General features: G+C 39.2%; 1 protein-coding gene across 1 annotated transcript; it reads left to right on the top strand.

Moving 5' to 3' along the window:
- Positions 1-45257: 45257 nt before the first annotated feature.
- On the top strand, positions 45258-46217 carry MC2R (melanocortin 2 receptor). The gene has a single exon (XM_074146590.1). It carries the CDS (start codon positions 45258-45260, stop codon positions 46215-46217), a length of 960 nt encoding a protein of 319 aa, XP_074002691.1.
- Positions 46218-72089: the final 25872 nt, after the last annotated feature.

Genomic DNA, 72089 nt, shown 5'->3' with positions numbered 1-72089 from the left:
CATCTCCTCAGCCTTTCTTGTTCTTGTCATAAGAACCCAAACATTTGAGTCTCTGCTAAATTAACACTTAAAGTAAATAATGTACACATACATATTCTATTGAAACCCATGTGTCCAAAATGCCTTTCCTACTTCCGTCACCAGGACATCCAGGCTGCTGCAGAGTACCTTACCCAAGACCTCCAGTTTCTGTTAAAGCTAAATCCTTTTGAGATGGCTGTTGTATCACTCTCACTCAAAATCCTTTTAGCTGTTTTGAGGGGTGGATTTCAAAACTGAAATCTTTAAAGGTTTAAGTTTGTCCAAAATACAATAATATTGCATCAAAGAACAATGCTAACTTTTCTTTACCCACAATCTCTGAAATCTGGGGAGAGGACAGAAGCCTGTGGAAGCAGCCTTAGGACTAGCAGCTTCAAAACAAAGACTCTTTACTTTCAGCAAAGATGCATTGTGAGTATAATTGTTATTATTAACATACACTTCACCTTTTTACATTTATAATTATATTTTTTAGGCAGAACTAAATTCCATGCCATACTACAATTTAAATACCCCCCACATAATGAGACATTCATTTCCTAGCAGTTTTCTTATTTGATTGCAATTAGCATAGACATGGGATTGTAAACAGGAATGCTTTTAACAACAGAAGTAGGCTTTTCATAAAACACCCCCTGAAAAGTTAGTAACATGCAATTACACACAGAGAAAAATATAATTTATTTGGAATAAATATGTGAGGTGTAAGATTAATCCTGTCAAAAAAAAAGATGAAGACTGTCAACTAAATTGCACCTTTCTGTGTGCTGCTACTTGAGACTGATATTTTACATACAAAAAAAAACCTACACTGCTGCTCAGATGACAAGAACTGAAGAATCAAGAGTGCCAAAATTACAGTCCTCAAAACTGAGAGAGGGGTCCTAAAATCTGACACTTACATTTGAAAGACCTGGGAAGATTCATGGACTCTGGACCTTTACCAGAAGCAGACATGCAAATACACAGTACTATAGAAAGAGCTTAAATGGGAGTGTCAGGGCAGTAACTGCCTTTAAATTACTTCTATAAAATAGAAGTAAAAAAATTATGAAGTGGAAAATTAATTCTATATGCATAAGGGGGGCAAAAAACCTTTACAGATGCTGCAACTGAGTCTTAAATATTATTATAGTCTCTGGCACACTTTGGACTGTGCAAATTTGCGTTCTCCCTAATCATTCCCAGGCACAGTTTGAGAGAAAGCAGAGATCACAAACAATTACCAGCCAACCACCCTGGTTTGCAGGGTTAAGAAGCTTAAATAGTAGCATTAATTAATTGCCAGTCATTTGATGTTAATTGGTGTTAGAGCCAGAAAAGAGTTGTATACCTATTTAATTTACTGGTGTAGACAGGCTGACAGACGTAGGGAAGGCCCCGAGGATGATCTTTGTTCACACCATGTCATAAGTCCAGAACAGGGATTCAAGTTGCAGCGAATTTTAGGTTTCAAACCAATTAATGTCTTATATCTCCTTTGTCCCCGACTCCTTTACATCCCAGACAGGGTGCAGCACAAGGGGGGTGAGTGACAGGGGCTGTGGTCAGCCCTTGGAGCCGGCTGGAGCCGTCCCTGCCTGTCATGGGGCAGCCTCAGCCTCTCCTGACAGAGGTGGCCCTGCGATAAAGACAGGCCCCATCATTCTGCCGCTCCCCCTACTTCAGGGTTAGAGGTCCCCAGACACAGTTAGACCAAGAATAAGCTCCCAAATGATTGAGCACATGCAGAGTTTTACATTCTCTTTTACTTTTTTAATTTCACTTTTCTTAGATAGACTTAAGAGATTCTGGAATTGCAGCTCATACCTAGTCTTTTGTAGATATCTGGTGGTTACAAGGAAAGGCTCGGCCAACATATGCACCACCATTTTTGGGAAAATCAAGCAGTTCCTGTCATCCCAGGAGATGCGACTCAGGGCAAGAGCGACTCCTTACCACTGCCTTCTGCTCAGACTTTCCAGTGGCAGCATCAGATACGATAGGTGTGCAATACCAGCACAACCTATTCGTGCACAGTGATTTAAAAGGCTGATTTTCCTGTCACTTTCTCACAGTAGAGCAAATCCTTCCCAAGATATTAGATTATTATTAATAATACTATTAGTTGTAGGAATCTCCTGGGATAGCAGCCACTGTTTGAGCAAACACTGAACAAACATTAGCGTGTCTTATTGGGCATTTGCAGGGTTTCCAACCAGCCTGGGGAACTGTGAGCTATAAGTAGAAAACACAAAGTTTGAGTCAGTCAGAAAGGTTACCTTTAATCTTTGCAAAAATCTCATTGTGCAATACCGTGCATTTGTAATGATAATGTGCATAATGTAATTTTAATTTGAGGAAAAGTGAGTGTGTTGTTAAAATTAAATGGAAAAGCAGAATGCATGTTTGCTTTAAATGCAATGAAAAAGCATTGCATTTCAAACCTCTTTATTAAAATATTATAAAACGGTACAGACATAAAAACTTAAGCTGAAATAAAGCCTAAGCTTTATTTCATTTTTTAAATGAAACTTAAGATGATAGTAGAAATAAAGCTATGGGGGAAAATTAGTTAATATTTGACAAACATTTTCAGAGGAATGGGAAAACTATTCAGAATTATCTGTACATACAAATGAATTTAATATATCTTATTAAGAAAGAAGGAAAAGAGATAAGAATGATACTTCAGGCTCTTCTATTCATTGTTTTAAACTGATTCATGAAACAGGAAAATGTAAACGAGAAATTCAGAAACTTGGTTTTGCTACAAAACAGCTGTTTTTAAAAGGATATCTTGAAACAGCAGGATATAGCACATACTGATCATCAGACTTAACTTTATAGCCTGGCAAACACAACTTTGCCATTGCTAATAAAGACCTATATGCTTTGTAGTGACTTGATGCCTCAATGTCTCAGGACTTGTCTGGGCTGGTCTTGGCCTGAGAACATTTAGTTTGTTTAGCTGCGGTAGCAATTTTCTATCAGTCAAGTAACTCTTGCTTAAATTTGTATTAGTTTAGGTTTAATCAGCAGCAATAAGAAGCAGAGACTGGAACCATGACTCTAGAACACATGGTGGGGAAGAGTGCAGACACATGTGATGGCAGGAGGTCCCAGACTGCAAACTCAAATCACAGCAGCCACACCACAGTCACTACAGGAGGGCAGCCTCGTGAATTAGTTACAACTGGTTTCAGAGATAACAACAAGAATGGAAAACAAATTAACTGGGAATCAGTAAAAAAAAAGAGTAAGAGAGTATGTGAGGTGCCAGTCTTCACCCTAAAAAGGTGCCAGGAAAAAAAAAATAAAATCAAACAAGCAAAGTAGAAACTGAGGAGAAAGAAAAATTAGATGTATACATCACACTTATCCTTTGAAGACACCAAGACACTGTCAGCTCATTGTAAAGCATCCCTCCTCGTCTTCCTGGGGAAGTCTGAAACATCAGCTTTGGGACATTGTCAGAGCAACATTGGAAGGTCAAGCATGCCTTCAGCCAAAGAGAAGGTGGAGGTGCTAGGAAGTTTTGGAATAACATTTTACACTATATTACTAATGAGACCTTTCTGGGTTAATTTGGAACATGAGTGTTCATAGAAACATAGAATCATAGAATGGTCAGAGTTGGAAGGGACCTTAAAGATCATCGAGTTCCAACCCCCTGCCATGAGCAGGGACACCTCCCACTAGACCTGGTTGCTCAAAGCCCCATCCAGCCTGGCCTTGGTGTTAGTATTATTGCAACTGGACTCATGATAACTCTTTGTTCTATCTTGATTACACTGTTAGAGTTAGATTAACAATAATGTCTCAACTTCATAAACACGGTTTGCTCCTTTTTGTCCATACCAAGATTTTGAGGGTAGTGATATCAAGATGGACTTTGATAGTGAGTATACAGAACTGTTGAGAGCTGGTTTTGGAAAGTTACAGGGGCTGTGAAATTGACAGAGAAAAATGAGAAAAAAATACACTAAAAAGAGCTTAAAAAGAGATAATTTAGATACAGTAAATATAACTTCCACCATTTTTCAGTAAAGTGCTAGGAGACGTAATTGGAAAATATGCATAAACATCAAAGTGATAACCAGATCTTGTTCATTAAAAAGAAAAAATAATGGAAAAAATTTTAGCACTGTTGGGTATGAATTTCTAGAAACAAAGGCTAGAGGTTATATAATTGACAAGGCAAACTGTTCTTATGTGAAATAGAGTGGACAGGGAAAAATTCACCAAACACAACAGCTACTATGTTTTCCCCATTTTATCAGCAATGCTGATGACTGAGCTTGGCCCACAGTATCTCAAAACCAGTAACCTATGAAATACACTGACTCCCTCTATCTAACAAGAAAAATTATTTTTAAATAGCTCTTCTATGAAGTCTGCCAAATGGATTGAACGTCAGTTTGGAACTGCAAACACATACTGATTCTTCAGTGAATCAGTGAATCATTTAGCTGGAAATGTCTTGGGGGCTATGGATAAACTGAGTTTTATTTAACATTTTAACCAATGAACCAAAAGAGGAAAATAGTACATTAACGTAAATGAAAAAAAAATGAAACTGGTGTTTACATTCTGCCTATTTCAACTGTCACCCCTTGTTCAGATCCAGTAATAAGAACTGCATTGTTGTCAATGGCAAAGGGCTAGAGAGTGAGGAACCTGGACCATAAAAAGTATAGCTTCAAACTAGAAATAAATTAAAGAAAGAAATTATCCACTTTTCGACTCCGTATGAATGGAATAGGAGAATTAACCCAGACAATTCATCCAATGCTAGCATCCAAGTTATTTTTCACAGTAGTTATTATCTTAACCCATTTATACCAACTTGGCATTTATCAAAAGGTGTATTTTCAACAATTTTATTCATGTCTTCATTACTCTGACAATTTAGCATAGAAACATTGTGTATCAGTGAATTAAAAGAATCTAATATAATTTTGTATTAAACCGGACAGTAAACTACTAATCTACATTCTACTGTGAGTCTACATTGTTTTTTAGAATTAATAGAATTTTAGAATTAATAACTGTAATAATTCAAAATCCTTCACATTAATATGTCAATCAATTCAAGTATACATCTAGTAATCAGCTGGGGTAAGGATTAGGTGAGAGATCTACTCTAAGTAATTAACCTAATTCTTCTCTAAACAGGAAGAGAGAAATTCCTCCAGACAAATATTTACTCATCCTCAAATAAGTGGTTTTGAAAGAGTTACTATACCAAGAAGCATATTATCAACTGTGCAAGAGTTAATAATTAGAAGACTACCATGCCTCTTTTTTGCAGCAATTAACTATTCAAGAAGAGATTAAGTATTTCTCAGTCAAAACAATCTTTATTAAAAATCTTGTGACTAAAACAGATCATCCAAAAAGAAATCCCTCTGTTAGTAAAGAGAAGATGCTAGAGAAGGTAAACCCTATGAAAAAGAGGAATAATGATATTCATTCAAACACATTGATCCTTGAATAATTAATCTCTGAAGGCAATATTTCTCATGTCACTGAAAATTGGAATAAGCCATGTCATGTTTTACTCCATTTCTTGGCCTGTAGTTCGAGTGTCTCATCCTGCAGGAAATAATTGCAGCTGAATCCATCTTGACAGTGTTAGCAAAACTTTAAACAGAAGCTCTAAAATCAGTAATTCAGATTTAGATTCCTCAGACACAATAATCAATGTAATAGTTAATGTAATAATAATAATATGAAATCACAATAAACAAATAAAACAATGATATGAGAGTAAAAGTACTGAGTGAGGTTTATATATTTCACACCTGCAGTGAATGCCACAGCTCTCCTAAGGTCTAAATGATGTGCTATTATTATTTATAAAAAGCAGATTAGTCTAGTAGTCTTCTACAATGCCAGTTGCACACAGAATTTTCATGTGCATTTTCATGTGTTTCAGATATCTTTGAATTGCAACACCCCACAGACAAAAACTGAAATGCTTTAAATAAATTCTTATGAAATATAAATCTGCTCTCGTTTTTAAAGTCAGGAGTCTTGCTTTAACACAACTTGTATCACTTAAGAAAATGGGGTATTTGTGCTAGGAGACCTCTCATTCCAGGGCAGCACAACAATTTTTGCAAAAGTCTAAGACATTTTAATAAGACTCTGGAATATGTACAATAATTACCAGCATGCAAGTGCTGCATAAAGTCTTTAACCCAAGAAAGTCCAAAGAGTGTTAGAGAGGTCATTCATTTACTTTCATATAGAGTTCATCTTTTTTTTTTGGATGGCAAAATTTCTCTTTCATCAAGGAATACATTTTTAATTCCCTGAGCTAATCTCAAATTCACACCTTCTTCATGCCCTCTGGTCATTTTCCAAGTTGTTCAGGACAACAGGGCTATGTTTGCATAGAGTTATAAGCCTGCATCACAGAGGAGGAATTAAACAAGTATTCAGGAACATTAGTAATGGTTACTGTCAGATTAAAAATAACTTGCTATGCAAGGGAGGCACTGTCCTTCTGATTTAGGGCTGTGGAGAAAAAAACATTACCCAGCCCAAATACAATGTAATCTGTAATGGCTGTCATGACTGCAAATAATCAGTATTCACTACCAGTCTAAGAACACAAGGAAAAGGAATAAGAGAGATCTGTGCAGGGCTACAATCTTGTTGGGATCACAGAAGGTCATGCTGCCATCCAGAAGGACCTCAACAGGCTGGAGAAATGGGCTGACAGGAACCTCACAGTTCAGCAAAGGTAAGTTCCAAGTATTGCACCTCGGTAGGAACAACCCCAGGCACCAACACGTGCTAGAAGCAGACCATCTGGACAGCAGCTTTGCTGAAAAGCCTTGGGGGTCCTGGTGGACACCAAGTTGAGCATGAGACAGACTCATGCTATTCCCCCAAAGAAGACCAATGGCATCATGGGCTGCAATAGCAGGACTGTTGCCAGCAGGTCAAGGGAGGTGATCTTTCCTCTCTACTCAGCTCTGATGAGGTCATAATTGGACTACTGCGTCCAGTTCCAGGCTTCCCAGCACAAGAGAGACATGGACATACTGGAAAGAGTCCAGCAAGGGGCCAGGAAGAGGATTAAGAGGATAGAACATCTCTCCTATGAGGAAAGGCTGAGACAGCTGGAGCTGTTCATCCTGGAGAAGAGAAGGCTCAAGAGGGTGACTTTATCAATATATCAGAATACCTGAAGGGAGAGTGGAAAGAGGATGGAGCCAGGCTCTTTTCAGTGGTGCCCAGTGACAGAACCAGAGGCAATGGACACACACTGAAACACAGGAGGTTCCTTCTGAACATCAGGAAACAATTTTTTGCTGTGAGGGTGACCAAGCATTGGCACAGGTTGCCTGAAGAGGTTGTGGAGTCTCCCTTTTTGGAGCTATTCAGACGCCCTCTGGACACAATCCTGAGCAAATGCCTGCAGGTGGCCCTGCTTGAACCAGTGGGGTTGGAGCAGATGATTGCCAGAGTTGCCTTCCAACCTTGACCATTCTTGTGATTCTGTGACATGCCGGTGCTCCAAGGGGTATTGAGAAATCCCTTGTGTGTGTGCCCAGCTTGCCCACACATACAAAGTTAACATCAAACATCAACCTCAACCACTCTGTAATTCTTTGATTTTGTGATTCTGTTATTCTGTTCCACCGTCCTTCACACCTGAGACATCACCCCAATAACCAGTAGCTGCCACTTTACCTCTCACAACTGTATCAAACAAAACAGGAAGTCAAACAATATTTAAGTAAATAAAGCAATAAAGTTTAAGTCAGACTGTGGTACCACAAAATGCAACTTGGGAAAGATAATATTGATGGTGGTACCATTGAACATAGTAATACAAAGTTCCAATTAGCCAGACATAATTCTTATATGGATGGACAGGTAGGTAGATAGATAGGCAGATTTGCTTTAGCTTAAGTTGGCTGTTATCTCAAAAGATAAAAGGGAGTCAAAGTGACATAAGCAAATACTTCTAGCTATTTGGGAGTTTTATTGGCTGCTTTTTTTCTTTCTTTAAAGAAGTAAAAGTGCTTTCATGATCAGCTTTCTCCTCATGATTGAATTACTCAGTGAGCATACGATTGAGCCTATTCAGGCAAATGAAGTTTGCAAAATGACACTCATAGGTAGATGAAAGTGGGATTTTCATTTTTAAATATTTATAAAGTACCAAGTGCACTACAGAGAAGACAAATACTAATATCTGATGAAACAGAATTGAGGTTAGACCAGATTTTATTTAAAACTCATCTTATTTATCACAATACTTTTCTGTTGTCTATTATGAAGACATTACTGCTGCTATTTGTATTGTGGGAGTATCTAAGAACCATGTTAAAAATCTGGCACTCCATTAGACTGAACATTATATATATTTTAACAACTTCTTTCCCTCAGTTTTCAATTTAGAACCTAATTTGTGGATTTACATTATGTGATCAATATCTATCACATTGTTGCTGCTAAGAAAAGGTAAATTTTCTTCATTGTAATCACAAGTTGTAGATCTTGCCTTTATTTTTCTGATGTTTTGTTATACCCTGAAAGGGAAAGTCAAACCTTAAACCTTTCCATTAATGAAGCAATCAAGAAGCAATTACCCTACATCCATCCAACTTCTGAGCAGAACCAGCATTAAGTGACTCTTAGTCATGAATAATCTATAAGAGCCCTGAGACATGGAAAGCCATTTGTCTTTCTCACTTTAACCTTGAGAGGACAAGAATCCCAAAATACTCCACGTTTCAAGACACTGTAAGAGAAGAGCTTCTGCCCAAGGACATTTCATGGAACCACACAGGAAAACACTCCAAATCATCTTCCCATGTAAAAGTGTACTTCTGGTTACTGAGGTGGGTTTTAATCCAGTTGCTTTATTAGCAGAAACTCATATAGACTTGACAATGAATCACTTTTTAAAAAATCTCTGATACCTACAGATAACATATCACATAGCAAAGTCACAGTTAGCCTAAAAATACCAGCCTCTTCATCCATACCCTCTTTACAGAGGCATAATTTCTAGACATGTTTATAGTGTTTCTTAAAGCAACACAAATATTTTGAGGGACAGCTTGAGACAGGGGCAAAGGGATGAATATTAAAGGTTTGATGCTATGAGTTTGGATACTTGAGTCCAGAAGGACAAGTCTGAGTGATGGTTGTGTCACCTGAAATATATTAGAGGAGATTCAAGGGGAGCGAAGTGAATGGGCCTCAGCACTTCTGCCAGAAGGGACCAGCCAGGCACTTTGTGTGAGGATATGTAAAGCTCCACTCTCATAAACAGGAACCACAACACTTATCCAGGCCACCTCTCTTCTGCAGACCAGTCCTCCACAGTTGTCCTGCACAGAGGCATTAAATCTGCCACACCGCACAGCAGAGAGATCAAAAATTTCCTGGATCTGATCTTCATTATCTTTCTAACATTATCTCCTCATTCTCTCTTTTTGTAATCTCTCTACATTTCCTCTATAATATATCTACTTTCAGTGCTAGTATGTCTATATATGGTGATTTTGTAACACAGGCAGCTTCCAAATTCATTCAGAGCCAAATCGTACATTCACAATAACCACCAATGGGCCTTGGGACGAAAGAGACTTACTATGATGTGCTTTACTATGATGTGATTTTTTTTGTCATCTTCCTTGATGCTGAATCTCTATTTCCAGTGAAATCAGAGCTAAAACTGACAATAATATAAATTTCTTCAGAAAATATAAATTGAACATGAATTGCCATAAAAATTAGCCTAGACCAATGAAAACAATGTAGTGGTGAGATTCTCCATCTCATCTTCAATGTTTTAATTTACAGCTACTTCTCTGTCTTCCAGCTCAAGCAAAGAAAATGCAAGAAGCAAACAGTATAATCCGTAATACTACAGAGTATTAGTTGGAGCAAAGGAGCTGAGCAGTCTTAATCTTCACGGTCATCTGCAACACTAATTATGTTCTCGGTATCATCGAGCTACTGTCATATGAAATTTGCTTCACTTCCACATGTCATTATCTATGCACTGGGTGCAGCAAATAGGTATAAAATCTTCCTCTTCTCACAAGCAGAGAGGAGGAGGCATTGGCATGGGGACCCTGGAGCAAATGAAGGGCAAAAAGTAATTAGCAAAATGTTTGGAGCCAAACACATTGCTGGAATGGTGAATTCATTGCAGAAGGACTAAGCTTGATCATCCTAAGTAGAATGCAGTTTCATTCAATGTCAGCAATTGACAGCAAAAGAGAGAGCAGTAGTCCAAGGCAATGAAAAAATGAATAAAAAATGGAAAAGAATCTGTATCTTTCAGATTTAGTCTTTGGAAGAACAGTAAAAATGAGCTTACTTCCCACTGATTCTGTTCTGTTATTTAGACTTACATTTACCAACTACTACAATATTTCTGTAGGTTCGTGGGGTTTTTTAAAATGGAATGTGATTTTCCTGGAAACTTCGTGTTCCCTGTTGCATCTATTAATGAAATCAACTTATGCATCAAGTAAAACAAAGGAGAGAATAAAATTTGTTATGTGCTTCTATAAAATTTGTCATATAATTAAAATGGCAAGAAGCTGTTTGGAAAAAGTCACTAAAGTAAATCCCTGAGAGAGTAGAAATACTTGGCTTGGCTGATAGTCCAAACATACTTACAATGGTCCTGAAAACAAACATCTGCATTTGAACAGTCTCATCACATGCCAGCTAGATCACAGGATCCTTCTTTGAACAGATAAACTTATTAAATTTTATTCTGTAGTTAATCACAGTAAAAGTGAGAAACATTTAGAACTGATGAAATAACATCCCAGAGAAACTGTCTTTCCTGAAGCAAAATCCTGTGAGATTCAAATATTTTGTTTTACATAAAAAGATGTCTCATCACACTGAGTAGTTTTTATTTTGTTCTGTGAACAGCCCAAACCATACGCTGTGAGGTAGTACACATAGATAAGTTCAGTAGCACATATACATAAATTTAATGTAAATAAAGTGACAAAAAATTCTTCAAGGTTGATGTCTTCAGTGCTGTGATGTTATGGGGATGTTTGGGAAAAGAAAAAACCATGCAAAACAACAACAACAACAACAAAAACACCCAGAATGTTTCCATTTAGTTTCAGTGCAGGGAATGGATAGGTTCAAGTGAAAACAGGATTTGAGGCTACCTGTAGGATCGTGTTTCACAGGACATGCTGGGTTCCAAAGACTTGTTAAGTCCACACTTGCCAAGAGCAGAAGTGCCCAACACCCTCACCAGTACTACAAGAACAAGCTGGAGATACCAGAATGGGCATCACGCAATACTGCCTTCACTGTAGTAAGTCCTGCTTCTTGCATAGATGCAACTTTTCAGCGTGTAAACTTCTGTTCTCCCATATTCTGGCATGTGTTTTTATGTTTCTATTCCGCTGAGATCAAGCAACTGATCACAATTCCATTACATGAAAAGTAAAAAAGGAAAAAAACAAAACAACCAACCAACAGATTCTCCAGCCTTTTGCTTCTCTCCATTGTTATGCAACATGCTTGCACTTATTTTTTCCAGTAACCCTTCAACAATTGTTATTGATGTTAATGCTGGACACTTGCCACATAAATGAGAAGGAAAGCAGTTTCTCAGAAAACCTAACACATCTTTGTAAAATGCTACTTCACTATGCTTAACACCTGTTTCATTTAAACTCACCAGAAGTATTAAAAGCCCCACAGTATATTCTGGGTTTGTCTCCTATTAGTACAGTATTTCTAGCTACATCTTTGAAAAATATTCACAGAGAAGATAAATAGAATTTTCTGCTAGTCCTAGCTAAAGAGAATAGACCCAAAAATGCATTCCTTGGAAGATGCTGATTTACATTTCTGTCACAGCTAAAGCACAGAATAGAATTGGCTCTCTGGGGGGCTTTTTTGTTGGTTTTGTTTTGCTGGGGTTTTTTAATAATAGGTACAGACTTCCTCTTCTATGTGTGAAATCAATTCAGATGTAATTTTAGCAGAAATTATGCAGAGAGTGTTAATGTGATGTAGATTGCTCAGTTTAAATCACAGAATCTTTGTATGAAATGAATGTGTTCGTTTTGTGGTCCTGAGGAGAAAAGAAGGGTTTGATGAACGTTTGATCCAGTATTAATAAGAGCAGTCTGTAACTATGTCTTTTAAAGGGTAAGAAACTTCTTTCATTGCTGTACCATACACTGTGAAAAATGATAACAATACCCTACTCCACAAGATTTCTGATTGAATAAGGCACTGTTCATTTGAATAACACCCATCCAAACTACAAAGTTTTGCTGTTATAACTATGTGAATGTACATCAGAAAAGAACCATCCTTTGTAGACACAATCTGTACCTGACAGGTTACATCATTGTGGTAGGTAATTTAACTATCCTGTAGAAAGAACTTGTTTAATGAGTACAAGCATCTTCTCTATTAGAAGTGTAATAATTTCTGTGTAACTATACAGAGATCTTATAACATAGGCAAGCTCTGAGCTGGGTTCTTAAGTGATGATATTTAAAATAATAAAGTATGTAAATCAAAGAGGCAGCAGAGAGACTGACTGAAAATAATTTTACTTGTTACAAAAAAAATCTATATGTGCAACTTTTAATGAAATGAAGGGACTTTTTGTTTCAAAGCACCTCTCCTGAATCCTTTTTTAGTCAATATCTTCATATTTAATACTTAGTTAATATTATTCTTAAATTATTTTCCTATGGAATAAAAGCTCCAGCACCATCTACACCTGCAGTTAAATCTTTCTCCTTTCTATGGAAGCTACTGTCTTTTTTTTGGGTTGCGGTGAAGATACTGAGAAGTGTTTTCCTCCATTTTTTTCACATTTTAAATAAATGACTTTGGCCTAATTATATTCTCACTTACATAGAAACAAATTATATAAATACAAAATGCTAAAAGAAAAAATAAATTAATTCTTACAGTGTTCTTACGTTTATTCCTTGCTCATAGAGATAATCCCTTTCCTTGCTGTACAGATAACCTCCATACTATTGCTTCACCCTCTTCAACACGAAACGGCATTTACTATGACATTTAAAATATTAGCATTTCATTTCTCCTGTACATATCTGCTTTATCACTTCCAGTAAGTGCACACAATTAGGGACAGATTTCCTAAGGAACAGCTTGACAGCAAAGGGAATCATGACAAGAATCTTAGTGCTGGGATAAAGAATGTGCAATTTTAACCTGAAAAGCCACAGGCTGCAAGTGAGCTGGTCTCATCAGTGCCTGACTAAAATTAACTAGAATAAAAAGAATGAAGTGGAGTCCCTGGGAGAGGTAGCACATAGCAGCCCACCTGACATCCTACTTCACCTCTTCCTTGCCCTTCCTCACTGCCAATCTTGGGACCCCACTCCCCTCCTCGTGCTGCACTGCCTCAGGTGCTAAATGGGCATTTTTGTCTGCAGAGTCAGCTCCCTAACTTAGGATAAAGATACTCATTTTTAATTGTTACGTTCATTTTCTGACACTGTAGATAGCTGAACCAGTTTGGAGCAGCAGACGAACATCAGAACCCTTAGAAGGAGTAGAAGGGTGACAGGCCTGGACTGGGGATTAATTAGCTGCGGCTGTGAGGTATTACTTCACCCCCAAGTGCACTATCTGCAGAACTTATTCCCTAGCACTACTATCATTTCAGACAAATCAACCCCTGAAAATGCATCAACATTGATAAACTGCTATGAGTGTGGAAATAAAGTAAGCTCCTTCGCTTTACTAGGCTTCTTTCAAGCCACTTCTTCCATTATCACTAGTAGGACAGGCTCTTTAGGTCACAAAGGTCACTTCGAGTTATCTCAAGAATAATGGGATTCTCAGCTGTTGAACAAGCAGAAGTGGAAGTATCAGACTAGGTCAGGCACAGAAGTCTGCTGAAGCTCTATATGTACTCACCATAGGTGGGCTTTATCTCTATAAAGGCAGACTTTAGGTCCAAATTCAGATATTTCAATTTAAGTGTTTATGAGCTTGATACCCACATATGGGAAGTGTGCCTGCATTTCCATTACAGTCAGTGGCTAGTCTAGTGCATCCTAGACTGATGTTCAGCTGACCAAAGGTAGGTATGTTTGTTGGGATGAGCTAAATAGCTCTTTAGATCCTACTAAGTGAATTGTAAAAAGAGATACCAGTGGAATTAATAGTTTGTAGGGTTAGGATACATGCTAGTTGTTCATTTCTAATGACTGTTCAGTAGGAACATCTTCAAAAAAAAAAAAATGCACAATGGCCACTCTTTAACAGACATATTTTTACCTTTCTTACAGCTACCTCTGCCTGGTAGGAGAATATTGAAAATTTAAAGTCGTCTTTCAGACTTGAAGCAGAGTAACAGGTCTCAAACAAAAAATCTTCCAGTCAATTGACAGCTTCTAACTCCTCAAGCTGGGAACAGCTGGAGATTGACAACCAGCTAGACCTTTATAATAAAAGCAGTGATATCAAAGCTCAGGTTTACTCCTAAGGGAAAGAAAACAGCATCTAGGGACTTGAGCTGGCATATTAATCCACTCTCTTTTCACTTTTGTACCTGATGGGTTGAGTGGATAACACTGTTGTTTGAAACAAAAAGCAAAACCAGTGCATTTTAAATCATATCAAAAGATCTTGTTTAGTTTGTCATTTCTGGCTAGGCAGTTGATATCATTGCACTAGTTCCCAGAAGAACTTAATCAGCAATTTGTAGAATTAATAATGCGTTTATAAATTCTTGTAAGGTTTTCAGGGACAGGACCTAATAAAATTAGATTAGTGTTGTGTGCAGTTCTGGGCCCCACAACTTAAAAAGGATGTAAAGGTCCTTGAAGGCATCCAGAGGAGGGCAACAAAGCTGGTGAAAGGGGTGGAAGGCATCTCTTATGAAGAGCAGCTACAGACTTTGGTATTGTCTAGTTTGGAGAAAAGGAGGCTGAGGGGCAACTTCATTACTCTCTACAGCTTCCTGAGGACCTGTTGAAATGGCTCAAAGCTGTCTCAGGGGAGGTTCAGACTTGACATTAGGGAGCATTTATTTACCAAGAGCGTGGTCATACACTAGAACAGGCTTCCTAGAGAGGTGATCAAATGTCCCAGGCCTGTCAGTGTTTAAGAGGCGTTTGGACAATGCCCCTAATTACATGCTTTAGCTTTTGATTAGGCAATTGGACTAGATAACCTTTGTAGGCCCCTTCTAACTGAACTATTCTATTCTATTCTATTCTATTCTATTCTACAGATTCAGCTGCCTCACCCAGCCTTCAGTGCAGTGGTAACTGCTTACAGCAGGGATCTTCAACAGCCAGTGGAGCAGGAGTTAGCAGTTCGGCTAACCAGCAGTAAAGGTCAAGGGAAATGGCAGTGATTAAATGACACAACAAAGCTAGACATTTTTCAGGTAGGACACATATGAACACTCTTTCATATATGAACAACAATTTGGCAACCAGTTAGAATTTCTTATATTCTGTGTTGGACTTTCTCTAAGCCTCTCCTGTCAGCATCCTCATTCCACTTTGTGCAAGTAAATCGTGCACATCCAGAGAAAGTCACATAGCCAAGTGGCTGGCCATCCATCTGCAAGCAGGAGATATCTCAGTCCCTGTTTACCCACTGCTGTATCCCACTGGCAGCTCATCATTACTCTATGGCAACAACTGCCGTCAGATCACTTGCTGCGTTTCATGTCTCCGATTGATGACCCAAAAGCTTATGGCTTTATTACAAAACACCTAGCTTTGCAATTTTTACTTTAATGCCTTATTTAAAACTACTTTTAGGTTACATATATGACTAAAAGCAGTGAAGCAGCTTGTAATACTTTTCTCTCCTCAATTTATTATTTTTTAAAGTGTTAGCATTTAAATGGATTTAACTTCAAAGCTAATATATTACTGAGGTGAATACAGCTTTTTAATTTCAGAACTTTGCTATTGTTTCTGCTTATCTGGAACTAGTTTTCTGTAGGGTTATATGTATAAATATAATTCCTTTGGTTGCTTTGCTGCAAAATGTAAAATTAATTGAAATGGAAAGTTTCAGAATATTTCATGTTACCATTCATTCAATGGTAGGGATTATATCTTGCTAAAGGAATAAGCACATGTGTGTGCCTAAACATGCTTCCCTACGTATCAACGTAGGTATTCCCTCCCTGAAGTATCAACCCAAAAATATGTCAACATCTATTTACGTAAGAAGGTAATGTTGTGAAAGAAGTTCATGTATCAATATTCTTCACTATCATTTAGTGGCAATAAACAAAGTGGCTAGAAAAAAAAACCTACACAACTGGCTGTCAAGTGCCTGAACATTGTTCATTAGCATTCTGAAGTTAACCAAGTTAACAAGAATGAATTTTAGAGGAAGATTAGAGAAGCATTTATTTAAAAATTTGCTGATGCTTCCTCTTGCCTGACATATGTATTCCCAACTCAGTTCACTGTCACAAAACTGAATAAACTCAAAACAAAATCATCCCATTAGCACTAAAATGTGGTTCTTTGCTTACCATACTGTATTTTATCACTTCATATGCAGGAGTAAAACTGTCTGAGGCTGGTTCTCAAGACGGTTCAGCACCATTGCATCCCTTGTAGCCTCCAGATACGGACATACATAATGGATTGTCAATACCATACTTTAGAAATATCTCCAAATTGGAGTGGTCAAACACTGGTACAAGTTGACCGGAGGACTTGTAAAGTCTCCACACCCAGAGCTATTCAAAACCCTGCTGGACACAACCTTAAGCAACCTGCAGGTTGCAATGTAAAAGCAGGTTTACATTCACCCTGCTTTGGGCAAGGGGCCAAACCAGATAACCTCCACTGGTGCCTCCCAGGCAAAATTATTCCCTGTCATTATATTTTTGGAAAAAAGGCAGAGTTGTGGCCTCCCTGCCATTTTTCTTCGGCCTATTCAGGTTTTTTTTGTTTCTGTTTGGATTTACTCATAAATCTATTTCTTTTCTTAACATACATTTGTTCTTTGAAACAAAGATCAGACCTCTGTGCCTCTGCTTCAGCATACAGGTTCCTGTCCAAGAAATAGTTCTGTGTCCAATCTCATAATAACTGATAATTGTGCTTCAAGCAGTTGCTATTCCTGTTGTTTTTGACTTTGAATTGTGGATCGGACCTAGTGATCAATCATAGTTGTTTTGATTTGCATAACTTGCAGGAAACTCTTCTGGAACTTTCCTGAAGAAGAAAGAAAAAGAAAAAGAAAAAGAAAAAGAAAAAGAAAAAGAAAAAGAAAAAGAAAAAGAAAAAGAAAAAGAAAAAGAAAAAGAAAAAGAAAAAGAAAAAGAAAAAGAAAAAGAAAAAGAAAAAGAAAAAGAAAAAGAAAAAGAAAAAGAAAAAGAAAAAGAAAAGAAAAAGGAAAAGAAAAAGGAAAAGGAAAAGAAAAAGGAAAAGAAAAAGAAAAAGAAAAAGAAAAAGAAAAAGAAAAAGAAAAAGAAAAAGAAAAAGAAAAAGAAAAAGAAAAAGAAAAAGAAAAAGAAAAAGAAAAAGAAAAAAACAAGCAATATGACTTTCAAGTGCTTCAAGGGGGTTGATGGCCTCCTATGAACTTTGAATCATTAATTAGTTTACCTTAAAATGTAGTTTTAAAATTAATAATAGATGTTTTTTGATGACAAAACAAAAGAACCTTAGTAAATATGGTAATAATGACTTTACACTATATAAACAGTCCAAATAAAAGAAGGAAAAAAAACAAACCCAAACCTTAAGTGAAGCATGGCTCATGCGAGACAGGATACAATTTACTCTGGCACATTTAGCAATCATTGTCATTTGAAGAAATATTTTATCATTACAATACATAACAGACAGAAGATTAAACAATATTTCTTTTCTCTTTACCCTGATATAACAGGATCATGACAGATACAAGTCCATTCACAAACTGAAATTAATAGGCTCAATTTAATCCTTTGCAATGTGAAGTCGTGGATAAATTATATGCCATCTGTTGCTCCTTCAAAGGTTGTGGTTCTTACTGTGTCATGGTTCAGGCAGCACCAATACTCTCAGAATCGGTGACTGGGTATTGCTTAATCCTGGACATTTTGGAGCTCCTACTAGGTCATTTGAGCAAAGTTATACATCAAACAACACTTCACAGGGAGAAAAAACACACACAGAAGAATTAACTCCAAAACAACCTGCTAGTTTTCATCTCTCAAAATGAGCTGCCTGTACAGGATGTTGTCCATGATTAGTGTGAGGCAAATTTTGTATGTATGCTTTCAGCTAGACAAAACATGTACAAGTGTCACTGTGATTTCAGAGGAATGCACAGCCCCTAGAAGTCCGTAACTGCCGCCCCAAACACGTGCAGAAGTTCATCACAATGCAGGCAGTGTGTCACACAGTGTGGTGGCCAGTACCTTCCTTCTGCACCTCTGAGGAGCTCTGAGATGACCATCTGTTCTGACCATCAATTTCATAAGTCTCCCTTACGATTTATTTGAGCTGTTGGTATTTTTCTAGGACTTTATCAAGACCTAGAAGCTCTTTGGAGTCACTAGGCCATACCTGGGAGAAGCCAATCTGAGCTGCCCTAGCTGCACAACCCCCACATCTGTTTGCCCAAGGCTGACCGCAGCCATCATCACCCAGTTTGGTGGGACTGGCAGCATTCCAGGCTGCTGTTGACAAGCATGAGGGGTGCTATGCATATATGCAAGGTGGATTGGGCTTGGCTGGCTGCCAGGTGCACACTAAGTCGCTCTCTCACTAGCCTTCCTCAACAGGACTTCTTTCCTTCATTCCCAGCTCTTGTACATCCTTCCCTAGCCCAAATGGTGCACCAGTTATGGGAAATAGGGGTTGTGGTCAGTCTATAATGCTTTGTCTTCATCCTCCAACATGGGTCCTTCCCACAGGCTGCAGTTCTTCAAGAACAGCTCCAGCATGGGCCTCTCCACCTGGTATAACCCTTCAAGAATGGACTGCTCTAGTGTGGATCCCCCATTGGCCACAGGTACTGTCAGAAAACCTGCTCCTGTGTAGACTCCTTTCCGAGGGCCACAGCTCCTGCCAGGAGCCTGCTCCAGCATGGGCTCTCTGTGGGCTGCAGCTTCCTTCAGGGCATGTCCACCTGCTGTGGAGTGGGGTTCTCCACAGGCGGCAGTGTGGATATCACTTCCAGGGTGGTCCTCCATTGGCTGCAGCGCTACAACCTTCTTGACCGTGATTTTCTCCATGGGCTGCAGGGGAGTCTCTGCTCCAGTGCCTGGACTAACGATTAAAACATCTGCTACAAGTGGGTATGATTCACTTGATATATGATATGATAGACTAATATAGATATGATATATGATATGATAGACAAATTACCATAAACCTGGTGCATTGTAACAAGGGAAATTTAATTTACATATGAGGAAACACTTTCTCGTAGTAACAATAGTGAAAAGCAATACTTAGGGAGGTTGTGACATACCCAGAAGTAAAGGTTTCTAGTAAGAGGTAGAAAAGCAACCTGTGTAAATCAGAATAAATGTAGGTGTTTGTGCTTTGAGGCCAGGGAATAGACTACTTCAGCCCTACTTTCTAACTATTTTCTGTAGTTTTACTGGAGCTAACCAAACCAACTGTCAATGTAACTAAGTAGTAATTATCCTAGACTTAATACAGCAGTGTCCACAAAAAATGCCTGTGAAAGACCTAAGTTTACACGTGTTGTAAAAAAAGATTTATAATCTGTCACCCTCTTATAATAATGAATGCAGTGATTGGGCAAACGGTAGAGGACTTATGCAAGCCAGAACGTCAATAATTATCTAATTATATTAATTTGGTAGAGGTTCGGTATTTTTCATATTTAGCTATTGTGACACTACTTCAAAGAGTGTTTTTCATCTTTTTGAACTATTTATATATGTTTTCAATGGCACTTACGAAATATCACACTTTGACTACCAGATCTAAGAGACGTTAGGAAAAAGGGATGTTTTTCACTACACTCTCCGTGCATCTTAGCTATTCTGAACTGCATTACCATAATTACACCTTAAAAAAAAAAAATATTCTATATACAAAGTAAAAGCCTATGATATTCATTAAAAGCAATGAATTCACCAGAAGCTAATTAGGGAGTGACAGTTTCCAGCAGGTAGGAGAAACAAAAAGAAGCAGCAACATTTTTCTCTTTGCACATTCCGTTTTGATTTCATTTGTGGTCCAAAGCAAACCTGCATTCTTTGACTTCAGCAGGATCCTGCTCTGTGCATAATTGCATATATAAAATCTATAAAACTAGAAACAGCAAGAAATTCTCCATTACTTGGGATGTTGTATTTTGGGTTTTTTTAATCGAACCTGGACATCTTTCTAAAAGATGGGCTTTATCCTATCAAGGAGGAATGAATCTTAATGCAGGAATCATGGTGCAGGAATATGTCTGCACACACTCACATAAAGACACAGTCCAGTTCTGCCCGTTCTTCCATTCAATCAGCTGCAAATCAACTTCAATCTGAGGCTATTATCTTAGATTCAGCATCCAGCTAATGTATCCCTATGGTTTCCAATCGAGAACCAAATCCGAATGCAGAGAGAAGGTGAGCCTGTTTCTGCCTCTGATCACATCCCATGTACCAGCTACAGCCTGATACAGGAGGTCGGACCATTTTGGCTTTCAGGTTTTGAAGGGAAAAAAGGAATAGAAGGCAGCAAAAGGGATGCAAAACGGAAGACAAAACCTGCACTGAACATTAAAAGGACAGCTGAAAAAGAAAAAAGTTGCATTCAAAAGGATGTGTCTCCTCTGTCCATATTATCCACAACACTGCATAGTCATATTTTTGTATGCCTCATCCTGCAACAACAGAAGGTCATTAAAGGGGTTGAAGGGGTTGTCTCTTTAATCAGCACACAAATCCATTTAGACACAAGGGTTTGATTAAACAAATACTGCAGCTCAAAGACACAATCCAGCAGGGAAACTCTGACGTGTAATAAAAATCTGGTTGGCAAAGAAGCAAGAGTGTAGCGGAGGAGGAAGAAAACTGGTATTATCAGTAACCGCTCCCCATGTAGTAATTTAGTTGTTCTCGTTTACTGCAGCACAGAAAAATTCCCCAGCTCTCCAGATCTGCATAAGAACTAATACGTGAAGTACGATCCCCTTTTCTTGTTGAATCTTCCAACATTAACCCATGCGGTCTCCCATTAATAATACTGTGAATTTGTCCCATAAAGTCATTAATAATCAAACCCAAGAAGGGCTGAAGAGAGTTTACTTGCAGTAGAAATGCTTAAGTACGAGAAAGCTTAAGGAACGCTTCTCATATGCTTTTTCCTGCACTTGAGGGGGGGGGGGGGGGGCGCGGAAATCTACTCAAAATCACTTTACAAATAGAATTCCCATGAGAAAAGCCAAAAGATTCACCTCAGCATGTAGCCAATATAAACTGCGCCTGTAAAGTATCTGGTTTGCTATATCATATTAAAACATTGCCAACTGTTTTGAAAAACATGTTTTTAAAATACTATGAGATGACACGTGGTTCCTGGATATTACTGCTGCAGGGCAATACCTTGCTAGCTCTGTATGTTGCGTAAGTGTTTGGTCTTGGAGAAAAGCCCATTACAAACGGTCCCTGCAGAGCTCTCTGACCCTGGACTCTGTGTCAAATCGGAGGCATCCAGGCTCTCATTTCCATTTAAATCAATGCCTAAATACCTTTGTGAATATGGTGTTTATGGTTAATATCACTGATTGGAGCAATAGCTAATAATTAAGCTGTATTGTAATGGCCGTGCATTCTGGCATGTGACACAATACAGGACATAGACACACTTAGAATCATAGAATAGAATTGTAGACTAGTTTGCATTGGAAGGGAACTTTAAAGGTCATCTAGTCCAACCTCCCTGCAATAAGCAGTGACATCTTTAACTACATCAGGTTGCTCAGAGCCCCATCCAGCCTCACCTTGAATGGTTCCAGGGAGGGCACATCTACCACTTCTCTGAGCAACTTGTTCTAGTGTTTCACCACCCTCATCATAAAAAAATTTCTTCCTTTTATCTAGTCTACATCTACCCTCTTTTAGTTTAAAGGCATTACCCCTTGTCCTATTGCAACAGGCCCTGCTAAAAATGTTGTCCCCATCTTTCCTCTAGGCCCCCTTTAACAAAGGCCCCAATAACATGTCCCCAGAGCTTTCTCTTCTCAAGGCTGAACATCCCCAACTCTCTTAGCCTGGCTTCACAGGAGATGTGTTCCATCCCTCTGATCATTTATGTGGCCCATCTTGATTTAAATTATCACTACTTTACCCTTCACACATTCCTATTGTTAACTATAAAAACATGAGAGTCTGAATACATCCATCTTGAACCTGGGGTCTTTGTACTTTGGTCAGATGTTTAAAACCCTCTATTCTGAAGTTGCTACTTGTGTTTCTGTAAGTTGTATTCAAATCTCCCGTGAACTATCCCTCTTGTAGTCTGAATAAATGAACTAGAATACAGTATTACATTGTGCTATAAGCTAAACTCTTTGTAAATAGCCTAAAGTTAAAAAATATTTTGCTCATATCATTAAAAATTGCATATTTCAGCAAATAGGACAGTTTGGAAAGCAATGCTTATTTGTAGCACTGTGTACCAAATTTGCAGACAATCATATTTGCAAACTATGGGGTTTCAGGCTTATTGATCAAGCCCTGCACCACTGTTAGCGGGTGTCTAATCCAGGGACAGCAAGTGTTTTGAATATACAACTGCTTTTATGCAAGAACTTACCTGTTCCTAGAGAACAGTCTGCAGGTGTGAAAAGACTTATCTCACCGTTTTTCAGTTTAGTAGTGGTGGTGCCTTAGAGTTTTCATGTAGCAGATTTTATAAAAAAAATCTATAAAACACAGACAGCTTATGAAAACTTTTGTATTTATTCAACATTCTGCATGCATAATCATGCCCTTTGCAATGATGTTTTTACAAAGTGGGGAGGTTTATAAATAGAAAAGAAAATGAGCATGATCTACAGGAATCTTTTTTTTTTTCAGAGACTACTCATTTTGTTAGCATAATGACAGACTATTTCACTTCTTTTTTTGAGCTCTTTCTTGCCAAGCATCCTGTATTTCCTCATCTAGCCCAGACTCCCATTAGTGGGAAAATAAAATAACTCCTTCAACTCCAGTTGTTAGCAAGACTGCAGTACCACAATTACACACAGATGTATTTATAGGTCTGCATAAGCATTTGCAGGAACATGAATTTCTCACAGATGGCAAAATGCAGTCACCCTCCTTTTTGCCATATCATTATCCTAAAAGGTGATAATTAAAATTATTTCGAAGATCATATTTAAATAAAATTTTCATTAATTATGGACTGTTCATTATTGCCATATTTTGAATTAGTCTCATTAACTTTGTATTCCATAAGCAAACTAATATGACTGAATTATTGCTAATAACTCTAAATAGAAATAATTTTCGTAATGTCTACACTGGATGTATCAAACTGTAGAAATCTCTTTTTTATTTATTTTTTTAAAAAAATTATTTATTTATTTTATTTTATCACTTTCTGAACTATTCCATTTTTCAGGCTTAATGTAATTATACAACTTCTTTCAGAATGAAAAGCAAGCTATTTTTAGCTCTGCTGAGACAGGATAAAATGAAAAGTTAAAGCACACACAGCTTGCTGAAGAAAAACATTTTCTGATTAAAATGGTGAAAGAGGTAGCGTTCAATAATACAACACATCAAAGATCAAGCATTACAGTCAAAGTGCAGGAATTCTGTGTTAGCTCTCCAGATCAATGTGATTGTTACAGATGTTTTCATTCTTCTGCTGCTCAGAAATATTTCAAACTGGTTCAATTTTAGCTATTGCACATAATAATCCCTGTGGGAAAAATCTTTCTTCAACTGATTTTTTTAAAAAATGTTTGATTCAACAACTTTAAGATCACAGCCGACCTGATCCAATGTTTCCTTAACTATATTGTGTCTATGGTGGACCCATCTCACAGACAGATTCTGTGTTTGGTCTGCCTACAAATTCTATTGCAAGGAATTAACTATGGAGAAAACCCCAACTGGACTCAGTACTCCAGATGGGGCCTCGCCAGTGCGGAGTAGAGGGGGAGGATAACATCCCTCAACTTGCTGGTCACACTCTTCTTGATGCACCCCAGGATGCCATTGGCCTTCTTGGCCACAAGGGCCCATTGCTGCCTCATGGTCATCCTGTTGTCCACCAGGACTCCCAGGTCTTTTTCCACAGAGTTGCAAGGAAATCTCTGCTCCAGTGCCTAAAGCGCCTCCTCTTCCTCCTTCTTCACTGACCTGAGCATGTGCAGAGTTGTTTCAACTCAAATTCACACTGGAGTTGCAGCCTCTCCGGTGTGGCAGCACAGAAAACAAAAACCCTGCCAGCCCAGGTGCAACACCATTGCTGTTATCAAAATGTTCCCAGGCACAGTAGAGTAAGATGATAAACAGTACAGCAATACAGTAAACAGTGAAAGCAAAAAGCAGCCAGTAACAAGCACAAGACTCTAATTTACAGAAAGGCAAGCAAGCCCCATGGCAAGCACAGAAGCCTGCCAATTAATAGCTAAACAGTAATAACAGCTATAAATTTGATCTAGCACATTCCAATCAAATCTGTCATTATCTCAAACCCTTCATGCCTCACATTGGGCACCAAAAAGGACTGTTGTGATTTAACCCCAGCTGGCAACTAAGCATCACACTCACACACTCACTCACTCACTCCCTCACTTCCCCTGGTTGGGATGGGGGAGAGAATCAGAAGAGTAAAAGTGGGAAAATTCGTGGGTTGAGGTAAAGACAGTTTAATAAGTAAAGCAAAAAATGTGCACACAAGCAAAGCAAAACAAGGAATTTATTCACTGCTTCCCATTGTCAGGCAGGTGTTCAGCCAGCTCAGGAAAGCAGGGTTCCATCATGCTTAACAATTACTTGGGAAGAAAAATGCTGTAACTCTGAATGTCCCCCTCTTCCTTCTTCTTCCCCCAGCTTTATATACTGAGCACAACATCATCTGGTGTGGAAAATTCCTTTGGTCGTTTGGGGTCAGCTGTCCCACCTGTGTCACCTTCCAAAATTTTGTGCACTCCCAGCCTACTTTCTGGCAGGGTGGTGTGAGGAGCAGTGGAGGCCTTGACTGCTCAATGACAGCCAAAAACATCAGTGTGCTGTCAACACCACTGCCATCCCAAATACAAACATAGCACTACACCAGCTACTGGTAAGAAAGTCAACTCTATCCCAGCTGAAACCGTGACACCTGACTTCCTGAGTCATGAAAGATCAGGAAGGTTAGGTTAAAAAAAATGAAGGAAATTCCTTCTCCAGAGCCATTGTTTCTGGAAATACTCTGAGGTATCAGCATATATGGAGTTTGGCTGGAGAAGGTTTCAGGGCACATCTGTCAGGGCAGTTTATTTTTCTGACCCTGCCTTGCAGGCTGCCTAGGACCCCAACAAGAAACTGAACAGGAATAGTGCAAGTTGCCATGGCCCTATTCAATGGTAGCTTCGTTCAAAAATCACTCCTTGAGAATGTCTCACCAATTGCAGTGACCTTTCCTGTTACAGGATCTTCACTTTACTGTAGTTTATAAATAGTTAAACATCTGTAATGACCTGAGAAATTTTTCCATTTGCCACCTATAATTTGCTTAGTATTGACAATTCATTATATGTAACAGTCAGATTAAAAATCAAGTATCCCCACATTTCAATTGTTTCCTTTCTTTGTGGTTTTTTAATTGCATTTAGAATATAGTTCCAAGGGCTGGTGAGAGACCATAAACAACAATAGGCATTAAACCTTGACAATCTTGCATTTAAATGAAAGCAACCCCTTGGGCAAAAAAATAGACCAACACCACCAAATCACATCAAAGAAAGTTTCTGCTAGTTATAAGGCTACAAGGTATGAAGGTGAATCCCTTGACAAAAGATACAGAAAACTGCACAGCAAGGAGGTAATTTGGCAAAAAGGAGTTAAAGTCAAAAGCAATCAGCTTTTTGCAGGAGCAAGAGGGAGAATTAGAGATGCCAAAAAGGAACGATGCACAGTGATATAATGATCCTGCACTCCATAACTAAGTGTGACAGAGGTTCAAAGATCTCTTGGTGGGGAGAAGAGGCCAGAAAATGCTGCCCACATTTTTGAACATCTAGTGTAGATATATGCATTATCTTTTGTACCATCAATCTACAGACAAGGATATTTGGATTAGAAAAAATTTATAGACTCTGTATTTGTTAAAGCTTCAGTTTTATTTATTCCTGGAGGCTTAAATAATACAAAATTCCTAGAGGCTTAAGCAGGTCAAAAATTTGAAGCCCTTGGAAAGGTTATGTTGAAGTTAGAGAAGAAGATATTCTTGGGCAGAAATCCCAAATCAGAAGAAATGTCCAGCCCCATACTCTCAGGGGGAAAAAAAAAAAAAAAAAAAAAAAAGCAGGACCCCAGTGCATGGAACCGAGACAAAAAAGCCCATAACTCAGTAGAGGAAGAGAATTGACCTGATCCAGGACATCATCCAGTAGGAAAAGCATGGCTACATGTTTCAGTACACCATTATTCCTGTCTTGCTTTCCCACCAAAACCCAATTTGTTCTTCATAAAATGAGAATATGAACAATATTCCAAACAATAAAGGCAGGATAACCTTCCCACATAAAAAAAAATCCCACAGGTCATAAACCTTGTTCTTGGGGCATCCACCAATGGCTACCACTGTAAATAAAATATTTCACTAGCTGGACCTTTGGTTTTACCTGAGCTCACTGTAGGTATGTACTGACATCCCCTCATGGAGCTCAGTGCCACCACTGAGGTGATCACTCTCTGTCTGACCCATTGATGGCCTCCACCAGAAGAACCTGTGGTTAGTTCTGAAAATTTCTATTTCATCATCACCCTCCTGTCTCCTTCCTGCAGTGCTCCCTGTTGTAGTCTTAAACAACAAAGCAGCCAAAGAACCTCCAGAAGTGCTGTTGCTGTGGCTCTGCCCCAGGACTTGGCAGCAGCAGGGAGCCAAAACTGAAGTCAGTACAGTCTCATGCAAGTGATCTGTAAGTGAGCAACAGCAGGTTACAGTGAAATGGTGTAAGGGTTCAGCTGCCTGTGCAAGCCCAGTTTCCAGCACAGCTGAGTGCTTTGGGTGATCAAAAAAGCTGAGCTAATACTGATAGCTAGCCTAAAACTATCTCCGAGCAGCTTTTATCTTACTGTAAATAGCCCTTTTTCAGCTTCTCCGTGACTCGTGACTCAATTACCCATTGGCAGAGGCAACTAGAAATAATGATTTAAGACTGTTTTTTACCTCAAGGGTGCTGTGCAGATAAACATAGTGAAGATGATGGGTTGTGTGCTCAGACACTGGAGCAATAGAGACCAAGCTAATGTCTTCTTCATTTACTTTCCATTGTCTTCTTACACCACCTTCTTATCTTGATGAAGCTTTGTTCTGCAAATCTATTCTTTCACACACCTTCATTACTGGATTTGTTGTGGTATAAGAATACTTTACAGAAATTAAACAGTCAGTACCAAACAGTAAAAGTCAAGCTTCCACAAGTTACGCTGCCCCCACCTCCTACCAAGACAACTACCTTCTGGCTTTGGAATTAAATTAAGATTTTAAAACAGGGAGGAAAAAGAGAGTTTCTCCCTTTTTCTTTCTTTTATTGCCTACTGAGCCCAAATGCCACTTGTGAAGATGAGTACAATTACAAAAAATTCCATTTCCTGATGCAAACACACTCAAATTTTTGCTCCAAGTCTCAATACACATGCATGGCTGAGAAAGACAAATGAATATAAGAGGCTTTCCAATTATACAAAACAGATAACCAAACATTGTTTATGGAAAATGTATTTACTTGGAATAACAGGCAGGTAGATACAAACTAGATTGAGAAAAAAAGGCAAGTCTTTGTTGATTTTCTGCCACGCTAAACTAATGAAGCATTCAATAAAAGCGTGCTAAAGACTAATTAATAGTCAAAAGAAAAAAAAACCTACAAATGCCTGAAGAAATGTTCTTTTCCTTCAGTTTCTATCATGAACCTAAAACAAAAGCTGAATATTAATGTCTTGAAAGAGAAAAAAGCAATAGACAAAGCTGCTATATTGGTTATCTCTGTTCTTTTCATGTCAAAAATGATAAGCATGTTCTTTTAGACAGTCATGATTTCGCACTAATCAGAATATGAAACATACACAAACAGCACTTTAAAAAATCACCTGATTCCTAAAGTTAGAAATTAATTGTAAGAACAAAAACATGTCAATTGAAAAATTTCCCCATAATCCAAGGGTAAATTGTTAACAATGTGTTACATGACTTAGAGATACACAAATCTATGGGGCTGGATGGGATCCACCCCAGAGTACTGAGGGAGATGAAGGAAGTGCTCACCAAACCACTGTCTGTCACTTATCAGCAGCCATGGCTGTCCGGGGAGGTCCCAGCTGACTGGAGGTTGGTAAATGAGATGCTCATCCACAAGAAGGGCTGGAAGGCGGATCCGGGGAATTACAGGCCTGTGAGTCTGACCTCAGTGCCAGGGAAGCAGATCATCTTGAGTGCCATCACACAGCACATACAGGAAAACCAGGTGATCAGGCACAGTCAGCATGGTTTTATGAGAGGCAGGTCCTGCTTGACTAACCTGATCTCTTTCTATGACAAGGTAACCCACTTAGTGGATGAGGGAAAGGATATTGGATATAGATTGGATATTACAAAAAAATTCTTAACTGAAGGGGTTACAAAGCATTGGAACAGGCTGCCCAGGGAAGTGGTTGAGTCATCATCCCTGGAGGTATTTAAAAGATTGTAGATGTGGTGCTGAGGGACATGGTTCAGTGGTGAACTTGACAGTGCTAAGTTAAAGGTTAGACTTGATGATCTTAAAGGTCTTTTCCAAACAAAATGATTCTATGATTCTATCTTTCTAAAAGTCCAAGTTAAAAAAGGAGACCCCACAGACACCAATGCATTCAGAGACTATCCAGATAAATTGTTCTTAAAAATCCGTTTGGACAATGTTTTTTTTTTTTTATCAGGTAGTGTTATGTAATACGATAAAAAGTAAATGAAAACATTTCAGCAGTAATAGAACCTTCTTCTGTCTATTTTTTGGGGTTTAAGTGATATAAAAATTGCATGGCTGTCTTTGACAGTCATACTTTAAATTGCAGTATTGCTTTCTCTAATACTGTCCGTCCCATTCAGCTTAACTCTATCGTCAAAGCTTGAAGTATAAAGATAAAGCAGCACTTTATAGAACAAAAGGTAGTACAGTTGGTCAGATTAACTGCAGTTACAAACCTAAGATTGTAGGGATGATGTCTCAGCCTGACATGAAGTCTTCACGTACTCCATCACCATCTCTCTGCACAAAAGGAAAAGGAAGGAGGAAAACTAAAAGAACTTCAACCTGCTTTGTCAAAGGATTACACTCTTCTCCCTTCCCACCTCCTGCTCATGACAGTACAAATGACAGTCATACTGCTGCTTTTGCCCTCAGACAGCCCCACTGTGGGGGCTAAAAACACTAAATTGTATAGATCTTGAAGGCTTTATTGATTTTAAGTTTATATAATAGTGAGTATCTTGGAAGTTCTTTACCATATTTACAGATACTTTTTAACAAGTATAACGATCCCAATCTACATACAAATGTCGTCATTTATGTAAGTGCAATGTAAAATTAAGGATATGTTTATTTTTTAAAGGCAATTGTATCAATCAAAATAGCTTTCATTGAAAACCACATCAAGATCGATTATTTTGTTGTCAGTACTCCAAAAGCAAAATTAGTAAGAAAAAGCAAAAATAAAGTTCAGGTACTTAAAGAAATGGGAGAGAATCGTGGAAATAAAGTTCTTGATAGAAATAAATTCATGAATTGAGAAGCCTGTTGATATGTGTCACAGTACTTGCTTTCTGAAGGTGAAAGCAACTATATAGTAATTTTGATAGTGGATAATCATGTGAAAAATACTTAACAAATGCCTCCTCCAGGTTTTCTTTGGTTAGAATGTCCCCCAAAACCTCCACAAAGAGGGAACACAGGGAAAACAAACAGTAATTAGGAAAGAAAAAAAGGAGGATGATCCCAGACAGCCAATCACACTTAACAAAACATATACTCCTTTTGACCTTTCTCATTTGCACTTTTGAAGAAATTAATGTACTTTTTACAACATGACTAAATTCTCCTGACATACTATTGATTGAATTTGCTGGGCATTTACAGAAAATGTTTCAGTCACCTTGAATACCAGTATTTGAGCATTGGTGCCTGACTGCTGTAATATGGGTGGGAAAACTATCTCTCAGTGCAAAAGCAATGATAGCTTTTCCTTTTGAAACTTTTCTGATTTTTCACATTGAATAGCAATATTATACCTAAAACATTTGCAACAACATAACACAAAAATAGCAAATCCACGTAGGTAAAAATTAGTAAATGTTAATATTAAAGTTGACCCTTACATGTACTGAGTCTCATGCACTCCTTAATTATGCTATTGTAGGCTTTAACAAAATTTCATATACAATTCCTTCTAGAAAAATTGAAATGGACAAAAAAAAGTTCTATTGCAAGAATTGCAATTATACGCACGAGAGGCACCTGAAATAAAAAGCCATTTAGATCGACAGTGCACTCTTGTGACATTTAGGCTGAAAATTAACTGCAGCTCCCTACACTGCCTGACACCAGAGAATGACTGCTCTTAACCTCAGAGGAACGTAAGAGGATCAGGAAACTACATCTCCATTCTAAAGTTGGAAAGAAACCATGGTCACATATCCATCCCTACCTCCTTCCACCTTCTTTCCAGTGCCCTGGTGAGGGTGTCATGCCACCGTCCCCCGCAGGCTGCCGGTTCATGATTTTGCCCTTTCCCATGCCCTGTCAAGCAAGGGCAGACCAAACAGGAAGTCTCCAGCTCTCCTCCTTCTTTCCCCTCACTCCAATACAGTAGATACAACCACTTTGTGCAAGAAAATAACAGCACTACCTTTGATATTACTGCAAGTATTTTTGATTAATGGCAAATCAGGTTTCCCAGGGGTAAACTGTGGCACTGTGACCATACATTTACACTCAACAGTGTTCAGTTGTGAGATGCTGGGAATCAAGCAAGAGGTGATGGCTGGAGACATAAGTACACCAGTGTTGCACCTTGGGTTTCTCTGTTTACACCAAATTCATCCAAAATATTCCCTACTGGCATTTTAATACCAGCCATTATCATCTCACTTGCAACATTTCAGTGTGCAACAGAAAACATGCTAACATCTGAAAAAGTTGCCTAAATCCTTTCTTGTTGGAGCTTTGTTTGACCATATGGCACTGCCCCAGGGATGAATTCATTACCAGTATGCCTTCTGAAATTCCCTAAAACTTAATTTTCTATCATACTCCACATTGGCCAAGTCAATGAAAAAGAATGAGTAACATCTTTGTGCAAATAGGGGATTATTAGTAATAAAATTGCTAATATTCACATATTCTTGATTTACCAGACAATCACAATTAGGTTGTCTTCTGCTTAAGAAAAACCTCTTCTGCTAATGTTTTCTCTAGCCATCTGTCCTCAAAAGATTATTGTTTGCTTTCTGATGATACAGTAGCCTAAAAGTTGCCTTTTCTGCACAGCTCCAAGTTTGCATAGAATGCTGAGAATGGCCTGGAATGAAAATCTGACCTAACAAGTCTAATTTTAAGCAAAAATCAAATGGCAGGCTAAATCCACTGATGAAGGCAGTTGACTTTTGCTTGCTTGTTTTGCTGAAAGTAATGACTACACAATCTGAGACTTTAGTAAGTATTTAATATAGCTAATAAACTACAGTTGATGTATTCCCTGTCTACTGGATGGAAAAATTTTGTGTACTGTGGCAATAGCATTTGTGTTTTTCTCGGCCCCTCTGAGGTCCCAGTTTTCATACAGTCCTCTTCCAGTCAACTTTACTGATCATGGCTCCTCCTTGAAAGTCTGAACTATTTACAGACGTCTTTACTACTACAATTTCTAGATCTATTTCTTTCTTCACATATTGTGAAAGTACTGTTTATTTCCTGGTGTGCTCTTCAGAATTGAAACACAGCAGGTTGAAAACTACACAATATAAGTATTAAATCAGCTATAGTTTTGGAAGCACAGAACTAGTAAAATCGTTGTAAGAAGTTTGTCAGGTGATAATGTCCTTCTCTAATTACTTTGCCTTTTCAGCCCTTAAACTAGAGTTGTCTACTGGTTTCATAGCTTATGCAGTGTGATAACAGGGTTTAATTTTTTTTATTTATGACATGCAGTTCTACCTGTTTTGTCATTGTAATTCATCATAGTACATCTGTTCTACACAGTAATATTGTATTAAAAAATATTTAATAACCCTTGACATGTTTTTTACGTACCTTCCCTTCACACAACAAAACAGGAAATAAATGCATTAACATTAGAAAAACTGATCTGCCTAAAATTATAGTGTTTTACACTTAGGTAGGTGGTTTGGTAAGGGATATTTTAATTTATTGATAACCTCTGATTTCTCTAAATGCTTACGGTACCTTCCAGAATAAATCTCTGAATACCAGCCTTCCTGTTTCTTATCATTGTGCTTCCTCAAACATTCACCATGTGCTTTACCATAGTATCATACCTCTCGGCTGAGCTGCAGAAAACCTCTATAGCCAGGTCAAAAGTATGTCAAAATGCAGCTCAAGCTCTTTTACCGCTGCAGCTTTGTACTTAGTGTGCCTCCTGGAGGCTGAAAGTTGTTAGCTGCAGTTAGAACAAAAGGCATGATGTTGTCCCTCTCACACCTACAGCCCCAGCTCTGTTAGGCTGGTAGGAGTTACATTCACATTACATCTGAACAAAGATATTTGAAATATTAGTAGAGACTTCTGGAGCGTTAAGCGAACACAACCTGAAAAAGTCTGCTCTGAGGGCCTTCTGCTCTTCAGCTCAAAAGATGATAACATGATCATAGGGCAAATCATGTTCCCAATTCTTTTTAATAACCTGGTAAATCACCAGAATTGAATTAAATCAATATACCACTCTCTTGTTGACAGCAAGTACCTTCTGACTTTCTAAACTTAAATAAAACTAAAAATTGGATTTCTGTATTGTACATGACCCTAAATATTGTTATTATGGATTCTGACTCTTTACTTCATTCTCAATTCAGACTTGATTCAAACTTATTTGTTGCCTAAGGCTGAGTGAAGAGGCCTCCATTGCCTCTGGTGTGTTTATTTTCTCTGCAACCAAAATAAAATGTAAGCACAAGTTCACAGACTTTTTTTCTTATAAGTTTTTTATTTTACCTTATGGTACAGACCTTTTTTTTGTGCGTGCAATACACTGCTAGGCTGTGAATTATACTCTTAGTTTAGAACAGAAATTCACAACACAAGAAGTGACTGCTTTCCACAGTTAACTTCCAAGGCACCTAATGAGTGTCTTCACATCCAAAGCAGTGCAAAGAATGTCAATTTATAAGGAGATGAGTTCTGCCTGACATCCTGATATAGAATGAGTGCCCTTGAAGCTGGTGTTCAAGAGCAAGGTATATTTGAAGGACTCAAATGATGGACAAGGCAGGTGAAAACACATAGCAAAAAAGTGTTCTGTACTCCTGTGACATCAATTGTCTTAACTGCGTCTTGTTCTCCCATGCCATGCACACTTCTATTACTAATTATCTTTGTGTATCATAATGGGACCCAGTGGGTCCAACTGGTCTAAAGAAAAGGAAATTTAAAAGAAAAGATGAAGCCAGTGTGCATTTGAGGATGGAAGGTGAGTGTGAGGCATTTTTTTCCTCCCTCCTTGGAAATCTGAAAGACACTCGAATATGACGAACATACCTTCCATTTGCTAAAGATTTTTATTTCTTCAGGTCCCCTCCCCTCAACTGTGTTGCTAAGCCTTTTCACCTCCAATTATGTGCCAGGGACCTAAACGAATCTCACTTGAGCTGTCAAACTGCTAATTGCAGAAGGTTTGTGCTTTCACCAGTCCTTTTACACACAGATGAATTAAATCCTCAGTTGCTGAGCCCATATTCACCCTTTCTGTAGTAGGCTTGAGCTTTTGTTTGGTTCCCTGGAAGCAAACAAATTTTCTCATTTTATTCTGCTAAGAATATGATTCTGCTTTTGGGCATTGCTATTTAACAACTATTTAGTAGATCCAAATGTGAAGTTTTTCCCTAGGGCAATTGACTTGCACTATTCTGGATTTGTTTCAGTAACAGGGACTACCACCTCTTCATGAAATATTGTTAAAGCTCAACACATTTTTTACCTTCATGACTTGAATTACAGTTCTCCGTAATGATTACTTAAATTTATCCAGACTGATGTAGTAGGACTTTGGTGCTGCCAAGTTCTCTCTACCTCATTAACTTTCCAGTTCAGCTACCAGTTTGTCTTTAGTAGAGATCTTAGATTGAAAAACAAACATAGTGACAATCAGTGAGCATCCTATGACATCTCAACCATCTACCCATGTGTGTAAACACTCTTTATAATACAGACCATGGCCTTTTTGTGAGTAGACTCCTTGATCTACAGTCTGCCAAATATTAGGAGGGGAGGTTATAAAGATCAGGAGTAGCTGAAAGGGTAATCCTGCTGAAACATAGAATATTTTCCCTTTGACATGGCATCTTTTCTTTTTTTTTTCCTTATAAATGTTTTCAGTGGATGATTCATTTTAAAGTGACCCTAATTCAAGGTTATGCCAATAAGACAACTGTCTTTCTCTTTGATTTAGATGTTCCAATCTTTCCTTTACGCAAAGACTATGTTGGCTTCGTTTCCTTTATAAGTAATCTTGCTCACAGAGTACCAGCACACTGACTCTCGAGTTGTTTCATTGTTTCACAAGCAGGTAAGCGGGGGTTTACTAAATCTATCTAAAACTCAGAAAGCCTGGTTGGAGAAAGTAGGGAAAGATGCAACGTAATTTGTGGAATGAAGTGCCATATTTCTAATGTTCCCTAAAATCTTTCATCTTACAATCATTCCTCTCTCAAGCAAGATTTTGGCCGGGGTTTTATGTCTCTTTTATGATGTTTGAGAAAGATTTTCCTCTTTACCACTTGAAGAAGTTAAGCTAGACAGTAGGGAAGCTTCAGCTAAAATGTTCCATAGCTTCTGGATACTGTTTGGCCTGCTGCATCTCAGTTTTTTTCACTGCATCACCCAGAAGTCACATATCTCTCAGAGACTTTCTAACTGGTCATCAGTGAGTCTTCTTCTGGGTCTGGACTGGGAATTATGCAAGGAGGGCTACTCCTGCCAGGTACAGCTTTGTAGCATTCATTCTGCTGCAGGGAGACTGAATTCTGTTCTCACTTACTCCAGTGTAAATACTGAGCAATTCTATTGCTCTACCTGATATTATTATAGATATTCAGAAGCATAACTGACAGAAGACTGTGTGGTTCGGTGCACCCTAACTACCAATGCTCTTAGATGCTTAGTCCTGTGTCAGTCTGCAGCACACAGCAAAGGAAGGCAGAGGACAGCAGAGGTCTCCCTTCTTGCAGGAGATGACCACAAAGAAAATTGGGGCACAGTAAATGCAAACAACGACATACATCATTGCAGATACCTCAACTAACTTTTATCTTCTGACTCTCTTTGTTACTTTTTTTAGTCCAGAAGCAGAAGCCAAATTACACACACACACACATATGCATGTAGTTCTGTGATACCCGTGTAGAAATGGAAATACCTGTTTCACCACAGCACCATTGCCATGGGGCTCCAGACCTTAATTTATGGAAACAACAAGCTAGAATGACCTAATTTAGGGCATCTTCATAGATGTCCCACACCTCTCCAGAGGTGGGTTTGGACAGCACACCTTTTTCAATGAGACTTTGGCTACTTCTGCCTATAGCAGAAGCCATGCCAGCACTGGATGCTGACATGCAACCAGACTAAAGCTTTATGTGGGTACTACTCCAAATGCTAGCAGATTTTTATGGGCTTGCAGAATTTAGGTTTGATTCTTCCCACATTTGTTTTCCTGTTCATTATTTCTCCCTTCCAGACAGATGTGCATGAAAATGGCTCTGAAAAGACATATCTCAAAGAGGTGGTTTTTTCACCCTGCCCCAATCCTATAGGTTTCCCAGAGAAACTAACCATCTATTGAATGCATTTTTTAATCATTGTCTTTTCACTATTTTTACTTTTTAGCATAAAGAGATGTAAATATGTTAGCTCAGTGGCAAGATAAAAAGCACAACAGTATTTTTAAGTAGCTGTCATGGAAGAAGATCTTGTGTCTTTCATGTTATTTTTTTCCAGTAAGACATACCTGGGTTTACAAGATCATGCATTTAAACAGCAGAGGATGCGCTACAGATCCACACCCTCATTTTCTATAATTTAGAAATATAAAATATTATTCTAATGGTTCCATCTACTTTAATATTTTTTTGTTTGCAACTACTAGAGCAATCACAGCCAGAGAAGAAGGTGGGTGGCTCCTAAAAAAAAAGGCTGTTTTCTTTAGAGCAGAAACACAGAACTTCTCTTTCAAGAAGTGGTTAATGTTTTTCTGTACAGGAGATTTCCTTGATGCTTGTTGATAACAACATTTCTGGATGGCAGTATTGCTGGCAAACTTAATGATTTAGTGGAAAGAATAAGAACAGAGCCATGGCCTCAGAAATGTCACTTGAAGGCCTCTTGATTGATTTTCACAATGATCCCAGAGAACTATTTGTCCTGTATTCAAATTCACTATTATTTTTTGTTCCTTGTAGAAATTTACAGCTATACATAGGCTCAAAATTAATTTATTCTGGAAGCAAGTAAGAAAGAATAGTGTAGTAAAAGTAGAATTTGAAGTCAGGAGCACAGTAACTAATGTTTAAAAAAAACATGAATAATAAGATTATTACAATCTTAATAAAGAAACATATATTTAGAAGGCATTGATCATTGTAGCTTGTCACCAAGTCACTCCAATGGATTGAGACTTATTTACTTGAGTGAAAGCTGTGACCAAAGGGTCTAAGTACATCACTTCCAAAGCAATTACCTGCATCAGGTGCAGCAGGGTGTTGTTCTTTTTTTTTTTTTGCCTTAGGTAGATTATGTTGTTACAGATTACAATATACTAATAACTATATTTCCTAATGTATCACAACTTTACAAAGCAACAGCAGCTTTATGGAGAGTGAGCTTCCATGTGTTTCAAAAAAAAAACCAACCGTCATGATCACATATACTGTCCAGGTGCAAACACAGGGGAAACCTTCACTGAATTTCATTCCCTTCCCTGACAGCCGTATGCTAAATGACTTGTAAAAGTTCTCCCTCCCCAGACCACAGCATGCTGTCTGCACTTATGGGAAGGCCCCTCCAAAGTTCACGTACTGCATAAGAAAGCAGTCACTAGTGCATTAGTGCATTTACAGCCTTTGATTTTCTACAAGCTCTAGTTTTTCTATATATAGCTTGCTTATTTCCAATAAATTGCCCACACACTTTATATGAAGAGGGTTATTTCACTAATGACTTTGTGGATATTCTGTGTTTATGCCTCATGACAAGACAAGACTTTTTATACAACCTCCAACCCTTTATATAATTTCTTTAGTTCCAGATACTTGAGACAACAGCATAGCTTTCAGTCTCAGCAATTGTATGTGAAAAATGGTACTGCTTCAAGGAGTTAATCAATTAGAAAATGTTTCCTGACTTTTCAGCTTTACTTTATTTTTCTCACTGTCATTATAATGGCCCTTGACATTTCATTCATAAACATCCTAAATAATTCCTTTTCCTGTCTACTATTGCAAAGATTTTTTTTTTAAGTATATCGGGAACTCAGTCCATCTTTTCTAATAATTTTACCTTTCTTGCTTCCAGTATCTTTGCTGAAATACCCAGGGCTGTGCATGTTTTGAGTGAAGCTACAGTAACTTTGTGTAGAGACAAGCAGTCTTGGCCAATAAGTTTCTGCATAGCTTAGATTCTTTATTGCATTTTTTTAATTGTTGGCAACAAGATCACAGAATATTGAATATACTTAACCTTAAATACGAATGAGGAAATCTTTCATGAAAGTTTTATTTTTCCTTATTCATAAAAGAAACATGTAATTGTGTTATTTCAAAGTTGATCATAAGGGGAAAAGAAAAAGAAGCATCCAGAAGAAATAAACCCGTCTTTCAGACTTTCTTCATCTGCATTCTTTGCAAGACCTCCAGTCTTGCATGTTTAGTTTGGGCATGTTTAGTTTGGAGAAGAGGAGGCTGAGGGGAGAGCTCATTGCCCTCTACAACTACCTGAAAGGAGGTTGTAGAGAGGTGGATATTGGACTCTTCTCCCAAGGGAATAATGACAGGACCAGAGGAAATGGTCTGAAGTTGTGGCAGGGGAGGTTTAGATTAGATATTAGGAAGAATTACTTTACTGAGAGAGTGGTCAGGCACTGGAACAGCCTGCCCAGGGAGGTGGTGGAGTCACCAACCCTGGAGGTATTTAAGAAACGTGTAGACATGGCACTTCAGGGCATGCTCTAGTGCCCAAGGTTGTTGGGTTGGGTGTTTTGTTTAGTGTTTTATTGGAGTTTTTTTGGTTTTGTTTTTCTTTTGTGTGTGTGTGTATGGTTGAACTCAATGATCTCAAAGGTCCCTTCCAACCATGAAGATTCTGTGATTCTGTGATTCTGTCCAATTTCTGATCCAGTCAGAAAATTCTTTTTACATAGATTACAAAGTCAGGAAAAAACTTAGTATATAGAATTCTCTTCAATGTATATGTAAATATCTGACATTTAAAATTTCAGCAAGCATGATTTGCAGCCTAATTTCACTCTAGAAATGTTGCTTAGAGGGAAACCACAGCTATAATCATGTGAGTAACATTTTGCTAGTAATTAGCCCCATTGGTACATGTGTGGCTTTAGATACAACAACATTTTTCCTGTATTAGCTTGTGTATGTGTACACTTTGGGTTTTTTGTCTGTCTCTGTTTTTTTCAGAAAGTACTGTCTCTGTGTCTATCAGTGTGAAGTTAGTTCTAAGAAGGTACTAGACACTGAAATCCTGTAGGTCATATATTCATTATTCTGATGCAGTAAATCTCCAAGACAAATGGCAGTGAACACTCTTATACAACAAATATTTATCTAGGTCTGATGCCAGTTCATGAAACTGAAATTAGGTTACATAACGTTATATAGTGTCCTGGGCACACGTGAGAAGCCAGAATAGCTGTAATCAGTCATTAATATCCAGCTAACCTTATTTTGTTGAACACTAGAGGGAGATCAAAGCAAAAGAATAGATCATCTAATGGATTATGGATACTAATTGGTGGTGTTCATAAAATTTCCACTGATGATAGGATGAAACACCAGGTATCATAGTATCTTAATTTTTCATCATAGGTTTCACATGGCCTTATTTGATATTGTTTTACCTAGAATGTTATTTTAAAGAATTAAAAAAAGAAAGATTCAGGAGGAAAAGCAGTGCTTTTATCAACACCATAGTTAATATAGTTCATATTAAATTAGTTTTTCATATGACATGTTTACTTCCATAAGAATATAGAGGTTTTAGCAACTGAACAATGAAACATAAGCACAGAATCCAGCTATCTCACTGTACATTTTTCTAGCAGGTACCTACAGCAGTAATCAGGGGAAACTCGTGTTTCTGAAAGACCTTCCCTGGAAAGAGATATTTCTGTTAGACCTAAAGGCAAGCAACTGAGCCTGTTCACACTCAGAACAGGATGGAAATTAATGCTGTCACTCTTTTGCCATCACAACTGCTGTTCTGTTCAGTGTTTGCTGGACAAAGTTTGTAACATAAAATATAGACATTTTTTAGTTTTGTGTGAAAGTAATCAAATGCACTTTTTTTTTTGCCCTCTCAGTTACTGCTGGGAAATACCAATACTTTCAGCAGGATTCCCAAAGGAAGGGCCCTTAGGGCCTTGAATAGTTTCCTAAGAGGACCTGGTTAATCAGCTGGAGTGGAGGAGGAGCCCTGGCATCCACCTTTCACAACCAAGGAACTACTCATGCTGCAGTTTGTACAGAGATTGTTATGCTGGTAAGGATGTCTGAGCTGGATGGAAACAGCATGATGTTTGCACTGGTAGAAATGTAGTTATTGACAAAGAGCTCACAAAGTTAGGATTAGTCTACCGTAAGCAAGCTGCGAGGCATGGTAGCTTGCAGCTGCCTCACACAACGGTACAGTGTGCTGCAGTCCCTGCCCCAGTCGGCACCACCAGCATACCCCATTTGCAGCGTACACCACGGTTTAAGGAGAAAAATGTGATATATATATATACACACTAATAATTGCTATTGTTATTTAGGGAAGAAAAGGTTTGGCTAGGTTCAAGGGAGATGATAGGAGTGAGAGGGCAGGAGCAGAGAGAAGCACAGATGGGAAGGGTGAGCTGGAAATTTGCCTTTCAGCACAGCAAGCTCCTGAGCTGGCTCAGGGCTTGCTGTGAAACCATAACCCCTCACAAAGTTACAAGTCAGCTCTCCTCCACACAGAACAAAAGAATGCTCGAAGTTTCACAACTTGGTTCAAACAGAAGCAATATTTATACATTATTGAACAACTGTACTGCCACTAAAGTTAAGTAGCAATTTCTCGGATGCTTCTTGCAATATTTGGGTCTGTTTAATAAATGGTGAGGGATTTAAAATCCAGGCCATCTAGGGAAACTATTTCCTTCAAGAGTTTAATGATTGCAGCTGAGGATGTTTCACATATGATCTGATACTGCTGATTTCTGTTTGGGTTTTTTTATACAGGCCATCTGGTGGTACCTTAATCACAGTCAATCTAGAAGTCAGTGAGATATTTTATATACTCTGAGACAGTCTGTGATCTTCACTTTACCTGTGGCCAGAAAAGCTAGAGGAGATAGAGTGGGCAACTTGCAAGCTAACAGAGCCCTTATGAGTGTGTAAATATTGTACAGTAATTCCTCTGACTCTGTTACTTTTAACATCTGTAAAGAACTACACAATGTGCAGGGCAAGGCAGAATCAGGTTCTATGTGTCTTTTTCACTTACTTGCTGGTTCAGGGCTAAGCCCAGCTGGTAGACAAAAAGAAATGCCCACTAGAAAGCCTGTTCTCGTGGCTTACCTTCCTATAAGAGGTTCAGTCCCCTATGTCTCCATGAAAGCTATTGCTCACCTACTGAAGAAAAAGAAAGAAGGAAGGAAGGAAGGAAGGAAGGAAGGAAGGAAGGAAGGAAAAAGAAAAAGAGAAAAAGAGAAATCTTTACTACATCTTATCATTATAGTTCAAAGCTGAAATTAACTTTGTTGCTATTTAAGCTGAGCAGTACAGTTTATTTAACATTTTGGGACTGACAGAAGTGTGTCGTTTATTTATTGAATGTGTAAGTTTTAATCCACTAAAAAAAAAAAAAACTTAAAAAAAAACTAAAAAAAAAAACTTAAAAAAAAACTAAAAAAAAAAAAACTTAGCACCTTTCAGGTGCTAAGTCAGTGCATTTCTACTGTAGAGAAAATTGTATTTTTGTAATGGATAGGCACTGGGCACACAGGAGAGAACGTCCAGGGCTTTTTTGTCCAAAGCTAGTCCTGCACAGTGCTGGGAGCTCCCAGCATCCACAGAGGCATTCTCAGCCTTGTCACAAGCTGAAGTACTGGGGCTGGCTTTTAGGTCTGTAACATATACCAGTGTGAACATGCTTTGCAAGAGTCAGTGTGTTGTAAAGAGCCAAACCACAATCATGGTGAATGAGTACAGTTGACAGGTAATCTGAATTCTGTTTCCTAAGTTTGTACAATATTGTCAGTATAGTTTCTGGTCCTGGCTTCCAGTGCCCCAGGTTCCTGCTTCATCTTGTTTTAGATAACTACAAATTGAATAAAAATTGCTGAGGATATTACGAATGTATGCATTTTTAGTAACTTCACTATTGCCATTAGCTCATTGCCCACTATACCAGCTCAGGAGACTGTCTCTTTCTAGATAAATAATGTTTCTGAATATCCAATGTTACTGAGCTGTTGATTTCTCCCTCCAGGACCTAATTTCAACATGAAAAAGAATGGGTTGAGGTTTTTTCAGTTTTTGTGATACAGCTACATTTGCAAATGTGTTTCAAACTTAAAGAGTCTGTTTTGTCATTTATTGCTTTTTGACTGTTTTACATTTCTCATTACCGTCAGGCAAACTTATCAGACGGAATGACCTCAAGAAAGTAAAATACAAATAGTTCAGCCATTGCCAGGAAAAAATGATTGAGTATAAGGCGCATTTTATTCTTAAATTGTTGTGTTCCATTTTTAACAATTCTGATACATAAAAACTAGCTGTGAAAGGCTGTCTTTGCAGATACCTGCAAAAGATAAATCTGAGGTCTTTCAGAGGGTGGTGTTGGTAAGTGGCATGAACGCTTTAACTGGACAATACAATGATGAAGCAAGCTGGCAAGGTATTGACAGTGGAGAGGAAATCTGTTGCACCCAAGCTGCCTCTGGTACTGCAAACAACACAGGAGGGTAAACTCTTTTTTCACCTGATGATTATTTATATCTTTGTGTGAAATGACCTTGGCTCTAATTTCTGTAGCCAGTGGAAATACACATCCAAGCTCCAAGGTGTCTTCTTTTTCCATTAGCTTTAGGGACACACTGAAGTTACTCGTCATGTTCAGAACAGCTTTACATCCCGTGTGTAGTCTATCTGTCCTACACTGCTTAGAAGCGTTGAACTACTTCATGCACGCTACCTGGTAGATGTGTAGCAGTGAAAGAATCCTATAAATGTGGGACTTACTGCAGATGTAAGATATAATGTGTTGCGTAGATCAAGCATTGGATTTACCACCTGTGTACAACACTGTATACACAGATATTTCTGTCTGAGAGGTCTGAGACAGAAATATGACTGCTCACCACACTGAAGCATCAGAAAAGGAGATAATTAGCAAGATCCTTGATGGAACCCTAATAAAATAGTGTGCAATAGCCAGGTATGCATGCTGAAATGAGAATCTCTGAAATAAGAATGTCTTTTTCTGACTTTCTATTAATTGTTTGAAGACAACATTAAGTGGTATACAATGTAATCATTCAGTTTACTGTAGCTGCTCTAAAGCCCTTACGAGTTCTCTGTTCTAACCAAATGCTGTACCTAACATGAAGTTACTGTAAAATTATAAGCAGCAGGTGTAATATATCATGCCATTCATAATCTACATGTTTTCAGTGAGGGAAGCTTCATGTTTGTCTGGAAGATTATTTCAGCAATATGACTATATCAGCAAAGAAGCATTATTACAAACACTCCTGAGAGAATAGTGACTTAGCAAACGCATTTTTGCAAATGATTGTCCTCTTTAAATCTCATTGAAATGAGGCTTTGTCTGAAGTGTCTGTGTTGACTTTCTATCAAGAGTGAAAATTAAGTTGTTAAACAGATTGCAAGATTAGAAAACATAAAAATTAACTGTAACAGTAGATCTAGGTGAGAATAGGAAAAACATATCATTACAAAGACATCACTGAGTCTCTTATTCTTGTTAGTAACTCTGTCCTTCACATACTGACAGAAGTTGACCTAATTGTCTTTGGGAATGTCCACACATGCTGCAGTGCAATACAGTTGATTTATTCCACTACACAGCTTTTGTTTTCAGACAAGTATGGATACTCTCTTGAATGTTTTCTCTTAAGAGAACTTGCTTCAATTGAATTCATGATGGCTGGCGATCCAAGTCTCAGCATTCTTCACCATAAGTAGCACCTTACTGGCAATCTCAGCAGATAATATTAGAACACCCGGGTCAGAAACCTGTTTTCCATTCAAAAAGTGTCCAGACACATTCATCTGCATTAAGGCTAATCATATTCAAGCAGCAGTTCAGCTGTCCTGCTTACAGATACACACTGACACTTGCAGAGGCCATTGTTTGTATACAAAGTAATTAAAACATTTTACTTCTCCCTTTGAAACAGTAATGGCATTCAGCAGCCCTGACTATAAACAAATGGCCAAAGGAATTTCAAGACTTACTGTTATGAAAGTACCAAATAATTAAAAGCTGGTTTGAATTTAAAAACAGAGGGAGAATATAACACTTCTTTAAAAAAATGGGACGTTCCAAATAGCAAGTTCATCTGTTTCACAAATGGGGCTATAAAAACTACAAGGAAAAGTCGGTATTATTGTTTATGGGTAACATTCAAGCTAAATTAATATCACATCCATTTATACATTAATGAAAAGCCTAAAAAGCCTAATCCTTTGGAAAGATTCCTATGTGCTTTAATGTAGTTTAGATCAAGATCATTATGGAGAAAGAAAAACATCGTCTTGATGCTGAAATAAACATTTGATCTTTCAGATAGCTGTAAAATGCAGCCAAGAGAAGATTATGCTTTGGATCTTAATTTGCATTAGAAATATGTTCATCAAATCAATAGACGTTGTCATGAAAAGGAAGCCTCTCACTAGTATCTAACATGCATCAGAAAAATACCCATATTTACAAATGTTCACATGTAAGTTGAGGGTATCTTATTTCACCATCAACAGTGTGGTGGTAAACACGTTACTGTCCTGGACAACAGTTTATCTTGGCATTGGTCTCATTTGTGTCTAATAATATTGCAAATCTTGAGAGAAATGCCAGACTTTCTCAAAGCAAACAGCTGGGCCAGTAAAGATTGCCAAACACTTGAAGTCTGTCAGATCAGTTTCAGTAAATGCTCATTGGTAAAGAAAACTACATATATTTTTAAAAACTGCTTTGAAGCTAGAAGAAAAATTATACTTTGTTTTTTTCTAATGTTCAGTGAAGCCTGGAGGAGCTCTTATTTTATCCAAACAAACTTTGCCTCTCTCTGATAATGATGTATGTTCATTCCATTGCAAAAGGTGATATTTCAAATGTCTATTTTTGCCATATCTGTGTAGTAAATTTCTTCTTGATGTTTGTGTTTCTACATGTTTTATTGTAGGAGAAATTCAAAACATTTCAGCTAAGTCTTAGAATTGCTCCAGATGTAAGAGAAAACCTTCATCAAAAGAAGAATGATCTGACTGATAGATCAGCTTCAGAGTAAAGCTAAGCCTGAGAAACAACAATCCAGAATCTTTCCACGATCAGAAGAAATGAGCACTGAGAGACCTTCCAACCTAATCAAACACCCAGGGCAGACAAGCATTCCTTCCCTTGAAAATATAAGTGGTTTCTCGTTAAATGTCACTGACTGCACCCAGGTCGTGGTGCCAGAGGAAGTTTTTTTCACTGTTGCTGCTGCTGGAATACTGGAAAATCTGCTTGTCCTTATTGCTGTCGTTAGAAATAAGAATTTGCACTTGCCCATGTACTTCTTCATTTGCAGTTTAGCCATTTCAGACATGTTAGGTAGTTTGTACAAAACTCTGGAGAACATCTTTATCATCTTATGCAAAATAGGGTACCTGACACGTCGTGGGGATTTTGAGAAAAAGCTGGATGATGCCATGGATTCCATGTTCATTCTGTCTTTACTGGGGTCGATTTTCAGCTTGTTAGCTATTGCAGCAGACAGATACATCACCATCTTCTACGCTTTACGATACCATAACATTATGACAGTAAGAAGGGCCTTGGTTATCTTGGCAATCATTTGGACATTCTGCGCTGGCAGTAGCATTGCCATTGCCCTCTTCTCCTATGAAGCAGCAACAGTCATTCCCTTCACCATCCTGTTCCCTTTAATGATGTTTTTTATACTGTGCCTCTATGTCCATATGTTCCTCTTGGCTCGATCTCATGCTAAAAAGATTGCCTCATTGCCAACCAGCACAGTCCATCAGAGAACTAACATGAAAGGAGCCATTACATTGACTATTTTCCTTGGAGTTTTCCTTTGCTGTTGGGCCCCCTTTGTTCTTCACATCCTTTTAGCAAGGTTTTGCCCACATAACCCTTACTGTGCCTGCTACATGTCCATTTTCCATGTGAACGGGACGCTCATAATGTGCAATGCGATCATCGACCCTATGATTTTTGCATTCCGAAGCCCAGAATTACGGAGTACATTTAAGAAGATGTTCTGCTGTGCCAGGTCAAACTGGAACTGGTAAACACTTCATGGAAAATGAAGATCATAGAAGCACACTTATGGGGTGCTGTGCAACATCAGTTTGCATAGTTAAAAATGCTAAGAACTATGCTCAAAGTAATACTATGCTTGTAGGATACTGCCAGTGGTTTTCAGAGGGCTACCCAAAGAATGCATAAAAACTAAGTATGAACACAAGTCTTTGCTAACCAGACCTCCAGAAATATTACTGATTAAGTTAATTCTGCTGACAATTTTCATGCAAGTAAAAATATATTTGTATCTTAACTAATTTTTGACATTTCATTAAAATTCAAATATAAATCTTCTGCAGCAAGTATTCCATTACCCCAGAGACGAGTTTATGCCAACTCATTTTGTACCAGTAATCTCAATTTAAGGTGCACACTACTTAAAAATTCCGTTGCTCAAATCACAATGAAATGAACATTTGTTCCTAAACTGCACATTTATGTAAAAGTCTATGATAAAGTGGAAAATATGGGCATGTAATTGGATTTTGTTGGAAAAGTGAATTCATGCCTGTTCTTTAACATCTAGCCACCTTAAAATCGTGCAATTACTGTTCTCTAAGTTTCAAAAATAATTTTTGGAGTGTGAGTCCAAGAGAAGATATTTTGATTTAAAAGCTATTTTTAGTGACTAAAGATTTTTTTCCAACATAAAGTTGTTGTGGCAGCAAAGACGGGTTTTGAATTTTAAAATCCCAAAGCCAGCTCTGGACTGGCAAAGGGAATTGCTGAGCTTGCCAAATCCCCATTGGAAGTTCCTGGGCCAGTTTACTTTAATAAAATAAAATAAGAAGCTTCACAGACAGTAAAAGAACTTTGATTTAGCCATGACTTTCTAAACATGTCACAACAAATTCAAAAAATGAAATACCAGAGAGAAAATTCAAAGACCTCCCCGGAAGTCAGCCACCTGGGTAAGGAATCAGCTAGCCAGTCTGGAAGGATGCTACAAAGCAATTTGTAATTTACAAAATCCTAGTGATAAAATTTTGAATTGTCCCTGCCAAAATAATACAAAAGTCACAAAACTTTAAGGCAGAATAATTTTCAACAGCAAAACATCCTGAATCAGTCCAGAGCATATGGTGAGGAAATAACCTTACAATAATTCAGTGGAGTTATTCAGCTGTGTCAGAGAGAATATTTAGTAAGAGACAACCATGAAACTGAGAAAACCAAGGCATGGCTAGAACAAAAAGGAGAGGAAAAGATAAAATCTATTAGAATTCATAGATAAACAGAAGAATTTACTCTGATGGAACACTAAGAAAACAGGACTTTCAAGATAGATGGAATATATATATTCAGGTCGACTTAGGCTTACAGATAAAGATATAAGAAAGGGACAATAAACATGAAAGCCTCTATAGAACTAAGCAGAGATAGTATCTTCAATGAGAAAAGAGATACTAAAAAGAAAATTTTTCAAACATATATTTATTACCAAAAAAAAGTTTCTCTATAAAATGCAAGGTCAGAAGGGAGTTCAGATATAATTACACATCTTACTTTAATAAGAATTTTTTCCTTTCCATCAAAAGCAGAACAAATGTAAAGCTGCACAGCAAAAATGACTGTTAGAACTGGAAAAAAAAATAAAAGTATACAATATTAAAGACAAGGGAAAACAAAAGACCTACAGTACCACAATACCCTGTGCACACAGTTGATGAGCTTCAAAATGATAAAAAATATTGGACAGAAAAATGTGATTTAGGCAGCCCTTATGTTAGCTCTGCAATACAAGAAATATTTACTAAATGCACCTTCCCTCAAAAGTTTATTTTCTATCCTCTTCCCTAAAACATAGTTAAGAGAGCTAAGTAACCTCTACCACACACACACCTTCAATCCCCTTCCTCTTGGCTCTACTTCAAGGGCAGAGCAAACTGTCCTCCATTAATACAGCATCTGTCTGCTCTTTCCCACGCTGTCCCACTGTCTGTCCCAGCACCACCCCCAAGCCTCCAGCCACCATTTACCTTCAAAACAAACACAGAGCAGCCACAGTTATGTAGGTTATGACCCAGTGAGAATTTTTTCCATCTACCTTGTTAAAACAAGGAGTCTACACTTAGGCAGTAAATTTTTGACAGGTTTTATCCCACATTGTTTTTACTTTGACTTGAAAGTATTTCTGCAGTTTCTGACATTGCATCTAAGATTGCCATGAAATCCAAACACTGTCCGGAACTGGTTCTCACCTGAGGATACCAGGAATTAATTGCCTATTCTTTGTAGCCTACCTGGTCTCGTCTGTGGATACACTCAGAACACCCCGAAGCGTTTGTTCATGTCATGATGCCAGAACAACACGTAAACTTATGATTTGAGGTTACATCTTTAAACTCGTGGTAGAAACTTGATGGTTGTTACAGTTAGATTCTATGTCTAGAATCCAGACAGCCAGCAAGATTGAGAAAAAGCTGCTACATAGGAGGATCTAAGACAAAGTATAGAGATAGCAAGGTTATAAATTATGAGAACTGTTGGTTGTTCTCCATTTTTAATGGGTTCAGGACAACTGAACTTGCCATGTTCTCTGTGTAAATTTGTAAGAAATGTAGATCCTATGCATTTGCAATACAGCTGAAACATGCGTCACAATATTAGATCTCAAGCTGAGACTAAGGGTTATAAAAAGGAGTCAATATAAACTTCAAGAGACACATCCAAAAACTTTTTTTTTTTCAGCTTGTACTAGTTACGATTAAATGGAGCATTCTTTTCAAAATATTTCCTTTCTGGGAAAGCAGATTCAGGAAGAGCACAAAATATTGTTGAATAAAAGATCTTCTAGGAAGATTTTAATTTTTAAGTCTGCCAGCATTTGTTACATGTCAGCAGATGGATAAATCTCCATACGTTATCTCCTAATTGGCTGTAATTTGGCTTGCATTTTAGCTGTTGTGCAGCCTCCAAGCAAATAAGTTTTTCTTTTTCACATACTAACGTCTCCATATATTTCCCTATGTTGCTCTTTGAATAGATTCTTTAAGCCATGATTTCTGAAACCTTCATTGTATTGTACTGAAGTCACTCTTGAAACCCTACTCTAATATATTTATGTATAACAGTGAACATTTTTCTCAGATTTTGTGACTTCCCTTTATCTGCCCAGCTTTAAATTGAAAGTGCTTGGATGGCAGAACTGTAACTTAGCTTTGTTCATCTTGGATCCTACCAGAAGCTAATAAGCCTGGAAGGAAAATCCAGTTCCTTGAAAATCACAGGCAATGCTACAACTGATGTTTCATCTGGAAGAGCCCACAGAACTTCACATGCCTGCAGCAACAAAACATTTCCTAGTCACTTACTGCAAAACCAAAGAAGAAAAGCTCCTCCTCTGTTTCTGTTGTTTTGAACTGAACTTCATGTTCAGGAACAAAGCGAACAAATCTGATAAAGGCACACAGGGGAATTCATTCCACTGAAGCAGTCAGTATGCCAGTGAGGGACAGGCTTGCAGAGCAGTTTGATTTTGTTCACGAAATAGCAAGACATACATAGTTTATTTGTGAGAAAATATAGTCTAGAGCTTATTCGTGTGAGAAAAATCTTGTTTCCATGAATTATGGTTCTGGGCAAGTCTTTCAGAAAAATAGGTGTCTTGGAGTATTAGCTGAACAACATTTCAGTTTTCCAAGCAATATTTAAATAACTGGAAAAGAAGTTTGACTTGAAGCTCTGAGCACCATCAAAGGCAATCAATACTTATTTATAATATTAATTGAAGGAAATGTTAGCCTTCTCTTTTTTAAAAATCTCAAGGAAGATATTTCATATTGTGTCAGCTAAAATTACAGGCAAGGAAAACAATAAAAGGATCTTAAAGTATCTAATTATCATGAGACGTAATGCTGCTTGTAATAGTACTGAGTTGCAATTATGTTCACAACCTTAGCAATTTGGTTGATTTTTTGGATTTTGTCTAGGCTTGGAGGCTCAGAACTTTCAGTACTTTTGTTTCAGTGCTAAACATCTACATTTCAAGCCATTACTTTTTTTAAAAATAGTCTTTTTAGCCAGACTTGAACTAAACTCTTCAAATGATACACTTATTCAAATATAATCTTTTCCCCAAGTAGGCACAGGGTCCATTTTTTAGTTCTCTCAAGGTAATTACAGCAGATGGCCATCTATGAATATATTGTGTGTTCATCAAGGTGCATTGATAGTGCTTTGACATGGCTTCGTTTGAAGTGTTACTTTTACAGAAGACACAATGCCACTGTGTGTTTCTGATTCAAAGAGGGTGATGTTTGGTACAATTCTGGAGAGTGAGTGTGACCATTTAAGAAAACTTCTCATGCCCACTTGAAAGCAGTTTTCTTATGTCTGCAAATCCTCTCAAATTACTGCTATAACACAAAGATCATACTGTTGAACAGTCACACATAGTCTAATGAGTGACCATTAGCTATTAAGTAATTCCGGATAACCCAGTTGGAGTACAAATGCCTAATGAGTGTTTAAAATTATTTATTGTTTTCCATAATATTTTTTTTTTACATTAAGACCATGAGATAGGTTTGTTACTCCACATTTCATTGCTTCAGCACCACCTTTATGCTACCATTTATTACAACCACAGTCCTTCAACAGTTACACCTGAACTTCATATGAACTACCTGAATAAAGGTAGAGCTAGTCAAAAACCATTTGCTAATGAGTGGAATTATTCCACGGGCAACTTCACACCCTCCGACAACCTCTCCGAGGATGGAGGAGATGGAGCACGTGGCCTAGATGGATACTTGTACTGACAGTTCAGCTGTAGCAAGCCAGATGCATGATTTACGTGGATACCGAAACAGCCCCTTTAAAGGTAGTAGACTGTGTAGAAAGGCTTCCAGAACAAAAAGGCAGGCTGCACTGTATACAGCTTTACAGGTCAACAACTCATTTCAGTGTCATGTCACCACCAGCTCTGCCTGTCCCTGCCCACCCCCAGGGCTGGCCTGGCCCTGTTCACTGCCCAGGACACCATTTCAGTCCCCCAGAGCCACCAGCCCCTGCTTCAGCAATGCCACAGCAGGGCTGGTCTCCATCTCCCCACAACCCTGCTCTGCCCAGCCACAGGCCCTCCAAGCCAGGCCCACGTCCTGGCCCAGCCTCAGACCATCCCCAGGGAGGTGCCCTGTGCCCAGGGCTGGGGCTGCCCTGCTCCTTTCTGGGGTAGTGGGACGAGCTCTGGCTGCCAGACCCTTCCCTGACGGACCCCAGTGGCCCTCACAGCACCCTGACTTTAAGATGTTAGTTGCAAACAGGCAGTTAAGAGCCACTTTAACCAAGTTTGAAACCACAGAGGAGCCTCTGCGGCATCATGAGAGCATTTAGCTTTGCAGGGAGCCCCAGTGTCAGCATAACGCCATGTGGTTCAATACAGTGTCTAAAGCCAGCAAGAGATATCTTCAGCCCCTTTAAAATCTCATCACATAAGTTATTCTGGCTAATTTGTCTCTTCCTGACAATTTAAATTTGGTCTCAGTATTTGATGGCATTGAAAGTCCAGGGTAGGTCTCTTCCAATTCAAAACTATCTTCCCAGTCCCAGGGACTCCTGAAGCTACTCACTTTCAAAATTAATTGATATTATGCACCATGCTAAACATGTATTTGAGCTTTCACTGAATTTTAAAGAATGATCTACTGAGTCTGCTTCACTGATGTACTGTTTCAGTCTTGCAGTCTATAGTCTTACATTTTCATTTACTTGAGAAATGAAACCACAGCCAAGCAATTTGGGTAATCACATCATCTGGTGTGACAGCTAAATCTGTCTTAACTCTCAGTCTGTGCAGCGAGGAAAAAAAGAAGAGGGAAAAAGGGCTTCAGCCCATCACGGTGTAGTCCACATCAGAGGGCAAGCCGAGAGGAACTGATGGAGGCCTTGGGTCTCTCATCTGCACTTAGCTTCCTCTCAGATCACAGCAGAGCCTTGGAAAGGGGAGAATTTGGACAAAAGACAACTGCTGGCTCCTGCATGAGCAGACAGATGAAAGAAGTGCAGCTTGCAAGCGAGAGCTGGCTGGTTGATAAGGGGTTGAGACTGACAGCATTTCCCATTAGAGGAGGTAACACTAGGGGTTGTTAGAAGTCTGGGAACAGGTCCAAGGAAAAGGGTCCCTGAAAAATAATAATTTTTTGAAATAACGGTGTTAAATGAACTAAATCAATTGTTCAGCCTGTTTCTATACATAGGGGTCTTTACTGAAGGCTTTGTCTGGGTGGCTCAGGACTATCAGGGGCATGAGAAAGCCCACTGGGTAGTGGGGTTCCTGGTCTCCCAAGCTGGAAATGTTGCCAGTGAAGCCAGAGAGAGTCAGGCTGGGACCAAAGAGGGCAGGAAAGAAAAAAGTAATTTCTAGGATTGGATAGGACAGCATGGAAGTAAGCAGAGCAGAGGAAGTAATGGGTGGAGAGGACGTACTTATCTTGCACTGCTGGAAAGAAGTGTGCAGTCCTGAGACTGCAGAAACGAAGAAAGCAATATTCAGGGTCAGATGAAGAAAAGGAATGTTGAGAGATGAGTGAAAGGAGCAGTCATGTCCAGAACAGGTCTTTTGTTGTTGATTTGCAATAACAACCAATAATTGTTTTTTTCTTTTCAACTGCATTTTCTGTTTGATATTGATGTATCGGGTGCTGGTGCCCAGGTGCCAGCAGCGGGGGCTGCAGGGTCACCTCTGTGAGGAGCAGATGAGGCACCCTGAGCCAGACACAGCTGGTTCCAGACAGTTCCAACAGACCCACCACAAGGCACAGCTGAGCCCCTCAACCAAGATGGTGGCACTTCTGTGAAAATGTCCTTAAGAAAGAGTAAAATGGCTCTGGAGAAGCTGTCAGAGAAGAGTCAGGGGAAAAATGTGAGAGAAACAGCACTGCAGACACCAAGGTGAGAGAATAAGGAGGGTGAGGAGGTGCTCCAGGCACTGCAGCCTGTGGGGATGACCATGGTGAAGCAGGTATTTCCCTGCGGCTCTTGGAGGTGACCATGATGGAGCATCTATTCCCACTGCAGTCCATGGAGCCCACACTGGAGCAGGTGGATACTTCCTGAAGGAACTGCAACCTGTGGAGAGCCCATGCTGGAGCATGTTTACCCTGAAGGGCTGCAGCCCATGGAGGGACCCATGCCGGAGCAAAATAAAAGCATGAGGAGGAAAGAGCGGCAGAGAGGAACTGCTATGGACTGACCACAGCCCCCATTCCCCATCCTGCTGCAGGACAGAAGAGAACATAGAGGAGTCAGGAATGAAGAAATGAAGTTGAGCCTGAGAAGAAGGGGAGTGGGGGGGAGGGTCTTTTTAGGTTTTTTTCTCACTATCTTACTGTTTTAATAGACAATAAATTAATTTTCCCCAGGTCTAGTCCATTTTGCCTATATAGAGAGGAGGCAGAACTGACATAGCCTGTGAAGCAGTTATTTCTGTTTAACATATTAGTGCCAGAGCTACAGTACCACATGGCAAAAAGAGCACTTGCCTCAGAAATCTCAGTAAAGAGGTGGCTAACAGGGAAAAATTATCTTGAGAACCATCAGCCATTATTGCTGCCAAGGAGGAAGGACATCAGTGGTGGCAGCAGCTGGAAGGAGTGCCTGGTGCCTGCAAGGAACAGCGAAGCTGTGGCTATCTGATCCACCCAGATCTCTTGTTATGGCTCTTCTCAATGTCATGCCACAAAGAAATGGAAATATTCATATGTATCTTCACAGACATACAGATAGATATACTTTATTTATATTGCTTTCCTCATTAAGGTTCTTTCAACTCAGTCACATGGGCTTTCAGTCTCAGTCCTGCATCCATTTCATTTAGTGACCAAAGAAGCCTTAAAGTGCATTTCCTGTTATCTCTTTGGATATATGTAAATAAAGTGATACCATATGTCATGGAAGGAATTCAAAACAGGTCCTGAAGAATCTATAATGCAAACAGGGGTTATCTTTGTGCTTTATGGCTTAATTATTAATTCATTTTTTATTTCCTTCCCATACCTTTCAAAAATACTCAGTTTCTTCATTCAATCATCTTCATAAAATTGTCTGCTGTGATCCTGGTCCCTGTTAACGTATCATGTCTGAGGGTCAGTCGTATTAGAATCAGATGAAGTGTGGTGCTTCTGGTATTTCAAAAATAACCTGATAATTTAAAATTTAAAGCATACTGCACATTCATTTGAAATTCAGATATTGAGGTTTCAAAAAATATTTCATGCATTATATGTGTAAAATGCTTTATATCCGTAAAATGCTTTATATCCATTTCATAACTAAGTACCTTACAGTATACTTTCCTCAGCTGATTGCCCAGTAACTGTCATGATCATAAAATTTAGCTTAAATGACTAAATTTAGCTTAAATGACTAAATTTAGCTTAAACGACTAATATCTGTACTAACATTCAGTAGTCTATTCAAATGTTTGTAATAGGGGATGTGAATAAAAGGCAGTCGTGAAAAAAAGATTTTAGGACTAAATAAAATTAAGGACTTTGGTGGAATTTGGTGCCTAAAACAGGAACACCTGCAAGCAAATGCACACAAGCTCATTGACACAAGCAACCCCCAGGAAATGGGAGACCAAGATTCACATTCTTCTTACACAGAGAGAATTAAAAATCCTGTCTATAGCCTTTCTAAGCTGTTGGGGCACAGGGTTTTTTGTAGGTAGAAAAATTTCCAATTGCTCTTCCTTGAAGGTGTTCCTGTTGTTGAAACTGTGCATTGAAGAAACCAGCATTTACTGGAGCAGGCAAAGAGAGACTTGTGGGTCAGAAGAACCCTTGAGGGTCAAGGAGCTCTGTAACTCAAGTTGTCCTCTGCTGACGTACGACAGGTGACTCTGACTCAAGTCGTCATCTGTATTGCTGACGTACTCCACTTCAGCAAAAATGTAACAAAGCAATTCCCCTGGAATTCTGAACTAGAAGTCCCTCAGACCAGAATCCAGCCTCACGTGTTTCTGGAGGGGTGGCTTAAACATTAGTCCATGGCATGCAGCTTATAGTCTTAGAACAAAGGCAATGGCAGCGTTTCACAAGAATGGTACCTAGTACACGGCTCCTTCAAAAATGAAGAGCATGATCACCTGCTCTTAAAAGAGATAGTAAGTGTGTGGTTCCATATCCCACAAGATGATTCGAGTCACATCCCTCATCTCTGTGTTCAATATTTCTGAGCCTGTTTTGAGACACCTGTTTGTATCCCCACACAGTTCTGAGAGCCTTATACCTGAGCAGGGCTCTGGATGCCTCTCCAGGCGCTGCAGAAGCTGACAAAATCATCAGACCTAAAACAGTTTAACTCAGCTCTCCAGGCTGTCTTTTCTTTCATGTGCATAAGGAGTGGACTGTGACAATTTAGCTCCATTCCCAACATGTTCTGTGCAAAATCAGAGCTCAGCAGCAGCTGTTCGGGCTGTGCAAACTATGGAGCGTGGAGCATGAAGCAGCCAGAAAAAAGTATGAAAAAGGTACTATGTAGCCCTAGTTCCCAACTGCAAGCTTCACAGCAAAGCAAATCTCAGAAAAGTGAGATCAATCCTGCTTCTTCCTGATTACAAGAAAGATCTGGGCTTGAACCAGTGAGACAGTGTCTTATTTTTGTTAAGGGGCCCTCTGTATTACACTAAGCCTGTAATGGAGAATTTGTCCGCTAAAGAAAACAGATAAACTTAAGTTTACTAAATGATCTCATGTTGCCTGCAGTTAGGTTTGTAAAAGCCCAGACTTTCAGTTTAAGAGTTTGGAAAATGTTCTCCTGAAAGAACATGATAGGAAATGAGAGGGAAACAAAAGGTCTTCTGAATTAAGTAAGTCTGCTCTACCAGCCCTTCTGGCTATACTGATGACAAAGCCTCCCCCACAAGGAATTTGCCTTACCAGCTGGCAGTGTTGTGAAACAAATGCCTAGAGTAAGAGTCAGAAACAGCATTTGGCAGTTCAAAAATGCATCTGTTCTGTTAATGATACTTTCCTATCAGTATTTTGGGGTCACAGATGAAGCTACATGGAAATGAAAGTGGTTTTACATCAGTTTAATTCTTCTCACACTAATTTCAAGCTGAGGCATGCTTTTTTTGGTCCATTGGTGAATCTCTTAAAAAAATATCTTGGCTCAGATCTGTTTAATAAGTCCTGGAAAGGCATACTTGGACTGGTTTTTTCACCTGACTGGTTACCAACTTCTCAACAAGAGACTGCAAGAAGGTTGCTTCAGCTCAGGCACCCAGAACACAGATTCATCAGTACAAGACAGCGGGACAGTGGTGGGGAGAAGAGGCCTTTCCCACAAAAGAGAGATCTAGCTAGGACCTGCAGTGCACTGGGTGACAGTCCCCCAGGTTTGGAAAGGGGGTACAGGTAGGAGAAGCCACACTCTCCAAAGTGCACTAGCCTCTGCAAGCACAGCGTGGCAGCTGCTGGCTTGTAGCCAGCCAGAGTGACAGGGTAGGTGACATAGAGCCCTAGCAAAGGGGTTGCCAGCAAATGTAACCTTAAGAGAAAGAAAAGGCAAAGAAACTAACTGCTTCATTTCAGTAGTGCCATCTAGCAACAGTAGAAATAGCGGCATAATTATCAAGAGAAAAATGTCAAGCACCACTGTGCCCAAGACACTGCAGGTTGCAAAAGTGTTCCTTGGCACAATATTCAAGCAATAAGAAATGAGAAAGGACTAAAGATAGAATATTAGGAATTAAATTTAAAACACTATATTATTCAGTAGTGGTAAAAAAAAAGGAAATTAATTCTGACATTTCTGCTTAAAGCCTAGCAATCTGTGAATTACCCAAACTGCACACTGATTTTCGAGATGCTTGGCTTTTGAAGGATATTGTAGTATATATTGTAGCCTGCATTTTGTCTAATCCCTTTTATCTATCAACACTGGAGACATTTTGCTGCCCTTTAAAAACCACTTTTTCAAAAAGCATAGAGTGCACTTTCAAGACCTATTCTTTGCTGCTAAATACTCACACCTTTTCTCATGACCCACTCACCACTTTTTTCAACCAGTTGCAAGATGAAGCCTTAGTATTACTCTCCTAGACTAGTTATGCCAGTTTATTACCATAATATCAGCTAGAGAGAAGGTCCCCTGACTAAGTAATAAACAAATTGAGAAGGTGGGAGGCCATATTTTGACCATGTAGAGTAAACATTCTTGTAACAGGGGTAGAAGCTCCCTCATGCTTTACTCCATAATAGCCACAGTGGGCCAGACCAGTAGTAGTATATGAGCCCCATTACAGGGAACAGAATCATAGAATCGTCTAGGCTGGAAGGGACCTTTAAGATCATCAAGTCCAGCCATTAACCTAACACTGCCAAAACCACCACTAAACCATGTTCCTAAGCACCACATCTGCCCATCTTTTAAATATCTCCAGAGATGGCGATTCAACCACTTCCCTGGGCATCCTGTTCTAATGCTTGACAACCCTTTTGAATAGCTACAAAACATTTCATCCCACCCTCACTGTTGTAGCTGAAAGACCCCAAGAACTAAGAACTCTGTCCTATCAATGCACATGCCCACCAGTAGGCCTCTGCAGCTGAAAAAAAATTGTTCTTTAACTGAATTAGAATATAAAATTAAAAGACAAAATCATGATTAACTAGACAAGGAAGACTGTATCTGTAAATAGAGGCCAGAATGCAGCCACCTTCTAATTTCTTAGGAGGAGGTTAAGGAAAACAGGAGGCAAACCGCAGGCTGATACTCCAGAGAGGGAAGAAAACAACTGTGAGTCAAAATCCAAACATGGTTCACCCCTGCAGGAAAAAAAGGTAAAGGTAGAACCGCTACAACAAACAGAGCAGTGAATTAACTAGTTTTAGTACTGAGCGGCGTTGACTGACCTCTGTGTGTTTGTTTATGCTGTTTTGACCCTGATTTAAATCACAGGGGTTTTCTAATAAGAATGTTCTGGTTTTAGCTCTTGGTTTTTGACTCTCTTGTTTTTACCAAAGAGGTATAACAAGAGTAGTGTATTTACTGTATGGAATTTAACAGGCAGTACGCTAGCTTCCCTTAAGGAATACTATCATGTCTTCAGGGGATAACTGCTATAGCAAAACATAACAGTGAGAGTAAAGAACAGATACTTGAAATAAGCTTTTAAATATATGTTTCCATGGGAGCAAATTAGCTATAATATATGGAAGGATTGTACCTACACTTCAGCCAGCACTGCTTCCTCCCTGCTGCCTGGCCACATCTTGTCTATATTTCAAATGTCTGTGCACACATCAAGATTCAGATGTCTGTCCTCAACTGACTTAAAGTATGTTCATATATTATCTTTGGCATGTTTTATAGACCATTTGACAAGTAGTGCATTACCAAAATCACAATTTCGTACACTTGAAATACAATTGTACCCACCCCGAAGGCGGAGAGGGCAACAGCTGAGAGGGCAACAGCTGAGGAAAACAGTCTGAAACTAAGAAAAGCTTCACCTATCCACCCATAACATGCGTTCGAGCAGGGAGAAGAAATGCAAGTAGACCCTTTTTTAAAACATGAGGAAATTATAAGTTCACAAGCCATCAGGACAAGAGGAAGAATCAACAAGGATTGCGTGTCTCTTATGCTGATGCATAACTTGGTTAAGTCTATCCTTAGCTTTGCAGCCCATGACCTTTGTATCTGTATACAGATGCCTGTTGTTCAGTACCCTTTTTGTTCTAGGAAAAATGTCTTTCCCAACTATGGTTCCCCACTGGTTACACAAGTTTCCTATAAAAAAATTGAGCTATTACACCAGTATGGCTTTAGGTCCCTTAGAGAGGTCACAAGTTGCTGTGCTGCTGCAGGCGGGGAGTTGGAAGAGCCAGAGGGACACGCTCCTATGCAGAATCTGGTCTAAGCAGAGGCTCTCAACGGAGCCCATTACAGAGAGCAACCCTCTTGCTGTCATTTAAAGGGAATGAGCTCTACCTATCCTGAAAACAACTGAAAAGAAATATTGGATGACTCTTTGACATTTCACTAGTCATCTCGCAGGTTTGTCTCCAGGAGATTGACTGGGTTTTTAAATCATATATTCTCAGCTGTCAGCAGTCTGTGCATACCTCTGACATGGGATGAAGTTCCACAGAGCTGTTTGTACATGTGGAACAATAGGAAGATTAAGAATAACCACCCAAAAGTTTTGATCAGGAGGTTCAAATACGTTTGATGAGCTTTTAGCATTTAGATCACCAACATGTATCACTTGTCAGATGAATAAAGAAAAGGATAGATAGATAAATAGATAGTAACATTACATCATTATTATGCTAGTTTGCCACTTTAGAAGCAAAGCTAGCCACTCAATAAAGCAGTACAAAAGCCTCAGAGACAGAAGCTGACTGGTAAGAAAAAAATACATTTTTGGGAGGGACAAACAGAAACGGCCCAAATAATGAGATCGATATGATCAAAGCACAAAGGACAATGACTATTTCCCACTAACAAATAGACATGTAGGGATAGTAGTTTCTAGGGGAGATAAGAGCATCACATCCCTGGCTTTAGTATACAATGGAGCAGAAACAAAAAACAGAATTAGTGTTGCCATCTTCAGCACCAATGACGTTCAAAATCTTAATAGTGAAGGGAAACCTCTAAAAAAGCTAAAGAATTACTGATTCAAATGCTGCAGGAAAATGAATGTGGAATTGTAGAGTCAGAATCTTCTTACTAGGAATTATAGCCACAGCTTTTGTTTACAAGGATTCTGTGAATGTAATAAATTATTATACTATTGAAGAGGGCTTTCATGTAAATGTCAAAGACAGAACTGCAGTCCAAGGAGAGGTTCAAAATTTCTCAAAATGGAAGTATAAAGCTATGTCTAATATTTTACACCTCATTTTGGCACAATTTTTTATTTGTCAGAATGTAAGTGGCTTGCTACTTCTATTCATCTCATTTACAGACAGGGTAGTTTCACAATAAGTACTGCAGTTTAAAAAGCATTGGTTTCTCTGGATGGAAAAAGCAACTATTTTGCAGCTGAAGGTAAGCACAGTATAATTCTATGCATTCAGCCATGACGGCACTTGTTGATTTGAAGCCAATAAAATGATTACTGAAAGAAATCCCTAGAATATTTTGCAGACAAGTAGTTATTTTACCTGACCTCTGAAAACTCCACTGATCAAAAATTTGTATCTCTTACAGAGGAAAAATTAAGCAATTACAGTAATTAACCAAGGAACAGTAATGGAATCCCCATTAAAGCAGGTAATGTATTCCCTTCTAGAAGACACATCCCAATCTGATTTATTAACAGAGGTGTGACATTGGCAGGAGATCTCACCTAGGGAAGCAGTTTTCTTTGTCTTTCACTGAAAGTTTTACTAAATCTACTTATATCAAAGGCTATCAGAAAACAGTAAGTTCTTCACTTCCTTTTTGCCATGATGATTAAAGTAAAAAACTATTTCTTTACCTAGTCATGTCAGATTGAATCCAAGTACTTACACCATCGTTATCACCATGGCAGCTATATTCATAGTATTTTTCATCACTTCCCCAGCCACTGTAACTCCTGTTTTGCCACTGTAACTCCATGTTTGCTCAAAAAGCACTTCAGAGATGAATTGTCTTGTGTACAAATTTACCTTTTTTTCCAGCTAATTAAAATACTGTTCTAAAAGGAAATTATTTTTCTCGCAAAAACCATCTCTATATTTTATTTTTAAAAGCTCACGGTAAAACTAAAATATTTCAAATAGAACCAGTCCAAAACCTGTACTTTCTTCACGAACTAGAAAGCTTATAAATGTTACTCGAGACAATAAATGGGACTAGGAAAGGACATTTTGATAATGTGAAGGCAGCTATCTTAGGGACAAAGGTTGGTACAGTCCTTTCCTTCTCTAGTAGTTGCATAACTAAAGATTTTGAAAGAGAGTAGAAAAAACAAACCTAATAGTGCTGCCAAAAAAAAAAAAAAAGCCTAAAACTGCAGAAAACCAGAGTGAATAGTTACTAATTAGTCCCTTACCCAGCCAGAGATAAATATTGGTATTTCAGGGAAACATGTTTCAGCTTCTTCTATTATTATTATAATTACAGTGTGTAATTGAGGATTCACAGACAGAGTGTGTTTGTAGGAAATAGAATAAATACATGCAGTGAGTGCCAGAGAAATGACAGCAAAGGAAAAGCAGTAAGCAGGCAGCTGAGAATGTCACGTATTTCACACTGGAAGAGCATTTGGCATGGTACCTTGCTGCTGGCTGATGACCAGCTTTCTCATTAGAAGATCTGTTTTGTTTAGGCACAACAACATAAATAGTGTATTGTGCGTTCAGGTCTGTGTTTGCATTCACATTTCTTCCCACTCCTAATCATCTTAAAGGGACACATTCTTTTGGCACAGGTAGGATTTCATTGTATAGGCCTACACTCCCACTCAGCTCTCACTCCGTATTTGACACCTGAAGTCATTCTTGGGCCACTGGGAAATTACATTTAAAGACATGGCAAGATATATGTTGCAACTCCAACCCAAACAGACACTACGTCCCACTATTCCTCCACCTCTTACCTGTGTGTTACCAGTGGCATCTTTTCTCAACTGGTGCCACAAGGGTAAAACCAAGCTTTCTGACCTTCCCAAACTCTTGTGAAATGGGAGACAGGGAAATATTTCCTGCTGAGACAGATGGCTCCTTTCCCTGTGGACAGAATTGTCAGTGTAGTGGATCTCCCTAAGATAGCAAGAGTGTTTCCGTATAAATCCACTCTTTCTTTCATACACACAAAGCCAAGCTCAGAGTAAATCCCAGAGTAAAAATATGCACAGTATCTTAATTCTTTGTGGTATTTCTACTTGCTGGTTTGAATCTTCTAGATAAATGACTTACACGGGATAATCTTGTAGTGTCCTCTAGATCATAAGGAACTCCACCAATAGCTGTCTATGCAGTAGTTGCCCACGTGCACTGACAGGTGGAATGACATAGGCCATAGACGCACACACAGTCATTCTGCTTAACTATGCTCTGATTGATAGCTGGGTTTAGGTAGCACCTCAGCATATAAAACTGGAATTCCTTGCTTACCACACCTGGTCCACACACCGAAAAGGTTATAGCACACTCCCATCCACAACAGTAGGGAAGAAAAGAACACGCTGATATAGAAGTACGCTGTCTAAGAAAGGAAAACTCTTCCCAGGCAGACTTTCTTCCCCGACTTGTCTTCTACCAGTGCACGACTATATCATTCCAAGTGTCACATGCTTTAGGAATCCACCATGCTTCCCTTCAGAACATACAGCTTTTAAGCTTCTATTAGAAGTTCATCATTTCACTTTTAAACTGCTCAAAGCAGTTTTGCACTTTTTTAAAGCTGACATGCCTGTCAAGGCTTACTGGGGAATCAGAAAAAGAATCCTGATACGGGCTTTCCTGAGACTGATTGAAAGGGGAGCACAAACGACCTTGTCTCACCTACAGCTGAAGCACAGGTTGCTTCTCCACTCATTTTCATTTCCCCCAGACAAGTTAATGCATGTTAATGCTGCCTGCTGCTGGATTCTGCCACAAATGTTGATCTCAGAAGTCTCTGTCCATGTAAGCTGACATCTTGGTGATTTTAGTTCCCTGGAAGGTTTAGAATTCCTGCTTCTTTCCCTGTCTAATGTGATGACAGGCCTCTTTGGTAAGAAGCAAGGTGATTCAGCAGGCCTGCTTGGAAGTAAAGGAAGGAGGGAAGGAAGGAAGGAAGGAAGGAAGGAAGGAAGGAAGGAAGGAAGGAAGGAAGGAAGGAAGGAAGGAAGGGGTGGAATGAGAGAGGGAGGGAGGGAGAACAAACACCAGCTTAGGAAGGTTGGCTTCCTTTTCAAGTAAAGGTCTGAAACTGTGGCATTCACAAGTGGAGAAAAAGAACAGTGATTCAAGTTCAGATTGGCTACAGAGTCAGGGCAGTGCTGGCAGTAGCCTGACAGCAACTGTGGATAAAGTCATGAAATTACTTGGCTCACTGACTCAAATATGACTGAGAGGACCTAGAAAAAGACTTCAATTTTCTTCACGTAGAAGAAACCATGAACCATGAAAGGAACCTACTGTGGACAAAGGAAAGTTGGTAGCAACAGGATAGGAAACATTACCCTGCAACCAGCAGTGATACGAGCAAGAGTGATCCGGGGAACTACACATTGAAAGAGCACCAAGACCTAACAAGCTGTAGCAGTGAAGCAGCCAGGAGAGAGTAAAATTATTTTTTCGGTGATGAGCTAATAACTTTTAAATCCCTCCAGTCCCCCTGAATTGTAAATAACTTTCACAAAAGCACTTCAGCAACAATAGCCACTGTAAAGTGATGTTATAACTTGGCAAGGACAAGTTGCCTTTTGCGCATGTTGCAAAAAAGAAGAAAGTGGAAAAATAAGTCAGTCTATCGGCATGTGCTCGTGTGCTACCAGCAGCTGTGCTTGTCTTAGATTTTTTAATCTTAGATTTCTTAATAAAGAGATAACTTAGTTTTTAAAATATGGAGAGACTGATGTTGTAAGTATGTAATTTTGATTTGCCATTCACCTTGCCATAACAGCACAATGAAAAGAAGAAAAGCAAAAAAGGGAGCTAGTTTGTTTTTGATGTCCCCTCTAGCCTTTCATAAAAGTTGTCATCCCAGTCAACTAATTAACTTCCCTGCTTCTCCCTGAACTTCTTGAACCATCTTTGACAACTTCACCTTTCATCACAGAGCTCTCTCTCACTTGGATTACTCAAGCAAATCAAAACTGCTTGAGGGAAGTTTCCTCCTTTTCTTTCACCTTGCCGACAGAACAAGCAGGAATGCAAAGTCTGAATGAACTCCAGTGTCATACCTTCAAAACAGCATGGGTCACTTGAGAGCTGTGAAGTGCCCCTGTCACTATACTAGCCTTGTTGCAGTGAAGTTGTATTCAGCTTTCGATCTACTTATTTCTGTGCCTGTATAATCCCCCTGCCTCCACACACACAACAAAGGCTTTGGCAGAGTTTTGCAGAGATGTGCTCTCAGTGCCCTGCAATAATTTAGACCTGTGGCAGCATAATTTGCCTTAGGAAATTATTCTTTCACAGAGTTTTGTTTGGAAAAAGGTCTTCAGAGGACCATAGTGACACCTGTAGCTCACGCACCACAAGTTTCTAAGCAGAAGGGCAAGCCTGTTGCTTCTATGAAACACTCTTCCACCTCTGCCAGTTATGAGTCAGTGCTATTCTGTTCTAAGTAGCCAGTTGCTGTGGGTTAACCCCAGCCAGCAGCTCAACCCCACACAGCCACTCAATCACTCACCCCCAGTGGGATGGGAGACAGAATGGAAGGGTAAAAGTGCAAAACCTTGTGGGCTGAGAGAAAGACAGTTTAATAGGTAAAGCAAAAGTTGGATGCGCAAGCAAAGCAAAATAAGAAATTCATTCACCGTTTCCCATTGGCAGGCAGGTGTTCAGCCATCTCCAGGAAAGCAGGCCTTCATCATGCATAATGGTTACTTGAGGAGACAAAGGACATCACCTCGAACGTTCCCCCTTCCTCCTCCTTTCCTGGAGCTTTTTATCGCTGAGCTTGGTGTCATATGGTATGGGGTCAGCTGTCCCGGCTGTGTCCCCTCCCAACTTCTTGTCTTACTCGCTGTCAGGGCAGCATGAAGCACACAAAAGGCGTCGATGCTGTGTAAGCACTACTCAACAACAACTAAAACATCAGTCTGTTACCAATACTGGTTTTGTCACCAATCCAAAACATAGCACCTACGAAAACAATTAACTCCAACCCAGCCAAAACCAGTACATCAGTGTAAAGAAATTATATTTGCTTCAGCTATCGGAAGTATTATCCATTTAAAAAAAAAAAAAAAAAAGATGAATACTTAGTAAATGCTATCAGTAAAACTGAAATGAGAGAATAAGATCTTTAGTCTCATAAAATACCTAAGCCAGCTTGAAGGAAGAGAAAATGGGAGAAAATGTGCCATTAACTTCTTCTGTTATAACTTTTGCCTTTTCTCTGCAGAAACAACCCTTAGCTGAAGTGAACTTGAAGGAAACCTAAGTGAAAGCAGAGAAGCAGGATGTATATTCCTGTTTCGGCTCCCACCACAGTTTCTCACTTTCAACTGGCACATTAGGAACAGTCACAGGCCTATACTTCCTCATCTATCAAATGAAAGAAGCTGAAGTTTCTGAGGCGAGACACTCAAATGCTCACACAGAAGAGAATTCAATACTATCATCTTTTTCCCATGACCCTTAAGAGACTTGGTGTTAATACAGTTCAGGCAATCCAGCAGGATCAACGCTGGAACAAAGTGTATTTTTGCAAATTTGCATTAAGATACACTGGCAGAAGTCCACAGCATGAAAACTTGCTAATATTCTTACAGCTCTCTAAAGTCTTACCACATTCCACTGGAGCAGAATTCCCTTTCAAAGTTGCCATTTGTAGGAAATTATATATATTGCATCCTCTTGGGCGTTATTTAACAGGTATTAGCTACTCACTGAAGCAGAATTATTCAAAAGAAACAGATATGTTTCATGTTGTGGCACCATTTCCGGTCTTTAAAGAAAGCTTGATCTTTATTGCATAATCCATGTCTCCAGAAAAATCTCATAGCTCCCTCCTTTGTAGCAACAAAGCAATGAAAAATCAAGTAACACCATCTCTCAACTAATGTAAAAGGAAACAGCAAAATGATAAGCCTGAATACATAAAAACATATGAAATCCATTTCTTTAGATCTAAAAAGCTTTGGAGGAATTTAAAAATTAAATCCTAACTGGCTTCATAGCTCTTGCCATTATTGATTTTTCAAGAAAAAGATAACACAAGACTGTACTCTTTCAATGTTAACATCCTTCTAAATGCATTTGCAAATAAACAGCAATTCCCCATTTGTGGTCCTGCAGAAGAGATATCTGAGACACACACAAAGAAACCCCTCAAAAGGTTCATATATATCACTTTCAGAGTAGAAGACAGATACTGGATGGAAACAATTTATTCCTGGTAATCACATAAGAAAGTAACTCACCAAGGCAGCTATGAGCCAATCTGTCATGGCTTAGGCTGGGCTGGCCAATAAATGAGCAACAGATGCTCTCTTTAACCTCTCTCCCTTTAGGGAATTATAGAATCATAGAATCATATATTCATAGAATTGTTTTGGTTGGAAGAGACCTTTAAGATCATCGAGTCCAGCAGTTAACATAGCACTGCCAAGTTACCACTAAACTGTGTCCTTCAGCACATCTACCCATCTTTTAAATACCTCCAGGGACGATGATCCAACCACTTCCCTGGGCAGCCTGTTCCAATGCTTCACTTTTTTTGGTGAAAAAATTGTTCCTAATATCCAAACTAAACCTCCCCTGGCACAACTTGAGGCCATTTCCTCTTGTCCTATCGCTTATTACTTGGGAGAAGAGACCAACCCTGACCTCAGGGTAGACCTTTCAGGTAGTTGTAGAGAGCAGTAAGATCTCCCCTCAGCCTCCTTTCCTCCAGGCTAAACAACCCCAGTTCTCTCAGTTGCTCCTCATAAGACTTGTTCTCTAGACCCCTCAACAGCTTTGTGGTCTTCTCTGAACATGCTTCAGAACCTCAATGTCCCTACTGTAACGAGAGGCCCAAAACTGAACTCAGTGTTCAAGGTGTGGCCTCACCAGCCTTGACTACAGGGGAATAATCACTTCCCTAGTCCTGCTGGCCGCACTATTTCTGATACAAGCCAGAATGCTATTGGCTTTCTTGATCACATGGGCACACTACTGGCTCGTATTCAGCCAGCTGTTGACCAATGTTCCCAGGTCCATTTCTGCCAGGCAGCTTCCAGCCATTCTTCCCCAATACTGTAGTGTTGCATGGGGTTGTTGTGACCCAAGTGCAGGACCCAGCACTTGGGCTTGTTGAACTTCATACCATTGGTCTCAGCCCACCAATCCAGGCTATCCAGATCCCTCTGTAGAGCCATCTTCCCCTCAAGCAGATCAACACTCCTACCCAGCTTGGTATCATCTGCAAAGTAACTGAGGGTGCACTCAATCCCCTCATCCAGATTGTTGATAAAGACATTAAACAGAACTGGCCCCATTATGGAGCCTGTGGAACACCACTTGTGACTGGCTGCCAACTGGATTTAGCTCCATTCACCACCACTCTTTGAGTCTGGCCATCCAGTCAGGTTTTACCCAGCAAAGTGTACGCCCATCCGAGCCATGAGCAGCCAATTTCTCCAGGGGAGGACAGGGAGAATGAGAGAGACAGAACATATGGATCGAAAAATGAAACAAAACTATTTTAATTAAATACTATTAATAAAATAATAAAAAGAAAATATGAGAATATTAGTAAGTAAATGTGTACAAATGAAATGTGTACAATATATACAAAACCATACCAAGTTCACAGGATGATGATCACGTCATTAGCAGGCACTGGGACAATCCCAGACTGGATTTAGTGACAGATGGGAACTGGATTCTGGATCTGGATTCAGGAACGCGCAGATTGAGATCAAAGGGAGCCGAACAGACAGAGTACTCCTCAGATACCGGCCACTGAAGAAAGAGGCTGATCCCTTTAATCCCTCAGCTTTTATACTGAGCATGATGCAGATGGGACGGAATACCCTGTTGGTCATATTGGGTCACCTGTCCTGTCCTGTCCACTCCTCCCTGCAGGTGCGACATCTCTATGCTCTTCTGCTTCTGTGCCTCCAACAGGGCACACAACAAAGTCAGATGCCCTTGGTTACTATGAGAAACAGTTTAAGCAAGAGCCTCTCTGCATACCATTCCTTGGTATTTACTGTAAACATCAGACTTTATTGCTCTGGAAGCAGACACCGTCTGAAGAATATGCCATCAATTTCAGAGAGTGCAGTTAGTTAGAAGAGACTTAACTGAAAAGTAACAGAACAGAACAGAAAATTGGTTCTGTTCTATCTCAAACTAGGACACAGCCTCTCTGGCATTTTGGATCGGTTATTGGGTATGGAAAATCAGCACTCAAGTCTAGAGTTCAAGTCAGTAAGAAGAAGAGATCCAAAGTGTTTTTCCGTTTGGCAGTTGTGGTTCAGATGTTTCAGTGACTGTTCTGAGGTAAATAAAGCTTTTGAGTTAAGAAAGTATTTATCACAACATAGGATGAGTTACAGCAATATAATTTCAACTCATGAAGGAGCAAGTAGCTACATGGGACTCAATCATTTGGCCAGCTACACAGTCTTGTAGAGCTGGTGAAAAACCAGGAAGTGCATTCAGAGAAAATATCTGGAACTTTTAGCCCCCTCAAAATTTTAACTTCTATTTAAAAAACTAACAAAAAACCCAAACCAACCCCACCTGTCTTTGAAACTAAATAAAACAACTCCTTCCTTTTCCTTTTTCATTCTTTTTTATTTTTTTCTTCCCCAATAAAATTTGATGAAAAAACAACCCAAGCATTGGCAGGAAGAAATAGGAAAACAATCACTCCTTCCATTTTAAAAAATCATGAAGCTTCATAAAAGTATATTTGAAGCTGAAAATATAATGGAAAATATACTAAATTATCACCTTTTGCCCTTTTTTGAGAAAGGCTTTTGCAGTACCAGAGCTGTCCTGTACTGCTAAAGCCAAATCATTCTGTAAAAATGTGTTAGCTTCAATGGCCTTTGTATGGGGACGCTTCTGAAGCCAAGGGGTCCCTGGCTACTTCAGAAGCCCAGAGGAAATGACAGGCAGAGCCTGAGACCTAAATCTGAAACCCTGACACAGTCATATTTCATAAACATGGGTTAAAAAGCATGACAAATTCCAGAACCTTAAAAAGTCATAAAGTGTGTTTGTCCTCCTGTGGACATTCATCGAGCTGTGGTTTGAATGGAAGACTTCATCTGGTTCCAGTGAAAAATACACCACGACCCAGGCTGCAAGCAAATGCTGCAAGCTGGGGGGGAAACTCTTCGGAGTATATCAGGTAATAGCAGCAGTTACATCTTAGCTGCACTTACATCTTTCTTTTATATCAGCTCTATTCTGCCTACGCTGCTTTCAAAGAAACTTCCATTGACTCTGTGAGGACTTCAGGAGCATCCACGGCAAATCTAGGTTAGGAGAATAAGAAGACCAATTTAAGTACATTCTCAGAGGTGAAAAAAACATTCTAGCATGGCTTGTGAGTATCATAAGGCATGGCTGGGCTTATCTCAGAAGCACCAGGATACACAAGAAGGCTTCTGTGGTCAAGATCCTGAAGACACTGATATCCCAAAAAGCATAGCAGTAGACAAGAGACAAAAATAAGCAGCTTACCCATCAAACTGGTGGATGGGCAGAGTGTGCTGTTTCCTTTATCAGGATGGGAGAAAAGCAAGGTCAGTTTACTGACCGTGAAGAGGAGCAAGGGATGTCAGGGTCCAGCTCTATGTTCATAAATGTCTGGTCACTACAGCACCTGCGGCCACCCTTTTTTAGCAGGTCTTGTGTCCTGGGAGTCTCTCTGAAGCTGTAACTTGGACAGACAGCCATGCCTGCGGTGGCCTTGCTTCTCTGTTCAGCTGGCATGCAACGCTGTGCAATTCCTTTCTGTACCCTGTGACTACTTTCACAAACTGTCATGCCCCAGTTGCCTTCATCCCACACTTAAGTTATTTCTCAGACAAACTATGTAATTAACTCTTTTCTTCTTTCCTCTCAAACCAATCCATCTACTTCCTAGTACAATGTTGGTTTTACCTTTTTGGAAACAATTCCAATGTGTTTGACTCTGCTATTTAAGTGCTCAGAGAATAATTATGAGCCTGGTAAATCCTGAAAAGTGACTTTCTAAAGCAAGAAGGCAACACTATAGACAAAAGCACAAACCTTAGAGGAGAAAAGGGCTGTTAAGCAAGTCTGTGTAAAACAATATCATTGTTTTAATTAAATTGTGAGCCTGCCCTATAAGCTGTAGCACAATAGGCTGGCAGAGACAGCAGCAAAGTTTGTATTTTTTCCTCCAGTCATAAAAGTTCTCTCATTACTAACTGAAATGTATTAAAACCTTAAATCACAATTATTCCCATCCCTGCATTGGCAGGATACTCCTGTCCCTCCTAACCCTGCATGGTGATTGTTCATGTATGAATTATCCTGTGTTTATATTGCGTAAAGCAGGAGGGTGAGGTTCGTAGTTATACCATTTATTAAATAGTTTTATTACAATCCTAATCCTGATCCCAGTTTCCAGGCCAATTAGCCTGGTCACACCACATGGATAAAGGGGAGTGATGGCATGAAATGTTCAGCTCAGTGCCCTTGAGCTAGTTGCTTGGTCATAACTGGGCAAAATGGCTTCCCACGAGGTCTCATTCTAAGAAAGAGGGCGGTGTTTCTCATTCCTCTCCTCCCTCATAAGGGGAATGCACAAACACGCAATGACTGCAACAAGAGAGAAAACACAATCACACATTTTTCCTTTTCTTCTTCTAGTCGTGCTGGTGCCTTTGTTCACACTATGGCCAGGCTGCAACTTTCAGTCTGGGGCACAAAGGAGGAGAAAAATCCTGCTTCATACACAATTGACCCACAGGTTCTTGAGCTGAAAGAAGTAGAATAATACATAATGTGAAGTATCCCCCAGCAGGATTCAAACAGTCTGCCTCTTCAGCTCTCCATTCATTTTAAAAGCCCATTGCACTCCCAGGAAATCTGTTGTTGGATTAAGATGAGTATTTTCAGGTATTTCATGTCTAATGGCGTTCTACAGCTGAGACTGTCTTTGAGAAATTCCTACCCTGCATTTACTGCATTTCCACTCACTTTTAGCTTGAGGAAAAATGCTGAAGCATAATGGTTATTTTCATTCATTCTCTTTTCAGACCATTAGGAGGAAAAAAAGTCTAAAACAGAATATTTTAACACTATAGTAAGAATTTGCAAGAAACCATCATACAGGGGAAGAATTTCTCCAGAGTCCTCAGTAATGACTGGCTTTTATTTTCTTGCCTAATCATTGGTTATATAATGGTGTATATAAAATGAAGCTACCCCCAGGGTGTACCAGCTACCCCCAGGGTGCGCAGCCTCCTGGGCTGGAAGATAAGGATGGAGAGCAGAACAACCCCCCCGTAATCCAGGAGGAAGTAGTTAATGATTTGCTTATGCACCTGGACACGCATAAGTCCATGGGGCCGGATGGGATTCACCCAAGGGTACTCAGAGAGCTGGCGGGAGAGCTCACCAAGCCTCTCCATTATCTATCAACAATCCTGGTCAACAGGAGAGGTACCAGATGACTGGACGGTGTCCAATGTGATGCCCATCTACAAGAAGGTCTGGAAGGATGATCTGGGAAACTATAGGCCTGTCAGTCTGACCTCAGTACCAGGAAAGATCATGGAGAGGATCATCTTGAGTGAGCTCTCACGGCAAGTGCAGGATAGCCAAGGGATCAGGACCAGTCAGCATGGGTTTATGAAAGGGAGGTCCTGCTTAACCAACTTGATTTCTTTCTATGACCATGTGACCCACCTTCTCAATGCAGGGTAGGCTGTGGACATTGTCTACCTGGACTTTGGTAAGGCCTTCAACACCATCCCCCACAGAGTTCTCCTGGAGAAGCTGGTGAATCATGGCATAGACAAGTATACTCTTCACTGGGTAAAAAACCAGTGGCTGGATGGCCGTGCCCAGAGCGTTGTGATTAATGGGGTGAAATCTTGTTGGCGGCCAGTCACCAGTGGTGTGCCTCAGGGCTCAGTTCTGGGGCCAGTCTTATTTAATATCTTTACTGATGGTCTGGATAAGGGGATTGAGTGCACCATCAGTAAGTCTGCAGATGACACCACACTAGGTGGGAGCGTTGATCTGCTTGAGGGTTGGCAGGCTCTACAGAGGGAC

This window comes from Numenius arquata, chromosome 4, assembly GCF_964106895.1.
Source record: "Numenius arquata chromosome 4, bNumArq3.hap1.1, whole genome shotgun sequence".
NCBI lineage: Eukaryota > Metazoa > Chordata > Aves > Charadriiformes > Scolopacidae > Numenius > Numenius arquata.
The sequence above is the reverse complement of the archived record's forward strand: the minus strand, read 5'-3'. Positions and strand labels throughout refer to the sequence as shown.

Coding starts and splice junctions, on each gene's coding strand:
- MC2R (XM_074146590.1), top strand. CDS start 45,258: ATGAGCACTGAGAGACCTTCCAACCTAATCAAACACCCAGGGCAGACA.